Genomic DNA, 72089 nt, shown 5'->3' with positions numbered 1-72089 from the left:
GTCTGAATGTTTCCAGGCTTGTTGTCCAGGTAAGTGCAATCTGAGAGTGTGCATAGATGTCTGCATGATGTTTGTATGTATTTTTTGCATGTATGTATGACTGAATATATGTTAGGGTGCAGGTATGTTGGTATGTGTGTCACTACTTTTCAACTTCTGGTGCATTTGCATGGTTTTGTGCATGATGCTTGTATGTATTTTGTGCATGTATGTAAGACTGAAAATATGTTACGCTGCAGGTATGTTGGTATGTGTGTCACTACTTTTCATGTTGTGGTGCATTTGCATCGTTTTGTGCATGGATGTCAGCATGCAGTTTATTACAGTTATGGTGTGTTTGATATTTGATGTTTAAAAATTTTGTTCCATTATTATTTTATCATCTCCAGGTGGAGTCGCAACCCATTTTATGGGATGCAGCTGAAGAGGGTTACTGTGATTGGCACCAAATGAAAGATGCCTGGACCCTTGTATGCCGAAGTCTGTACTCTCAATGTGATTCCGCTACTATCAATGAACAAGAAGTCATTGGTAAGTACTATTATTTAAAGGGGTTCTGCACTTTATTTAAACTGAAGATCTATCCTCTGATAGGCCGGGGTCCGACACCCGGGACCCACTGACGATCAGCTGTTTGAGAAGGCAGCTGCGCTGGCAGTAGCGCCTCGGCCTTCTCGCAGTTTACCGCAGGCCCAGTGACGTCGCGACTAGTATCACTGGCCTGGGCAGAGCTAAGCTTTATTCAAGAGAACAGAGCTTATCCCCACCCAGTCTAGTGATACTAGTTGCGACGTCACTGGGCATGCGGTAAACTGCGAGAAGGCCGAGGCGCTACTGCCAGCGCAGCTGCCTTCTCAAACAGCTGATCGGCAGTGGGTCCCGGGTGTCGGACCCGGCCTATCAGATGCTAATGATCTATCCAGAGGATAGATCTTCAGTTTAAATAAAGTGGAGAACCCCGTAATTTTATGTTAAAACACCTATTAAAACATATATATCTCCGTACTCTAGTTAAGGATGTGAAAAATCGGTGGCGGACTGTCAGAGACCGGTTTAAAAAATGTCTCAACAAGCAAGAGCAGAGTGGGTCATCTCCTAGCAATAAGAAGTGCCCATACTACGACGAATTGCAGTTTCTGCTTACTAGTCGAGAACTTAGACCATAAGTAGGAATTTTTTATTTTAAAAAGGTTTAAAATGTGTAATAATTAGCCCCCTGAGAAATCAAATTATTATTATTTTTTTTTAAATATAGGTCTGAAGGAAACATTCCGCTACCTAGGCAGACATCTTCTGAGGAATGTGAAGGGACATCAGCGGTTGTGGACACGCAAGATTCTTCGTTACTTGAAACTTGTGAAGACCAAGCCGGTATATCCACTTCACAATCTTCATCACAGGCTGCTTCACAATCGCAGGAAAGCAATACATCAACCACTCAGGTGGCTCCTCGTCGGGTAAACTGCAGGCGCAATAGAAGCTCTGCTCAGCCATCGGTTGGGATTGAGGCTCTTTCAATGATCCAGAGGGTGGAGAAGGAGGATGAATTTGACCACATTGGAGTGTCACTTGCAAACCGTATTCGCAGCTTACCAAAGCAACGGCAACCATCTTTTATGGCAGCCATGTATACCCTGTTAGATGCTTATGAGAACCCATCACCAATAGCCAGTGTGTCTGCAATCGTAACTGCGATTCAATATTTATATCAAAACAAACTATGAAGGTTCTGCCTGCGCTGCTGTTCTATGGGTCCACCTGCCTCCCCAAGTGGGGGGTCCGCTGCTCGATGTCCTGTCCGGGTCCTGTTGCTGCCCCTCTTGGATTAATATAAACTGGGATTAGGTATCGCTACTATTAGCGGTAATCGGGGGAACTGGCGCTGGATGATGGACACAATAGTGATCTTAATAATGGCCCTGTAGTTCTCTTTTTATATGGTGAAGAATGATATCACTATTGGATATCTCCTCTATCAACATTAAGTTACAGGTTTAAAGAGGACCTTTCACTAGATTAAAAAATCTAACTATACAGACATGTAGAGCGGCGCCCAGGGATCTCCCTGCACTCACTATTATCCCTGGGCGCCGCTCCGTTCGCCCGGTATAGCCTCCGGTATCTTCACATGTTAGGCTCCACGCAGTGGAACCTGCCGGCGTCTCCTTCTCCCATGCTGTAGCACTGGCCAATCGCAGCGCTCAGCTCATAGCCTGAGAGTTTTTTTTTTCTCTCAGGCTATGAGCTGTATAGTTAGTTTAGATTTTTTTAATCTAGTGAAAGGTCCTCTGTATGCTCCAAGATATCAGTTCATAAAGTCAGTAACCTGTCCGTAGGGTTGGGTTGAGCTCAACACAACCCTACGGGCTGGTAACTAAATGTATGAACTGATGTCTTTGAGCATACTTATTTAAAGCTGTAAATTTTGAATGTTGACAGAGGAGATAAAGTATCCAATAGTAATATCATTCTTCACCATATAAAAAGAGAACTACAGGGCCATAATTAAGATCACTATTGTGTTCATTATCCAGCGCCGGTGCCCCATACTGCTTATAGTAGTGATACCTAATCCCAGTTTATTTTAAAAAAAATTATTGTTTTCAAAAGTTTATGTAGAAAATGTCTTCCGAAGGGGTTATCTGGCTTCAGAGCTTAACCTGGACATACCTCAATTTTCACCCAGGCAGCCGCCCTGGCTGGACGTTCGGAGCAGTTTATGCTAAGATGCTCTCTTTTGCACTGCGCTACATTGCGTTGATCAAAGACATTATTACGAGCTCCGGTGACGTCCGAAGCTCTCCATTGGACTGCCAGGGAGCCAGTTGACGTGACCTTACCATGCGGGATGTTGCCTGGCCCTGCAGGATGTTGCGTGTGGCAAAGGAGATGATCGGAGCAAGAACAGCTCAGATGCTCAATTCCGGGGTTCTGTCAGGGTGGAAACTGAGGTATGTCCGGGTTCAGCTATGAACCTGGAAAACCCATTTACGTTAATATGTGAAGTTGAAAGTTATTTTCACAATTTCATATAATATTTTGTTAAATTTATACAAAAGTGGAATGTGTTTATACTCCAAAAATATTCTTCCACATGTTCTTGTGAAAACACTTTATTGTGGCAACACTTTGCACTATTTAGAAAAGTGAGTTTATTACAAAAAATGTTTTGCCATATTCTTTGATATTAATAATAAACACATCCATATAGAAACAATGATGTTTCTATTTTTTCCCTTACTTTGCTAAGTTTATTAAAAATGAATAAAAATGTTATATAACATTTTGTAACTTTACAAAAAAATTTCTACTGTGTCTGGAGACCAGAAATTTTATTGCACATTTTGTTGTGAAAGCACTTTATTGCAGCAATACTTTGTCTCTTTTGTATTGGCAATTTTTTGAAAAGATTTTTTTTTTTGAAAAATCAAAAATGTGTCTTGATTTTAAGTATGTAAAAAATTTGATGATAACACTATATTATTGCGTTACAAGTAGAGTACCACAGGGCCTCTCTCAAGCCAGCAATTGCACATGCTGCCTTGAGAGAGGCTGTTATCAAATATGACGAACGTTACTAACTACATAACAGTTTGCCTTTACATTTTAACATAACCACAGACACTAGATAGATCAATTGAATTGTTGTGGTAAAGACCCTCCACTGACTGACCATGATTCCGAAGGTGCATTCCACGAGTCTTCGTGCCTGACTCAGCCGAAAATCAAAAATCCTCTTCCGGGCATTAAGTCCTCTTCGTGGGTATGGGAGCAGCAGGTTTGGCATTAGAAGAAAAGCCTCATCTGATACCATCACAAATGGGACTGGATGCGTGGTTCCCGGAAGTGGTTGAGGGGCCGGGAGCGAAACACAATCTCGAAGAATTTGCAGTCCAATCTGTAAGGTCCGCTGCACCCGAGAGTCCCCAGTGCTGCCGTAGGCACCTACATCAATGGCAACAAATTTGTAGTGTGCATCAGCCACCGCCATCAACACCACAGAAAAATACTTCTTGTAATTAAAGAAGAGTGATCCTGAGTGTGGTGGCTGTGGAACACGTACCTGTTTACCATCAACGCCTATGCAGTTGGGGAAATTGACAACATTTTGAAAGCCCACTGCGACCTGACGCCATGTCTCTTCGGTAGGTGGAGGCATCACTATGAGCTGCAATTTCTGCCAGATTGCATTGCATGTGCACCTCACAATTTTGGAGATGGTTGAGTGGCCAACCCGAAATTGGAGATGCAGGGATGCAAAGCTCTCTCCTGTGGCCAAATATCTGAAAGATAAAATAAAAAATAAATTTGTTTATTTACCGCATACACTTTGTTTAGCTTTGCTGTCAATAGATGCTACCCCAGCCTAAAATCTTATTTTTACTTACCGCAAGGTGATGAGCAGCCGTTCCTCAGCAGATATTGCCTTTCTCATTACAGTATTTTGATAGGTCAATTCTGGTCTCACAATTGACAACAAGCGATCAAATCCGTCAATTGGTATACGACAAAAAGATATAAATTTCTCAGGGTAACTAAAACAGATAAAAAAGGGGGGTATATCATTACTATGATATTATTCTGGCCATGTATAACTTTTGCCTCCTTGACAAAACCACACATATCAAAGAGATTTGATTATTGAAATGATAATATACATACCGTCGTAAATCTCGATACAGTACACAGAAGTGTCCTTTCTCTTCGTGTTGAATAAGGAGCAGATTCTTCGCCTCAGTCTGGCTTGATGCTGATGAAAGTTTTAGAAATTAATGCCCACATTATTTATCATATCAATACATTACATTTACAATTGATTTACTAACCTCTCTCTGGCGACGACGTCTCAAAATATAGATGACTGTTTGCATGAAGAGTCGCATATATGGCTTCCGTAGGCGCAGAGGTCTAATAGTAGCATTATTATCCATTTTCACTCTGGAAAACTGACAATGTGCTATACAATTGTACTCAAAATGGAGTATGGTGAAGAAGTAGGACGGGACTAGATGATGTCACAGGAAATTAGGTTGAAAGAGGGTCTTTGTTTTGGAGAGAAGGAGAAAAAATAAAAAATAAAAAATCTGCACCGAATCCGCATGCAAATCCGCACCTATTGATTTGCCTGCTAACACCGACGGATTTCAGTGCTGATTCTCCGCACATGAATCCTGAACGTGTGCGTGTAGCCTAAATGTGTTGTTTATAATCTACGGAATACACTGTATTCCCATGCACCCCTTCCACCACAAACAAGGGTATATGTTATTTATTTATTTTTTTGTCTTTTATAATCAATCTTTATTACGTTTTCCAAATTTTAGAAGGTTATTCAACAGTCATCTTATTCTTACATTACATGTGTTTCCCCAACAAGGGTATATGGTTAAATCTTCCTTTTCTCATCCTCCTTCTCTTCCATCATATCAACATGCTTATTTGTCACATATAATGCCCTTGCATTTATGCCATTCGCATATAATGTTTTACAGGGTCAGCTCACATGCAGGCCCTCGCATATAATTTTTTACACGGTCAGCTCACCAGCAGGCCCGCACCTGAAATCTTTTACAGGGTCAGCTCACCTGAAGGCCCTCGCATTTTATTTTTCAGAGGGTCAGTTCACCTGCATGCTCTTGCATATAATGTTTTACAGGGTCAGCCCACCTGAAGTCCTTCGCATATAATGTTTTAGAGGGACAGCTCACCAGCAGGCCCACACCTAAAATCTTTTACAGGGTCAGCTCACCAGCAGGCCTGCACCTAAAATCTTTTACAGGGTCAGCTCACCAGCAGGCCCTCGTATTTAATTTTTTTACAGGGTCAGCTCACCAGCAGGCCTTCACCTACAATCTTTTACAGGGGCAGCTCACCTGCAGGTCCAAACCTAAAATCTTTTATAGGGTTAGCTCACCTGCAGGCCCTCACCTAATTATACTGAATAGGTAATTTGCGCGCATGCTGCCTTCCTTGGATGTGGTAGCTGTAGCTGTTTCTCAGGCTCCCTATCTGGAATCGAACCATGATATTCCCCCTTTATCCATGGTCTCCATGGTTTGGGCTGAAAATAACATCGAAAGTTGATACGGCAGATATCCAAATGGATCGTCGCCGTCACGGGGACGTCCGATCGTCCCCAGGTTATCTGGAGTCACCAAAGCGACAGCAGGCCCTCGCCCATAATGTTTTAGATGGTCAGATCAGCAGGCCCTTGCTCCAAATGTTTTTGAGGGTCACCAGCAGGTCATCAATCATAATTTTTCAAGGCTGTGTATGATACCCACCTTTATGTGTAACAAAGAGTGTATTAGAGTGCCGGTTCCTTGTAATTTTTGGCAGCCCTTTCACTTAATGCATAGGCTTTATGAGTGTAGGAGTCCCACTATATGAACAATTGCACCACAATGTGAATGAGGCCCTCCTTTATGTGATATACAGGTTGTATCGGAGTGCCTCTTCCTTGTAATTTTTGGCAGCACTTGCACTTTATATACAAGTAAATATACAGGAAAGAATGTTTCCTATCAATTTTTCCTCTAAAATCGTTTTCTTTCTTAGGTTTTGCACATATTATTGTCTGTCTATAAAAGTGGCGTACTATTCGGACAACATTGTTCCCAGCAGCGACCTGCGAGTCCAAGATGCATCCAGACATCCTCCCCATGCTGTTCCAGAACCATTTCGGTGGTGTTTCCATCAATTTCTGACATTCTCCTATGAACCAGGCACCCTCCCATCTTCAGAGCAGGAGGTACCTGGTTTAATGCTCGGGTTTTCCCATTGACTTCCATTATACTCGGGTGCTCGGTAGAGCACCTGAACACCCCGATATGTTTGGCCCGAGCACCACGATGTGTTCGGCCCGAGCACTACGGTGCTCGATCAACACTAGTCATATAGTTACCATTTGTAAGTCAAAACCAGGAGTGTAACCTACAGAGAAAAGTATAAGGCTGGAACTACTCCTAGGCTTTTTGTAGCACTTTGATTTTCAAAGGGTTGTCCCATTAGGATAACTTATCCCTTATCTACAGGTTTGTGGATAAGTGTTTAATAAGCAGCAGTCCGACTCATAGAGTTCACTTGATGACAAGAAGAGGGGCCTTTGCTCCCCATTTGAATGGAATGGCAGACAGTGCGCAGCTCTATTCAACTCTATGGGACCGCCAGAGATAGCTGAGTACAAACACTCGGCCATCACTAACAGCCTCATAGAGCTGAAAGAAGCAGCAGTGCAGATGCATGACCGTCACACCATTCAAATGGGTGAGAACAGGGTCCTGTTCTCATGATCGTCGGGGGCCCAGGTGGTCAGACCCCCGTCGATCCCTTGAGAATAGTGGATAAGTTGTGTTCATGTGAAAAATCAGTTGCGTCACAGCTGCACTGCACATTTGCATATGAGTCAACTTAAAGGGGTTGTCTCACTTCAGCAAGTGGCATTTATCATGTTAATACAAGCCATTTACTAATGTATTGTGATTGTCCACCTTGCTTCCTTTGCTGGCTGGATTCATTTTTCCATCGCATTATACACTGATCATTTCCATGGTTACTAATACCCTGCAATCCATCAGTGGTGGCCGTGCTTGCACACTACAGGAAAGAAGCGCCGGCCTCTCTGGTGGCCGGGACCGTGTTAACACACATAGGACAGTGCATTTTCCTATGATCTGCAAGCATGATCACCACTGATGGATTGCAGGGTGGTCGTAACCATTGAAACGAGCAGTGTATAATGTGATTGAAAAATGAATCCAGCCAGCAAAGGAAGCAATATGGACAATCACAATACATTAGTAAGTGCCTTGTTCCTCTGTTCCGCAAAAAGATAGAGCATGTTCTATCTTTTTGCGGTGCGGAGGCATGGAACGGAACCCCAGGAAGTACTCCGTAGTGCTTCCGTAGTGTTCTGTTCCGTGCTTCCGTTCCGCATCTCCGGATTTGCGGACCCATCGGGTGAATGCTGCTGTCCAGGGTGCTGTTTGGTGCAGGGGAGAGAGGCGCGAGATTCAAACTTCCTGCGCTCCTCTCTCCCCTCCTCTTCTGCACAAGCACCCTGCAGCACCGTCCAGCACCAGCTCCTGAGTCCCCCCCTAATCATAATCCATCACCCTCCTGCACCCATCGCCCTCCAGGTAGGTTAGGGTCAGTGAGGGAGAGGCACCGTTAGGCAGGGATAGAAGGGAAAAGTTAGTTAGGAAAAAAATATAAAAAAAGCACTTTTATTCTAAACTTTTTTGTTTCAGCTTACAGACCCTAGACCCCCCTGCCACTTGTGGCCTACGTACCTGGAAGGGAGGTCGCGGTTCTTGAGTCTCTCATTGCGTTCAAGGGGAGACTCAGTTTCCGCCAATACATTCCCACTAAGCGGGCGAGGTATGGCGTGAAGCTATACAAAATTTGTGAGAGTGCCTCAGGGTACACTTACAAATTTTGTGTGTACGAGGGGCGAGATTCCCGTATTCAACCCCCAGAATGTCCCCCCACTCTGGGTGTTAGCGGGAAACTTGTGTGGGACCTTATGTACCCACTGCTAGATAAGGGTTACCACTTGTACGTGGACAACTTTTATACTAGCATTCCCTTGTTCAGGTCCCTTGCCGCCAGATCCATGTTCGCTTGTGGGACCGTGCGGAAAAATCAGTGCGGCCTCCCTGCCCACCCCCTCCAGGTACCTATCCCCAGGGGTGAGACCCATGCACTTACCAGTGGAAACCTGTTGCTGGTCAAGTATAAGGACAAGAGGGATGTCCTTATGCTGTCCACAATCCAAGGTAATGGCACCACCCCTGTCCCTGTGCGAGGTACCGCGGCAACGGTCCTCAAGCCCGATTGTATCGTCGACTACAATCGGTATATGGGAGGAGTTGATCTCTCTGATCAAGTCCTCAAGCCATATAACGCCATGCGCAAAACCTGGGCATGGTGCAAAAAAGTTGCGGTCTACTTGGTGCAGGTTGCCATGTACAACTCTTTTGTACTATCCCGAAGCGCTGGCAGCACAGGGACATTCCTCCAATTCTATGAGGCAGTCCTCAAGGACCTGATCTTTTCGGACCGGGAAAGAGCAGGCCGGAGTACCTCGGGAACTGGAGGTGCCCGGATCGTCCCTGGCCAACATTTTCCAGGTGTGGTCCCCCATACTGGAAAGAACGGATGAACCCAAAAAAGATGCAGAGTGTGTCACAAGAGGGGGATACGGAAGGACACCACCACTCAGTGTGACACTTGCCCCGATCATCCGGGCCTCTGCGTTATCGATTGCTTCAGGGAGTATCACACTTCCATGGAGTACAAAATTTTTATAATCCCCAATAGTCCCCTAGAGAACATAAAAAACTATGTCTCTCAGACTTTGGAGACACGGAAACAATTATTTTTTTTCCAAAAATATTAGTTTTAGTGCAGGCATCCTCAAACTGCGGCCCTCCAGATGTTGTAAAACTATAACTCCCAGCATGCCCAGACAACCTACAGCCATCAGCAGGGAATGGTGGGAATTGTAGTTTTACAACATCTGGAGGGCCGCAGTTTTAGGATGCCTGCTTATTGTTTCCAAAGTCTGAGAGCCATACATATTGGGCATCGTCGCGTCCGTAAAAATCGTCTCTATAAAAGTAACATGTAACCCAACCCCCCCCCCCCCCCCCCCCGGAGGAACAGCGTTTAAAAAAATAATAATAAAAGTGTAAAAAAATTCCATTTTTGGACACCTAACATCACAAAAAGTGTTATAGCGAGCGATCAAAATGTCATATGCACCCCCAATTAGTGGCAATAAAACCGCCATCTCATCCCGCAAAAAAATGAGCCCCTATATTAGATAGTCGTCCAACTAAAAAAAATAAAAATTTAGCTCCCAGGCTATGGAGATACTAAAATAATTGTTTTGGGTTCCTAAAATGATAATATAGTGTAAAATCTAAATAAATTCAAAAATGTAGACATTAGGTATCGCCGCGTTCGTAAGAATCTGCCCTATAAAAATAACATTTGACCAAACCCCTCGGATGAACAGCGTTAAAAATAAAAAATAAAAACGGTGCCAAAACATCCATTTTTGGGCAAAATTTCCATTTGAATCCTTTTTTTCCGGTAATAAAGCAAGGGTTAACAGCGAAACATACTCAATATTTAAGGCCCTGATTCTGTAGTTTGCAGAAAAACCCCATATGTGGTCGTAAATGGCTATATAGCCACACGGCAGGGCATAGAACGAAGGGAACTCCATATTGTTTCTGGAAGGCATATTTTGATGGACTGTTTCTTTTTACACCATGTCCCATTAGAAGCCCCCCTGATGTAGCCTAGACTAGAAACTCCAAAAAAGTGACCCCATCTAAGAAACTACACCCCTCAAGGTATTCAAAAGTTACTTTACAAACTTTGTTAACTCTTTAGGTGTTCCACAAAACTAAATGGCGAATGTAGAAACAATTTTAGAATTTACATTTTTTGTTACCTTGCCTCAAAAAAGTGTAATATAGAGCAACCAAAAATCATATTTACCCCTAAAATAGTCCCAAAACAACAACCACCTTATCTCGTAGTTTCCTAGATGGGGTCACTTTTATGGAGTTTCTACTCTAGGGGTGCATCAGGGGGCTTGAAAGGGTACATGGTGTAAATAAACCAGTCCAGCAAAATCTGCCTTCCAAAAACCATATGGCATTCCCCTTCTTCTATGTCCTGCCGTTTAGCCAAATAGTAGTTTACGACCACATATGGGGTGTTTCTTCAAACTACAGAATCAGGGCAACCCATATTGGAGTTTTGTTTGGCTGTTAACCCATTTTTTCCAGTAATAAAGTAAGGGTTAAAATGGAAAATTTTCAAAAAAATTGAAATTTTCTAAATTGGTTCTCCATCTGCCATTAACTCTTGTGGAACACCTAAAGGGTTAACAAAGTTTGTAAACGTAGTTTTGAATACCTTGGAGGGGTGTACTTTCTTAGATGGAGTCACTTTTTTGGAATTTCTATTCTAGGGGTGCAAGGGGGGGCTTGAAATGGGACATGGTATAAACAAAACCAGTCCTGCAAAATCTGCCTTCCAAAACCCATATGGCGTTCCCATCTTTCTATGTGCTCCCGTTTGGCCAAACAGTAGTTTACGACCACATATGGGGTGTTTTTGCAACTACAGAATCAGGGCAACCCATATTGAGTTTTGTTTGGCTGTTAACCCTTACTTTATTGCTGGAAAAAATTGATTATATTGGAAAAGTTTCCAAAAATCTAAATTCTTACATTTTATGTCCATTTGCCATGAAGTCTTGTGGAAGACCTAAAGGGTTAACAAAGTTTGTAAAAACAGTTTTGAATACCTTGAGGGGTGTAGTTTCTAGAATGGGTTCATTTTCGGGTGGTTTCTATTATGTAAGCCTCACAAAGTGACTTCAAACCTGAACTAGTCCATAAAAAGTGGGATTTTGAAGATTTCTGAAAAATTTCAAAATTTGCTTCTAAACTTCTAAGCTATGTAACATCCCCAAAAAATAAAATATCATTCCCAAAATGCTACAAACATGAAGTAGACATATGGGGAATGTAAAGTCATCACACATTTTGGGGATATTACTATGTATTACAGAAGTAGAGCTAATTTTTCCAAATTTTTGGTAAATATGGTATTTTTTTATGCAAAAAAATAAACTTTTTGGACCCAATTTTAGCAGTGTCATGAAGTACAATATGTGACGAAAAAAATATCTCAGAACAGCCTGGGTAAGTCAAAGCGTTTTAAAGTTATCAGCACTTAAAGTGACACTGGTCAGATTTGCAAAAAATGGCCTGGTCCTTAACCCTTTCGTGACTAAGGGTCATTGATGCCCTAATGTCCAGGTCAAAATTTACAAATCTCACATGCGTCACTTTATGTGGTAATAGCTTTGGAACACTTTTACTTATCCAAACCATTCTGAGATTGTTTTCTCGTGACATATTGTACTTCATGATAGTCATATATTTGAGTCAATATATTTCACCTTTATTTATGAAAAAATCCAAAATGTACCCAAAATTTTGAAAAATTCACAATTTTACAAATTTCAATTTCTCTGCTTCTAAAACAGAAAGTCATATCTAATAAAATATTTATTACTTAACATTTCCCATATGTCTACTTTATGTTGGCATCATTTTGGAAATGTCATTTTATTTTTTTAGGACGTTAGAAGGCTTAGAAGTTTAGAAGCAATTCTTAAAATTTTTAAGAAAATTTCCAAAACCCACTTTATAAGGACCAGTTCAGGTCTGAAGTCACTTTGTGGGGCTTACATAGTGGATACCCCCATAAATGACCCCATTGCAAAAACTACACCCCTCAAGTTACTCAAAACTGATTTTACAAACTTTTTTAACCCTTTAGGTGTTCCACAAGAATTAAAGGAAAATGGAGATGAAATTTCTAAATTTCACATTTTTGGCAGATTTTCCATTTTATTGCATTTTTTTATTTAACACATTGAGGTTAACAGCCAAACAAAACTCAATATTTATTACCCTGATTCCGCGGTTTACAGAAACACCCCACATGTGGTCGTAAACTGCTGTACGGGCACACGGCAGGGCGCAAAAGGAAAGGAATGCCATACGGTTTTTGGAAGGCAGATTTTGCTGGATTGGTTTTCTGAACGCCATATGTTTTTTATTTTTCTGCCGATCGTCTTGTGCAAGGGCTCGTTTTTTGCAGAAAGTGTTGAGGTTTTAATTGGTACCATTTTTGGGTACATAGGATTTTTTGATCATTCATTATTACACTTTATATGGCAAGGTGACCAAAAAATTGGCTGTTTTGGAACAGCTTTCATTTATTTATTTTTACAGCGTTCATCTGAGGAGTTAGGTCATGTGATAGTTTTATAGAGAAGATCGTTACGGACGTGGCAATACCTAATATGTATACTTTTTCTTATTTATTTAGGTTTTACACAATAATAGCATTTCTGAAACCAAAAAAATTATGTTTTAGTGTCTCCATAGTCTGAGAGCCATAGCTTTTATATTTTTTGGGCGATTGTCTTAAATAGGGTATCATGTTTTGCGGGATGAGGTGACGGTTTAATTGGTACTATTTTGGGGGTCATGAGCCTTTTTTATCGCTTGCTGTTGCACTATTTGTGATGTAAGGTGACAAAAATAGCTTTTTTTGGCACAGTTTTTTTTTTTTTTTTTTAATAGTGTTTATCGGACTGGGTCTATCATGTGATATATTTATAGAGACGGTCGTTACGGACGCGGTGACACCTAATATGTGTATTTTATTTTTTTATTTTTTTTATAGGAAAAGGCAATTTCTTTTTTTAATTTACATTTTTATTTATTTATTTTTCATTTTTATTATTTTCACTTTCCTTTTTTATCAAGTCCCTCTTGGATCATGAAGATCCAATGGGGCTGATGGCTGTACTATACTTTGCAATGCTCTTGCATTGCAAAGTATAATACTATTAGATGCCCTGTAGGTGGCAGCACCAGATGCCATTGCCATGGCAACCGGACGCCTTTGCAAAGCGTCCGGTTGCCATGGCAACCATCGGGCGCTGCTATCAGCGCTGCAGCCCCGATGGTTCAGAGAGGGAGCTCCCTCCCTCTATTAACCCCATGGATGCTGCAACCGCAGCATCTATGGGGTTACAGCAGAGTGTCAGCATAGAGCTGACACTCGCTGCTGATGGCGGCGGCTCAGGAATGGAGCCGCCGCCATCACACACAGCGGGGGCACAGGATCGGGGGCAGCGCTGGAATGGGGGGGGGGGGGTTGTATTGGGGTACGGCGGCTAACCTTGAGGGTGAGGGAGGCTGGGGCAGGAGGGGCGGGGAGACAGCATGGGGCGGACCGCATCAGGGAGGGACTACATAAATATGGATCGGGCGGGGAAACTACTTCATCAGGGGCAGGCGCGCACAGGGGGGTGTTGGAGGAGCACAGATCGGGGGGCACAGGAAGGGGGCACAGATTGGGGGCCACAGAGACACTACCTGATTTCAGGCTGTGATCTGCAGAGCGCAGATCAGAGCCTGAAACCGGCATTTTTTCCACTGCCGCGATCCGATTGGTTAGTCTGCACAGACTAACCAATCGGATCGATTGTCGGCAAGGGGCCACTCTGATTGGTCCCTTGCCGGCATTACTGAACTGTATGCTGTCCGTGACAGCAGCAGTGCGGGGGCAGAAGCTTTAATCCAAGCGCTTTGCAGCGCTTGGATTAAAGAACTGTCTTGACGTTTATAGACGTGATAGCTGCACGGGGCATGTGCAGCTATCACGTATATATACAGATTGCAGTCGGGAAAGGGTTAAGGTGAAATAGGGCTGTGTCCTTAAGGGGTTAAAACTGCACAATCGCCTTTTTACAGTGGTGCAGGTTTAGCCTAACCACAGGTGTCCAGCAGTCCAGTGACAGTCAGACATCTGTTCTAACGGCTCCTAGTTGCTTAACCCCTTAGATGCCACATTGTGGCGGAACCCGCCTCGCCACTGGGCATTGGAGAGGCCTGGCTGCCCGCCTCCTACCTGCTGACTATGGCCCCTGATAAATTGGTACGTTTGAATGCAATATTTGGGCATGTGGTTTTTTATACAGGGAGTGCAGAATTATTAGGCAAGTTGTATTTTTGAGGATTAATTTTATTATTGAACAACAACCATGTTCTCAATGAACCCAAAAAACTCATTAATATCAAAGCTGAATATTTTTGGAAGTAGTTTTTAGTTTGTTTTTAGTTTTAGCTATTTTAGGGGGATATCTGTGTGTGCAGGTGACTATTACTGTGCATAATTATTAGGCAACTTAACAAAAAACAAATATATACCCATTTCAATTATTTATTTTTACCAGTGAAACCAATATAACATCTCAACATACACAAATATACATTTCTGACATTCAAAAACAAAACAAAAACAAATCAGTGACCAATATAGCCACCTTTCTTTGCAAGGACACTCAAAAGCCTGCCATCCATGGATTCTGTCAGTGTTTTGATCTGTTCACCATCAACATTGCGTGCAGCAGCAACCACAGCCTCCCAGACACTGTTCAGAGAGGTGTACTGTTTTCCCTCCTTGTAAATCTCACATTTGATGATGGACCACAGGTTCTCAATGGGGTTCAGATCAGGTGAACAAGGAGGCCATGTCATTAGATTTTCTTCTTTTATACCCTTTCTTGCCAGCCACGCTGTGGAGTACTTGGACGCGTGTGATGGAGCATTGTCCTGCATGAAAATCATGTTTTTCTTGAAGGATGCAGACTTCTTCCTGTACCACTGCTTGAAGAAGGTGTCTTCCAGAAACTGGCAGTAAGACTGGGAGTTGAGCTTGACTCCATCCTCAACCCGAAAAGGCCCCACAAGCTCATCTTTGATGATACCAGCCCAAACCAGTACTCCACCTCCACCTTGCTGGCGTCTGAGTCAGACTGGAGCTCTCTGCCCTTTACCAATCCAGCCACGGGCCCTTCCATCTGGCCCATCAAGACTCACTCTCATTTCATCAGTCCATAAAACCTTAGAAAAATCAGTCTTGACGTTTCAGCTTGTGTGTCTTGTTCAGTGGTGGTTGTCTTTCAGCCTTTCTTATCTTGGCAATGTCTCTGAGTATTGCACACCTTGTGCTTTTGGGCACTCCAGTGATGTTGCAGCTCTGAAATATGGCCAAACTGGTGGCAAGTGGCATCTTGGCAGCTGCACGCTTGACTTTTCTCAGTTCATGGGCAGTTATTTTGCGCCTTGGTTTTTCCACACGCTTCTTGCGACCCTGTTGACTATTTTGAATGAAACGCTTGATTGTTCGATGATCACGCTTCAGAAGCTTTGCAATTTTAAGAGTGCTGCATCCCTCTGCAAGATATCTCACTATTTTTGACTTTTCTGAGCCTGTCAAGTCCTTCTTTTTACCCATTTTGCCAAAGGAAAGGATGTCATTAGACCACACCCCTTCTCATTACAGAGATGCACATCACCTAATATGCTTAGTTGGTAGTAGGCTTTCGAGCCTATACAGCTTGGAGTAAGACAACATGCATAAAGAGGATGATGTGGTCAAAATACTCATTTGCCTAATAATTCTGCACGCAGTGTATTGCTGCTACTGGCCCTATAATGGCCATCCGTGGACATATTATGACTTTTAGGAACAATGCCCTTTAAGACTGTGTAGCAGATTGCATTCGGGCTGTCTTTAATATTATGTATGTTATTGTGGGTTTGGTTGGATCGTATTACTGTGTATTGTAAACTGTATATATCTTGCTCTTACTGTGATGTTTACTGTATTGGAGGCATTGCTTTTCTGTGCCTCTTCTCCTCCCCCTTTTTCCTGTCCCATTGTTTCTCCAGCAATGTGTTGTCACAGGGACACCAGTTTAAACCATCTGCTCTGTCCCTCCTCCATCTCCCATCAGCCCTTGCTATTGTCTGGCCCCACCCTTCCTTGTACCATAGTTCTAGGTACCCTATTGTATGTAAATGAGGCTGTTGGGGAGTTTAAAGTAGTGTGCTGTGTCTAAATAAAGTGAGTTCCTGTTTTAACCCTCAAGGTGAAGTGTCGTCTCATTCTTGGGGGAGGATTTATTGCATGCTGTCCCAGTTTGACTGCTAGGAGTGAAAACCTATTTGTATGGTTCCTATTCAACTGCCTACAGCATTCACATGCTTGAAGAGGATTTATAGGCTTCTTCGGTTCGGTGATTGTGGTGTCTGCCAGAGTGCTTGGAAACCTCAGGAAAACGCTAGGCGCCACCGTAAACGGAGGTACTCAGTCGGGGTGCCAGGTGATCCGTTACATTGGTGGCAAGCAGTGGGATGGCGTCCTAGTGCGAGGAGAAGCGGCTCAGAGACACCGGTAACGTGTGGAGTCACAAATTGAGGGCAAACGCTAGCACTCGTGCAGCGCCCCTGGGAGCAGAGGTATCCAGCGACTTGGAGCAGACAAGTATGGAAGGCTCTGAAGATGACTGGCTGGCCGAGGTGAGGCAGCGAGTGGCCCAGTATGGAGATAATGTGTCCATGGATATATGCCATGCCATCTGGAACCAGGTCACAGCCAAGCGACACGCAAGGATGGAATGAGAATTCCGACTGGCGAAAGAGAGAGAAATTGCCCAGCGGAAGGAGTGTTACAGCAGCCGAGCAGAGGCTGCATCCGAGGAGGTAAGCAGTCTCCCCCTGAGGAGGCCAGAGGAACCCGAAGTAGGGGTCCTCATAGACTGGTCCTGTGAGGAACCACAACAGGCAGGTGGAGACGGGACCGAGGTCTCTCCACCGGGATGCTGGGCAGCTGGCCCAGACCCTCAGCAGAAGTCGGAGTTGCCAGGTGTGGACGCAGGTGGTCCTTACTCGCAAATGTTGAGGGACCTCACAGACTGGTCCTGGGAGGACCCACAGATGGCAGGTGGAGATGGGACCGAGATCTCTCTACCGGCCCTACAAGGATACTGGGCAGCCGGCCCAGATCTCCAACTCCAGATGGGGGTAATACAGGGAGAGAAGTGTGTCGTCCTTCCTTCCCAGCGGCAGAGTGCTTTACAGGGAGGGGAGACAGCCGGTCTCTCTCCCCAACAGCAGCAGTACCAGGAGGAGGAGGTAAGCAACCCCTCCCCTCCACAGCCAACTCCAAACCAGGTACTGGGGTCAGTAGAGGAGTCGTTAGCCCCCTCTGGCACCCTCCCAGCAGAAGAGCTGGCATCTGGGCAGAGCGCCACTGGCCTCTGCCCTACTTGTCCCCTTACTACCCAGCAGGACTGTACTCCAGTCCCTCCAGCAGAAGAGCTGGCATCCGGGCAGAGCGCCGCTAGCCTCTGCTCCACCCACCCCCTTGTTACAGGACTGGCTTGTACCCCCTCTCACCAGCGGCTGAAAGTGTGTAAGGGAGAGGAGTTTGTTACCCCCTCTCCCCAGCGGCAGCCTAGCACACCAAGGGGAGACAGTAAGCCCCACAACAGTGCAGATGGGACCGTAGTCTCTGTACCTGCACCACTGGAGATATGGACAGTCTGTCCTGGTCCACAACAACAGGACAATGTATTGGAAGGAGAGGCAGTCTGTTTTCCCCTACAACAAGGGAGGGTGTCGCAGAGAGAGGAGCCTGTTACCCCTTCCCCCCAGCAACAGCTTTGTTCAACCAGGGGAGAGGGCACCCTGGTTACCTTCCCCCCAAGCCATGGATCTACAACTGGGCACAAGTGGCAGGGGGCCATAAGAACAACTACACCCTTTGAGAAAGGCCGGCTGACTATCAGAGCCCCAGACCGCCTGGAGGTCTGGAGTCTGGATAGTCTCAATGGGAAAGGGGAGAAATGTGGCGGAACCCGCCTCACCACTGGGCATTGGAGAGGCCTGGCTGCCCGCCTCCTACCTGCTGACTATGGCCCCTGATAAATTGGTACGTTTGAATGCAATATTTGGGCATGTGGTTTTTTTATATTGCTGCTACTGGCCCTTTAATGGCCATCCGTGGACATATTATGACTTTTAGGAACAATGCCCTTTAAGACTGTGTAGCAGATTGCATTCCGGCTGTCTTTAATATTATGTATGTTATTGTGGGTTTGGTTGGATCGTATTGCTGTGTATTGTAAACTGTATATATCTTGCTCTTACTGTGATGTTTACTGTATTGGAGGCATTGCTTTTCTGTGCCTCTTCTCCTCCCCCTTTTTCCTGTCCCATTGTTTCTCCAGCAATGTGTTGTCACAGGGACACCAGTTTAAACCATCTGCTCTGTCCCTCCTCCATCTCCCATCAGCCCTTGCTATTGTCTGGCCCCACCCTTCCTTGTACCATAGTTCTAGGTACCCTATTGTATGTAAATGAGGCTGTTGGGGAGTTTAAAGTAGTGTGCTGTGTCTAAATAAAGTGAGTTCCTGTTTTAACCCTCAAGGTGAAGTGTCGTCTCATTCTTGGGGGAGGATTTATTGCTTGCTGTCCCAGTTTGACTGCTAGGAGTGAAAACCTATTCGTATGGTTCCTATTCAACTGCCTACAGCATTCACATGCTTGAAGAGGATTTATAGGCTTCTTCGGTTCGGTGATTGTGGTGTCTGCCAGAGTGCTTGGAAACCTCAGGAAAACGCTAGGCGCATCCGTAAACGGAGGTACTCAGTCGGGGTGCCAGGTGATCCGTTACACACATGTCAATAGCGACCATCGAATGTAAGAGGTTTCAGAGGGAGGGGGCTCCCTGTGTCACCAACTGGCACCCTGAAAATGCAATTGTGTGGTGCCAATGCCTTTACATAGCAGCCAGGGGTGTACGAAAGGCCCTCGGGTCTGCCTTCAGTGTATGCCTATTAGGTCTTGCCAGAAAAAAAAAAAAGGGGTTTTCCGAAACTTTCATACTTATGACACATCCTCTGGACCTCTGCTGATCAGCTGTTTGAGAAGACACCATTGCTCCTGTGGGTTCAGTGACGACATGTTCATTGGTCACGTGGCCTAGGCGCAGCTCAGCCCCATTCAACTTTATGGGGCAGAGCTGCAATAACAAGCATAGCCGTTATACTATGTACAGCACTGTACTTATTCTCTTCAAATAGCTGATTGGCAGGGGTGTCGGAAGTTGGCCCCCACCTATATGATATTGATGACCTAACCAGATGATAAGTCATCAGTATCGGAAACCAGAGATGCCCCTTAAGTTTTACCACATAGGGAACACCGTAAAAAGGAAACCCGTAAAACTGTCAGAATTGCATTTTTTTTTATTCCACTGCATTTGGACTTTTTTTCCAGCTTCCCACTATATCTTATTGAATATTAAATAGTGAAGAAATGTACTGATCCCCTGGGGGACAAAGGGGTAAAACTTAACATTTATTCCTATATCTAAGAGAATTTAGCACTAACATAAAGCATCGACCTGAAGGGCCTCTAAACAGACTAACATGAAGACAGCCCAATAAGGCCAGGACATACGAACACAAATGGGTAACACTAATGGAAAGCAGGCAAAAAAGGAACGTTCTCACCCATCAGGTGCTTTAGACGTTGATGGTGGAGTCACTTGAATGCATGCGGCCTCCCATACGATGGATTTGCATAGATGTGTTACCAACGGAGATGATTCCAACATAGAGACCTCAGCAAGGCAGGAAACGGGAGCAAAAAGTCCCTAGTCAACCCTGGTGATGGGGTGGGGGCTAATTCACCCTGCCTACCTATACGAGGTACTTGCCCCGCAAGGAGCATCCCTGTCCGGATACCTTTCCCTAAAAATGGGCGGAATCCCTAGTACACCCTATAATGGTAGACTCCCGACGTGTCACGTTTCATTCAATACGAACTCATCAAGGAAGATGTACAAATACAATGTCAGGCTGATGGTAGAGCCTGCATTGGAAAAAACAAAAAATGGGGAAAAAGGAATAGGCATACGGTGGTTGGAGCTGGTATACGGTTATTCCAGCAGATATCGAGCGGGCGAGGCCAGTGGAGCCAAGACCACCACAAACAACCAGTAGCTTAAGTACAGGCTCACCAGTGGGTGACGCCCGTAAAGGTCAAGATATGACCCAGGATATAGATTATCCAAAGAACGGCTGTCAGCAAAGGAGGCTTGCCTGTCAGCGCTTTTAAAAACCCAGACCAGCGCACCAGTGTCCCGGATCTGCCCCACTTCCGCCCACGTGACTCAGAGTAGAGGAAGTCACATGGCCGGTGGAACGCAGGGAGAGGCGGGCCGGCGCGACGATGCGTCCCAGGAGACGCGACGTCATGACGCGACCGCCATACGATCGGGCGCCCTGCAATGACGCCACATACCTCATGACAGTCACGTGATCGGACTGCTCCGACCCAAGGGAAAAAACTCTGCACTACGGCCTCACCCCCCAAAAACGCATGCGCGCCAAAGTGGGGGCGATTAAATGTTTAATCAGGGGGCGGGCTGTGTCTGTAGCAAACCAGATGCCTAAGGCTAGTGAGCCAGGCATCACGGGTGGCAATTGGAGCCTGTAGTATAACAATGCCCCTAGTAACATATTTTTAAATAATCAGAGTACAGAGCTGTGAATGGCTGGCTAGAAGGACACCAGCCTCAGTCAGGAGACTAATTAGCTAGAGTACAATTATTGGGAGTAACCCGTCAAGTGTATTTACTTGACGTTATAGACTTGTAATATTAAAAATAGTGCCATTAGAAAGTACAACTTGTCCCGCTAAAAAACAAGCCCTCATACAGTTATGTGAATGGAAAAGTAAAAAAAAAAAAAAAAGTCATGGCTCCAAGAAGGCCTGGAATAAAAAAAACGGAAACGCAATAACGGAAATTGGCCCCCAGTTAATTATGCCCCCTTTGGAATAAATACATTTAAAGGGAATTTGTCACCGTGATCTTGGACTATTATCTGCAGTAATACATTAGTAGTACTGCAGATAAGAAGTCCAGATCACTATTTTTTTTACTCTTCTACTGCCCCCATTCCTCCTCTGTTAGGGTCTCAAGCATTGCAATCCATTGTCAGGACTGCTAAGCATGTGCAGAGGAGTCCTCTCTATTATGTTGGTACAGCACAGCAGTCTGAATAGTCTAAACCAGGCATGCTCAACCTGCGGCCCTCCAGCTGTTGTAAAACTACAACTCCCTCAATGCCGATAGCTGTAGGCTGTTCGGGCATGCTGGGAATTGTAGTTTTGCAACAGCTGGAGGGCTGCAGGTTGAGCATGCCTGGTACTCTGAACTATTTATTTAACTGCAGTTTTGAGTGTTGACAGCAGGGGAAAGGAGGCAGTAGGAAAATAAAGAAATGCCAATCTAAACTTCTTTTCTGCAGTACTACTCATATATAGATCATGGTGACAGATTTCATTTAATTCTTTTACTTTTTCCTCATAACTAAGATCCTCTGGCTGCCTCTATACAATAGGCTCACTAGTAAAGTGATGCATATTTATCAATCCATTTGCGCAGAATGTTTGGAAATTATGGTGTACGCCATATAGTTTGCAACCGTTCTCTCATCTTGCCTTTTTGAAAAACTGTCAAGAAAAAAGGACGAGGTTACAGGGAGTCAACATTGCCAGAAAAGTCCTGTTCCATCATTTCTAAAGAGAGAAAATAAAGAGGAAGCATCGCAAACAGTGAGGGGACTATCATTTCGTTGTTTTGTTTTTTTAATACTGTTATGGCCCTTTTTTGAGAAAATGTTACCATCCAGACAATCCTTTAAGTGCAAATGACTTAGAGGACCTTTCAAGTATTTTTGGTTTACGTTTAATTTAGTAGCTTTACTTGTGGCGTACCGCTGATGCTGCCGTCAGTGTTCTTTTTTTTTCTTTTTTTTTTTAAACCTCTCGCTTTCCCCGCTGTGCCCCCCCCTGCAGTTTTCATGCCCAGTATGCTAATACTGAGCATTGGTACAGGGAGGAGGAGGCACCAGCATTTCTCAGGGGGCGTCTCCTTCTCCCTGTATGTGCCGCGGTCCAACTGCAGCGGAGAGCGTCACAGCCAGTGAGGAAAAAAAAGCTCACCTTCTAGCTGGCTGTGACGCTCTCCAACACACCGGTGCAAGCGAGAGGTTTTTCAAAAAAAGAACAATAATGGCAGCATCAAGGTAGGGTAACCTGCAAATAAAGGTATCTAATTAAAAAAAAAAAATTATAATACATGAAAGGTCCTCTTTAAAGATGCAAAGAGAAATAAATTAAATGCAAGCATTTTCATTTATGAACACTGAAAAAATCCTAATTAAATATTGTAAAACATAGTGATGAATGTCATATTACATAGCACTCATACAGGCTGATCTAATGAGATGTCACTGTCTATAATGCATCCTTAAAAAATTGTTCTAGGGCAGTGATGGCGAAGCTTTTAGAGACCGGGTGCCCAAACTGCAGCCCGAAACATACTTATTTATTACAAAGTGCCAACATAGTAATTTAACCTGAATAATAATATAGTATATCTTCCATGTACTTCATTATTTAGCTATAATAGCCTGCCTCCATTCTATGCGCTGCCTGTGCCGTTCATAGTGCGCCCTGCGCTAATAAATGGCAGGAAAAGTCTAAGGCATATTGGTACACCATAGACTTTTTCCTGGGTGCGGGTGCCCACAGAGAGGGCTCTGAGTGCCACCTCTGGCATTCGTGCCATAGGTTCGCCACCACTGTTCTAGGCGCATGTAAAATGTGCTTGATGCCATCTGGTGGTCACCATGTAAATAAACACTTTTACACAATTTCATTGACTGTAACGTGTGGTAAACTGTCAAAAAACAGTTCCTCTTCAGTTGGGTTGTTGGTGACAGTTTGTTATTTTAGCATTTTTTTTCTCAAACAATAAACCTTATTTGTCTAACATAAGCTCTTGCTCTGCACTCCGATCCGTTTTCATTTCTTAACCACTTGCCATCCGGGCCATTTGCCCCCTTCCTGACCAGGCCAAATTTTGCAAAACTGACATGTCTCACTTTATGTGGTAATAACTTTGGAACGCCTTTATTTATCCAAGTGATTCAGAGACTGTTTTCTCGTGACACATTGTACTTCATGATAGTCATAAATTTGAGTCAAAATATTTCACCTTTATTTATGAAAAAATCCCAAATTTACCCAAAAATTTGAAAAATTCGCAATTTTCTAAATTTCAATTTCTCTGCTTTTAAAACAGAAAGTGATACCTCATAAAATATTTATTATTTAACATTCCCCATATGTCTACTTTATGTTGGCATCATTTTGGAAATGTCATTTTATTTTTTTAGGACGTTAGAAGGCTTAGAAGTTTAGAAGCAATTCTTCAAATTTATAAGAAAATTGCCAAAACCCACTTTATAAGGACCAGTTCAGGTCTGAAGTCACTTTGTGGGGCCTACATAGTGGATACCCCCATAAATGACCCCATTGTAGAAACTACACCCCTCAAGGTATTCAAAACCGATTTTACAAACTTTGTTAACCCTTTAGGCGTTCCACAAGAATTAAAGGAAAATGGAGATCAAATTTTTAAATTTCACTTTTTTGGCAGATTTTCCATTTTAATAAATTTTTTTCTTTAACACATCGATGGTTAACAGCCAAACAAAACTCAATATTTATTACCCAGATTCTGCGGTTTACAGAAACACCCCACATGTGGTGATAAACTGCTGTATGGGCACACGGCAGGGCGCAGAAGAAAAGGAACTCCACATGGCTTTTAGATGCCATGTCCCATTTGAAGCCCCCTGATGCACCCTTACAGTAGAAACTCCCAAGAAGTGACCCCATTTTGGAAACTAGGGGATAAGGTGCCAGTTTTATTAGTACTATTTTTGGGTACATATGATTTTTTAATCATTTATTATAACACTTTATGGGGCAAGGTGACCAAAAAATTGGTTGTTTTAGCACAGTTTCTATTTATTTATTTTTACAGCGTTCACCTGAGGGGTTCAGTCAAGTGACATTTTTATAGAGCAGATTGTTACGGACGTGGCGATACCTAATGTATACTTTTTCTCATTTATTAAAGTTTTACACAATAATAGCATTTTTGAAACAAAAAAATTATGTTTTAATGTGTCCATGTTCTGAGAGCTATAGTTTTTTTTATTTTTTGAGAGATTTTCTTATGTAGGGGCTCATTTTTTGCGGGATGAGGTGACGGTTTTATTGGTACTATTTTGTGGGACATACGCATTTTTGATCACTTGGTGTTGCACCTTTTGTGATGCAAGGTGACAAAAATTGCTTGTTTTGACACAGTTTTTTTTTTTTTTTTTTACGGTGTTCACCCGAAGGGTTAGGTCATGTGATATTTTTTTAGAGCTGGTTTTTACGGACGCGGCAATACCTAATATGTATACTTTTTTTTATTTGTTTCACTTTAACACAATAATAGCATTTTTGAAACCAAAAAAATGATGTTTTAGTGTCTCCATGTTCTAAGAGCTATAGTTTTTTTATTTTTTAAGAGATTTTCTTATGTAGGGGCTCATTTTTTGCGGGATGAGGTGACGGTTTTATTGGTACTATTTTGTGGGACATACGCGTTTTTGATCACTTGGTGTTGCACCTTTTGTGATGCAAGGTGACAAAAATTGCTTGTTTTGACAGTTTTTTTTTTTTTACAGTGTTCACCCGAGGGGTTAGGTCATGTGATACTTTTATAGAGCTGGTTTTTACGGACGCGGCGATACCTAATATGTCTATTTTATTTTATTTTTTTCTATTTTAAATTTTTTTTTTTTATTCCTTACTTGGGAACTTTTTTTTTTTTACATGTGAAACTTTATTTTATTTTATTTTTTCAACCCTTTATTTTTTTTATTTTATTTTACACTTTTCGTCCCCCATAAGGTCATACAAGACCTCTGGGGGACATTTACTTCACTTTTTTTTTTTTTTTTTTATGTTGATTTCTCCTGTAACTGGGGCTGACATAGTAGCCCCAGTTACAGGACAAATACACCCCTATAGAGGCTGTACAGCAGCAATCCAGCGCTGTACAGCCTCAGAGCAGGGCTGATCGAGGTCTCTGAGAGACCTCACACAGCTCCTGCACACTCCGGTCACGGCGGTCACATGACCGCCGGGCCGGAAAAGGAAGCGCACAGCGCTTCCTGCTCTGCAGACACAGCGCTCGGTGAGCGCTGTGTCTGCAGCGATCGTGAAGGCAGGGACACTTGGGCACTGTCCCTGCCTTGTCTTAGGGTTGCCCTGCTGTCACTGACAGCGGGCAACCCGATCAGCAGCTGCACGATTAGCGTGCAGCTGCTATTTCTGACAGGACGTTCTAAAACGTGCTGTCAGAAATAGACGTCCACCCATAGGACGTTTATATCCTATGGGCGGACGTGAAGCGGTTAAACTGGGACAGTTTTTTGGAAAGATATGTTTGGATAAATAAGGCTGTGTCTCAACAAGGTCAAAATGTATTTTATTCTTTTATTATTTTTATAAGGTTACATTTATACCTAGCAGAAATTTCAAGTTGAATATTTGATCTTTCAGCAAAAAAAAACAAAAAAAAAAACTTCATATACAGCCAGGTCCATAAATATTAGGACATCGACACAATTTTAACATTTTTGGCTCCATACACCACCACAATGGATTTGAAATGAAACGAACAAGGTGTTCTTTAACTGTGCAGACTGTAGGCTTTAATTTGAGGGTATTTACATCCAAATCAGGTGAACGGTGTAGGAATTACAACAGTTTGCATATGTGCCTCCCACTTGTTAAGGGACCAAAAGTAATGGGACAGAATACTAATCATAAATAAAACTTTCACTTTTTAATACTTGGTTGCAAATCCTTTGCAGTCAATTACAGCCTGAAGTCTGGAACGCATAGACGTCACCAGACGCTGGGTTTCATCCCTGGTGATGCTCTGCCAGGCCTCTACTGCAACTGTCTTCAGTTCCTGCTTGTTCTTGGGGCATTTTACCTTCAGTTTTGTCTTCAGCAAGTGAAATGGAAGCTCAATCGGATTCAGGTCAGGTCATTGACTTGGCCATTGCATAACATTCCACTTCTTTCCCTTAAACCCTTTGGTTGCTTTTGCAGTATGCTTTGGGTCATTGTCCATCTGCACTGTGAAGCGCCGTCCAAGAGTTCTGAAGCATTTGGTTGAATATGAGCAGATACTATTGCCCGAAACACTTCAGAATTCATCCTGCTGCTTTCGTCAGCAGTCACATCATCAATAAATACAAGAGAACCAGTTCCATTGGCAGCCATACATGCCCACACCATGGCACTACCACCATGCTTCACTGATGAGGTGGTTTGCTTAGGATAATGAGCAGTTCCTTTCCTTCTCCATACTCCTCTTCCCATCACTCTGGTACAAGTTGATCTTGGTCTCATCTGTCCATAGGATGTTGTTCCAGAACTGAAGACTTTTTTTAGATGTCGTTTGGCAAACTCTAATCTGGCCTTCCTGTTTTTGAGGCTTACCAATGGTTTACATCTTGTGGTGAATCCTCTGTATTCACTCTGGTGAAGTCTTCTCTTGATTGTTGACTTTGACACACATACACCTACCTCCTGGAGAGTGTTCTTGATCTGGCCAACTGTTGTGAAGGGGTTTTTTTTCACCAGGGAAAGAATCATCCACCACAGTTGTTTTCCGTAGTCTTCCGGGTCTTTTGGTGTTGCTGAGCTCACCGATGAGTTCCTTCTTTTTAAGAATGTTCCAAACAGTTGTTTTGGCCACGCCTAATGTTTTTGCTATGTCTCTGATGGGTTTGTTTTGTTTTTTTCAGCCTAATGATGGCTTGCTTCACTGATAGTGACAGCTCTTTGGATCTCATCTTGAGAGTTGACAGCAACAGATTCCAAATGCAAATAGCACACTTGAAATTAACTGTGGACCTTTTATCTGCTCATTGTGATTGGGATAATGAGGGAATAACACACACCTGGCCATGGAACAGCTGAGAAGCCAATTATCCCATTACTTTTGGTCCCTTAACGAGTGGGAGGCACATATGCAAACTGTTGTAATTCCTACACCGTTCACCTGATTTGGATGTAAATACCCTCAAATTAAAGCTGACAGTCTGCAGTTAAAGCACATCTTGTTTGTTTCATTTCAAATGCATTGTGGTGGTGTATAGAGCCATAAATGTTACAATTGTGTCGATGTCCCAATATTTATGGACCGGACTGTATTACATGCAGATGTTTTCAGCAGATTTCACCCATTTTACTGCATTGCAATAAGTGAAATCTACCACAAATCCACAACAGAGGGAATGCTACAGATTTTGTAAAGCCTCTTTCATTGGCATTTTAGGATAAATTGCTATGGATTTTCATTGCGGATTCTACACTGAAAATCCACCATGTCTGAACTTGGCCTAACAAGGGCTGCTACAGACTACAGAAACATTCCCAATCTTCTACCGAGGGCGTCCAGCTACTGCTGACAACTGGTTCCCATTCGCTATCCCTTCAGCTATGTTTCATGATGGCTCTGAAGAGTTATGTCCCCAGAAGCATAACCTGAAGCTCCTGTGCCCATGCCAAGTGACAATTAAGCTCATAGAACCAATTCAAGTGATAGTTGAGGAGGCTTATCTCTTGCCTCTTATAGTCCTGGTCTCCTCAAGTAGGGATCTTTTGAACCCTCCTTAGGCTCCAAGCCCAGAGACTGGCTGAACCCTCTATAGTTATAACTTTGACTGCCCCAATGTTTACAGCTGATGGAGGGGGGGGGGGGTCCAGTAGGGTAAATGCCAGATATTTTTTAAGCACTGGCACAAGTCAAGGCTCTTTATTTTGTTTTGGCAGGGAGAATCTATCAATGTTCTCTTGCTGCACCATATTACATTTTGAAAATAGGTCCTTGTTTTCACTAGCAAAAGGGGTTTGAAAGAAATCCTTATTACCAGTCAGTCTGGTACTACCACTCATTTTACTGAGTATTTTTCACAGAACTGTATGTTGGCTCCAATGTCTGCCCAAACCAGTTCTGATTTGATTATACACTGGTTATTTTTCCAAGACAACAAAATAGGAGCATAGGTTACCTTTCAAAACCTGTTTCAAATTACCAGCTTTTGTATAGACAATTATATGAGAACTAAAACTTGGTTTCTGAACACAATCAGAAAGTCTATCTTTACAAGTTCTCATTAAAGCAAACCTGTCACCTCCCAAAAGCATCCCAAGCCGCCAGCAGTATGTTTCTGATGATGCCTTTCTTCCTGAAGTCAGATTCAGCAAAAGTACTGAAAACTTTGTTTTATCCCCTGGTGGCGCTCTTCTTCACACATGCTTGAAGTCACGGAGGCAGCGGCCTCCTTGCTTCATGTCACGGTAACCGCGCCCCCTTCCCTGTGACTGCTGGCGGCTTGGGATGCTTTTGGGAGGCGACAGGTTCCCTTTAAACTATAGTATTTTCTTGATGTGACGATTGAGGAACACAACAACAAAACATGTGGATTATAACAACCAAGCTTTTTGACCAACATCTTTTAGGAGTCCAATTTATTTTCAAGATATACTGTACATATTGTACAAAAAGAGCATACAAAACCCAAATTTTAAAGGGGTTTTCCGGGAGTTTTAACCACTTAAGGACCACTGGTTTATACCCCCCTAGTGACCAGGCCCTTTTTTACAAATCGGCACTTCACAACTTTAATGCTCGGTCATGCAACTTAGCACCCAAATGAATTTTACCTCCTTTTCTTCTCACAAATACAGCTTTCTTTTGGTGGTATTTGATTGCTGCTGACATTTTTCATTTTTCTGATATTAATCAAAATAGACCGCAATTTTCACTACGGCACCGATGAAGGGAAAACCTTCCCCGTTTTCCCTTCATATATGTGTAATATTATGGAGAAGCAATCCACTACATGTTCCATTATCAGTGACGAATAACAAAGCGTAGTAAAAGAACAAAAGGATTGTACTGATCAGGACATCTCTGTTGAATAATGAATAATCAACAGTGATTAAACAAGCTGCCTGTCTGAGTTACAATTCCCCAGCGATAAATACCACGTTGTGGTGTAGTGGTTTAGTATAGAGTATGGTGGAATCACCTATTGGTAACTTTGGTACTTGAATAAATTCCTGTCATTGGTGATGTAAAGCATGGTGGACGCATTGTGTATGTGTTGTATACTACTATAATTAATTTTATAGTATTATGCTATCCACTAATGGTTTGGAGCGACAATGATGTGCAGATAAACAAAATTATAACTGCCGTTCCATATGCAGACAAACGGTGTACAACCATACACAGAGTGTATTGATCACATGTATGGGAGGCAAGGAATAGGTTAATATCTGACCTTGAGGGCCGGGGGATTGTTTCAAAATAGGGGGGAGGAGACTAGTGACGATCTAACCATCTGAGATAGAACGGAGGCGTCCCTCCATTCATGCCCCACGTTATGTTTACCTGAGGTGGAGATGACGAGGCGGCATAGGGAGGCGTACAGGATGTGGCGTCAGTGTATCGACTTGGCCGGAAAGCGGGGGGTGTGGTGGTGGAAGCGACTGTGATTGGTCGTCGGGGGTTGGCTCCGATACCTGGGCGGGATCTGGAGAAGTACAAGAGAAGGTCCTATGAAGCGCGCGCGCTCATATACCCCGCATCCCCTGACGAAGCCACAGTGTGTGGCGAAACATGTCGGGAGGGGTGGTATAGAGCGAGATTTTTAAACAGTGAGCAGGTACAGGGCAAACATTGTGATATGCTGCGGATGAGCAGCCGAGTATACCAGGATAGATTGTGAGCTTACAGGAGTGTTGATTGTAGTGGTCACACATACCGCCCATGAGAACAGCTAAAGAGGATGCAGCCTAGTGCTGATAGAGTTCAGAAACGAGGGCAGACAGAGGACAAGGTGACTGGTGAATTAATGCAGCTCTCATAGATATACAAACAGCTACAAGTAGCAAATAGTAACAAGGTTAGCTGCAGGCAACCCTGTATATAGTGACCAGCTATAGATACAATTGGTGGCAGAGAGATTGTCACCAGTGCATCCTTGACCCACTGTCACAAATTTGTCCAACAATTGCCAGTGTGAACACTATCTGGCATTAAGTGGTGGAATGAGGTTTAAAGGGAACCGTACAAAATTACCGTGCAACAATCACACCCTGTGAAAGCAACCACACCATTCCGACAATACCCCAGATTATACTGCGACACTGACAATTTTAATAATTTTTCTTTCTGTTGTGTGTGTTTTTCAAATAAATAATAAAGTAAAAAATTTTAACATTAGTTAGGGACCCCTACAGGGATTTAAGGTCTTGCTAGACCCTTGATGTATTCGTTTACAAACTATGGTACAAAAATGTGAATTTCCGCATTTTGAAGCAGCTCTGACTTTCTGAGCACCTGTCATGTTTCTTGAGGTGCCAGAATGCCAGAATAGTATAAATACACCCCAAATGACCCTATTTTAGAAAGAAGACACCCCAAAGTATTCGCGGAGGGGCATGGTGAGTTCATGTATGATTTAATTTTTTTTCACAAGTTAGCGGAAAATGACACTTTCTGAGGGAAAAAAAATTAATAATAAAGTTTCCATTTCTGCTAACTTCTGGGAAAAAAAAAAATATAAATCTCCCACGGACTCACTATGCCCCTCAGTGAATACCTTGGGGTGTCTACTTTCCGAAATGGGGTCATTTGTGGGGTGTGTTTACTGTTCTGGCATTTTGGGCGGGGCTAAATTGTGAGCAACCCTGTAAAGCCTAAAGGTACTCGTTGGACTTTCGGCCCCTTTACGCACCTAGGCTGCAAAAAAGTGTCACACATGTGGTATTGCCGTACTCAGAAGAAGTAGGGCAATGTGTTTTGGGGTGTATTTTTACATATACCCATGCTGGGTGAGAGAAATTTCTCACACACAGTATGGGTATATGTAAAAATACACCCCAAAACACATTGCCCTACTTCTTCTGAGTACGGCGATACCACATGTGTGACACTTTTTTGCAGTCTAGGTGAGCATAGGGGCCCAAATTCCAATGAGTACCTTTAGGATTTAACAGGGCATTTTTTACGCATTTGGATTCCAAACTACTTCTCACGCTTTAGGGCCCCTAAAATGCCAGGGCAGTATAAATACCCCACAAGTGACCCCATTTTGGAAAGAAGACACCCCAATGTATTATGTGAGGGGCATGGCGAGTTCATAGAAGAATTTTTTTTTTGCACCATTCATTTCAATAGGGCCGCAAAAGTTGGCTCCGTTCCGCGGCCCCGCTAAAAAAATATAACATGTCCTATTCTTGTCCGCGATTTGCGGACAAGAATAGGCATTTATATTGCCGCCGCCTGTTCCATTCCGCAAATTGCGGAAGTCAACACGGGCGCCTTCCGTTTTTTTCGGATCCGCGGTTTGCGGACCGCAAAAAACGGCACGGTCGTGTGCATGAGGCCTTATATTGAGCATACAGGTAATGAGATTTTTTTTTTTCCGTACAGCCTCTGGGTTGAAAGAAAAAATGAACGGCACAGATTTCTTCATTCGCATCGATCAATGTGGATGAAAAAATCTCTGCCAAAAAATGTGAAAAAAAAAAAAAAAGCTGCGATCACTAATAAAGATCCAAAAAGCTCAAAAGTGATCTTTATAGCGCCGCAGCGATTTTACGGTGTTTTTGCAGTGATCAGAAAAAAAACATTTCTGTCACTGCGGTGGGGCGGACTGAACGCAAGTGTGCGCACAAGATCAGGCCTGATCGGGCGAACACTGCATTTTTGTAGAGCCTAAGGTGACCCTAATGTACTGATATAGATCTGATCTCGATCAGTCTTGATCACTTACAGATACTATATAGTACTAGTGCTGATTAGCGACAGCGATGACGCTAATCAGCGACTAATCAGTGACTGCGGTGCGGTGGGCTGGGCGCTAACTACCTAACTAACTGGCGGTGATAAGGGACCCTTGGGCCCCATTCACACATCCGCAATTCTGTTCCGCATTTTGCAGAACGGAATTGCGGACCCATTCATTTCTATGGGGACAGACTTTGTCCCGTTCGGATCCGGAATTGTGGATCTGCACTTCCGGGTCCGCACTTCCGTTCTGCAAAAATATAGAACATGTCCTATTCTTGTCCGCAATTGCGGACAAGAAAAAGCATTTTCTATATAGTTCTGGCAATGTGCGGATCCGCAAAATGTGGAAAGCACATTGCCGGTGTCCGTGTTTTGCGCAAAATGCGGAAAGTACATTGCCGGTGTCCGTGGATCCGCAAAACACATACGGACGTCTGAATGGAGCCTTACAGGGAGTCTATATGGGGTGATCAGGGGTTAATAAATGACAGGGGGGTGTGTGTGTACTGTAGTGTGGTGCTTGGTGCTACTTACAGAGCTGCCCGTGTCCTCTGGTGGTCGTTCCAAGCAAAAGGGACCACCAGAGGACCAGGTAGCAGGTATATCAGACGCTGTTAACAAAACAGCGTCTAATATACCTTTCTGATCTTAAAAAAATCGCATCTACAGCCTGCCAGCTAATGATCAGCACTGGCAGGCTGTAGTTCAACTTGTTTACTTCGCAATCCTGTGAGCGCGCGTTCACAGGAAATCTCGGGTCTCACGAGATGATGCCAATAGGCGTTGCTGAGACCTGAGAGCGCTGCCGCCCAGACGCCTATCGGCGTTAGTGTGACGGCAAGCGGTTAAACTGATGACCTATTCTATCTGATCGGTGTGGTCTGACACCCAGGACCCTCACCAATCAGCTGTCTGAGAAGGCACCAGCACTCCTGTGAGTGCTGCAGGCTTCTCACAGCTTTTGCTAGGCCAGTGAGATCACGTTCATCGGTCACAGGGCCTAGGCGCAGCTTGGCCCCATTGAAGTGAATGGGGCAGAGCTGCGATAACAAGCACAGCCGCTATACAATGTATGGTGCTGTGCTTGGTAAGCAAGTAGAAGGCTGCCAGTGCCTTCTCAAACAGCTGATCGGAATGGGTCCCAGGTGTTGGACCCCCCACCGATCAAATACTGACGACCTAACCAGAGGATAGGTCATTAGTAATAAAATCTCGGAAAACCCTTTTAATATTAACCTATGTAACAACTATTATTCATGAAGTAGGAGGCATTTCCATCGGTTATATTTTATGTGAACCACCAATTCAGATAATACTCATGTATAAATGATGGTAGGCACTGTAGACTACAAATATTCCTTGAACACTGCAGAGCACATGACTGGAAAGAGAGTTCTTGTTTATGAGTAGAGGTCATTGAGATGGATTAAGGTTCTTGAGTTCCGATCAAATAACGTAATATATTGTCCGTCACCCTTACGATGAAGCCTTAGGAGTCTTCATATGCTGTTAGCCTTGTTTTCTATACTGTAAAAAATACATAATGAAAATGAAGCTTTGAAATGTCAAATTAGAAAAAATTTATATTTCATAAATCAGAAAAATGTAATGCTCATAGTGCCACGCTCACTCACATGTGGATCCTGAGTTGGTGCTAGAATAAACTAAATGAATTTATTCCATTTCCCCCCCCCCCCCCCCCCTTCCAAATCATTGGATTAAAACTTAAAGGGGTTTTTCAGGTTCAGATCTGAACCCGGACATACCCATATTTTCACCCAGGCAGCCCCCCTGATGTTAGCATCGGAGCATGTCATGGATCGCGCAGGGCAAAGGCTTTTTTATTTACAATAACACACTGCTGTTTAGTGACATCACCAGCTCTGATGGGCGGGCTTTAGCACTTCCCGAGCCGTTTTACAGGCCTAAGGAGACCTCGGTATGTCAACGGACGTCCTGAAAATGCCTTTTCCCTGCGCGATTCAGCGCAGGGCAAAGGAGAGCATCAGAGCATGAAATCAAATGCTCCGATGCTCTTGTCAGGGGGCTGCTTGGGTGAAAATATGGGTATGTCAGGGTTCAGACTTGGATAATAACGGCAAAGAAGGATTTTCCAGCACCACTTCTTTCTTGAGTGATATTTTCAGTGATACAAAGACGGCAATAAAACTTCATAGGTCCTAATTCAATCTTTTTAATTGAACTAGGACCAATGAAGTTTTATTGCCGTCTTTGTATCACTGAAAATAAAGAAAATATCACTCAAGAAAGAAGTGGTGCTGGAAAATCCTTCTTTGCCGTTATTATCCAAGTCTTATCTTCATTTCCGTGCACCCGGGGTGAAACACTTGCATCATTATCCAACAAGGGTGAGCTGGATATCTACATGATCTACTACGTCAGGGTTCAGCTCTGAACCTGGACAACCCCATTAACTTTTATTTATATTGTATTTATTAAAAATCCTCTATTAGGACTGTAGCCCTTACCAACAAAAGTAATGTATTAAAGGGGCTGTCTCACTTCAGTAAGTGGCATTGATCATGTAGAGAAAGTTAATACAAGCCACTTACTAATATATTGTTATTATCCATATTGCTTCCAGGCCCAGAAGCAATGAGCGCTTCCATCAATACAGATGGAAGCGCTCATTGCTGAAGCGCTGACACCCGTGACCCAGTCCCACATACTGCGGCGGGGCAGGGAGCGGAGCGCATAGTTCCCTGCCCCGCCACCGATCACCGCAATAGGCTTCAGGCCTAGTAGGCCTGAAACCTATGCGGTAGTGAAATCCGGGCGCAGGGACTCAGCAGCACAGTGTCGGGACTCTGCAAGCAAGTGCAGGTAAGTATTTAGCTTTTAGGGTTTCTTTCTTTTTTTCTTTTATGTGGCAACTTTGGGGGACATGAGGGGGCCGGGGTGGACAGAGGACGTGTGGGGGCAAACTTTTATTTTATATTATAATGTGGCAACTTTGGGGGACATGAGGGGGCCGGGGTGCACACAGGACAGAGGACGTGTGGGGGCAAACTTTTATTTTATAATGTGGCAACTTTGGGGGACATGAGGGGGGTGCACACAGGAGGACGTGGGGGTAATATGGTGGGATACTGTGTGACACAGTGGGGGGGCAATTTATTATGGGAGGGATGGCAATGTGGGGGACACTACTGTGTGGGGGCAGCGTGGGGGCACACTACTGTATGAAGGGCAGCGTGGGGGGACACTACTGTGTGGGGGGCAGCGTGGGGGGACACTACTGTGTGGGGAGCAGCGTGGGGGGACACTACTGTGTGGGGGGACACTACTGTGTGGGGGGCAGCGTGGGAGACACCACTGTGGGTGCGGGCAGCGTGGGGGACACTACTGTGTGGGGGGCAGTGTGGGGGGAAATTACTGTGTGGGGGGCAGCATGAGGGTCTTGCTATTAAGGAGGCACTGTAGGGGCCATTCTATTTTTGGGGACACTATACAGGGATTATTACCTGGAGCACAATATAAGGTGTTATTATTACTGGGGGCACTCTAGGGGACATTATAGCTGCTGTAGACACTATATGGACATTTGGGGTAATTTATCAAACTGGTGTAAAGTAGAACTGGCTTAGTTGCCCATAGCAACCAATCAGATTCCACCTTTCATATTTGACAGCTCTTGTGGAAATCCAGTTCTACTTTACACCAGTTTGATAAATGACCCCAATTATGTCTATTAGGGTCACTATTTTTTCAGCAGTATAGTACCTGGGGCATTGGGGGGCACAACGAGCACAGTATTGGGGGTGACAGCAGAATCACACTGTGGGGACACCAGGATGGGGAGGTTGATGGAAAAATTGAGAAATCTAACGTGTCTGTGTTAATAAAAAAATTAAAATAAGGAGACTTTTGTATTACTTACCAGTAAAGTCTCTTTCTCGCTCTTCCTTGGGGGACACAGGAAACCATGGGTATAGCTCTGCTCCCTAGGAGGCGTGACACTAAGCGAAAGCTGTAAGCCCCTCCTCCATCAGCTATACCCTTCAGCCTGGAGAAGAGACTGCCAGTTGCGTGTCCAAGTAGTGAAAGATAACCACCAACCGGAAAAAGAACTGTCGAGCCCCAACGGGGGCAACCAAGCCGGAACCACAACTGTAACCCAATGAAGGGCGGGTGCTGTGTCCCCCAAGGAAGAGCGAGAAAGAGACTTTACTGGTAAGTAATACAAAAGTCTCCTTTTCTCGCCCATATTCCTTGGGGGACACAGGAAACCATGGGACGTTCCAGAGCAGTCCCAGAAGGGAGGGACCAGAACAAACTCAACCAACGCCAGAGGCATCAATCAACTGCCGCCTGCAACACCAGACGGCCTAAAGCAGCGTCAGCCGACGCATGAGTATGCACCCTGTAGAACTTGGTGAAGGTGTGCAAGGAGGACCAAGTGGCCGCCTTGCAAATCTGCTCCGAAGAAGCCCGATTTCTCTGAGCCCAGGAAGCCCCGACCGCTCTAGTGGAGTGAGCGGTAACACCAAGGGGAGGAACCCTGCCCTTGGCGAGATAAGCCTCAGTAACAGCCATCTTGACAAAACGAGCGATAGCAACTTTGGATGCCGCCATCCCTCTGCGCGACCCTTCCGGGACCACAAAGAGCGAGTCAGTATGCCTGAAAGAGCTGGTTACTTCCAGGTAAATCTTGAGCGCCCTGACAACGTCCAGGCGATGAAGCTTCCTCTCCCGCGGATGGGAAGGGGAAGGACACAAAGAGGGGAGAACGATGTCCTCGTTCAGATGAAAGGCGGAGACCACCTTAGGAAGGAAGGAAGGGACCGGACGAAGAACCACCTTGTCCTGGTGGAACACTAGGAAAGGTTCCAGACAGGAGAGTGCAGCCAATTCGGACACCCTCCGAAGAGAGGTGATGGCTACAAGGAAAAAACCCTTGCAGGACAGAAGTCGCAAGGAAACCGTCCGCAGAGGCTCGAAAGGAGAAGCCTGGAGCGCTGAGAGAACCAGGTTCAGGTCCCAGGGCGGTACCGGAGGGCGATACGGGGGAACCGCGTGAGCCACGCCCTGAAGGAAGGTCTTGACAGGACCAAGGGGGGCCAGTGGGCGCTGAAACAAAATGGACAGCGCAGATACCTGACCCTTCAAAGAACTAAGGCCTAGACCTTGGGCCAGTCCGCTCTGCAGGAAGGACAAAACGGTGGGGAGAGAAAAGCGGAGCGGAGGAATCCCCAGATCGGTACAGAACCCCAAAAAAGTCCTCCAGGTCCTATAATAGATCCTAGAAGAGGACGGCTTACGGGCGCGGATCATGGTGCGGACGACATCCGCAGAAAAACCCCTACGTGTCAGGACGGTGGTCTCAACAACCACGCCGTCAAACGTAGGGACCCTAAACGCGGGTGGAAGATCGGTCCCTGAGAGAGAAGATCTTCCCTGGCGGGCAGTGGCCAGGGCGCGTCTGCCAGGAGCAGCATGAGGTCGGCATACCAAGACCGGCGGGGCCAGTCCGGAGCGACCAGAATCACCGAGACGCCTTCCGCCGCGATCTTCCGAAGGACCTTGGGCAGGAGAGGGATGGGAGGGAATATGTATGGGCGCGCGAAGCCTCGCCAAGGAAGAACGAGGGCGTCGGCTCCGCAAGCTCCCGGATCCCTGGCCCTGGACAGATAGGCGGGGACCTTGTGATTGAATTTTGAGGCCATGAGGTCCACGTCCGGAATGCCCCAACGAAGGCAAATGGCCTCGAATACCTCCGGGTGAAGAGACCACTCGCCGGGGTCGACGGTGGTGCGACTGAGGAAGTCCGCCGCCCAATTGTCCACCCCTGGAATAAAAATTGCAGATAGGGCCGGGACGTGGGCTTCCGCCCAACGGAGAATGCTGGTGACCTCCCGCATCGCTGCAGCGCTGCGAGTGCCCCCCTGGTGGTTTATGTACGCCACGGCCGTGGCGTTGTCTGATTGTACACGAACTGGATGACCCTTCAGCAGATGAGTCCAGTGTCGTAGAGACAGAAGGGCCGCTCTCAGTTCCAGGACATTGATCGAGAGTTTGGACTCCGATGGAGACCAAATGCCCTGGACGGATCGGGGAGGAAACACGCCTCCCCAGCCCGAGAGACTGGCATCGGTTGTAACCACCAACCAGTTGAGTGGCAGAAAGGACCTGCCCAGAAGAGGGGACTGTAACCACCAGCGGAGAGATGACCGCACCGGAGGCGACAGATGGAAGGGATGATCCAGAGACTGCGGCGATTTGTCCCAGGAGGAGAGGATCGCCCGTTGGAGAGGGCGGGAGTGAAACTGCGCAAATGGGATCGCCTCGAAGCAGGCAACCATCTGCCCCAATACCCGCATGCAGAAGCGGAAGGACGGTCGACGGTGGAGAAGGAGACCCCGAACCGCCCCACGGAGGATCAGACGTTTTTCCGAGGGAAGACGTACCTCCGCCGTTCCCGTGTCTAAAAGCATTCCCAGGAAGACGAGTTGTCTGGAGGGGGGAAGGGAGGACTTGGGGAAGTTGATGACCCAACCAAACCTCGCCAGAGTCTCTAGAGTGAGATCCACGCTGGCAACCGCTTGAGAAAGGGACGGAGCCTTGATGAGGATATCGTCCAAGTACGGTAGCAGAAAAACACCCCTGGAACGGAGTAAGGCTAAAACCGGGGCCAGGACCTTGGTGAACACCCGGGGGGCTGTTGCCAGTCCAAAGGGAAGGGCGACAAATTGGAAGTGGAGATCCCCCACGGCGAATCGAAGGAAGCGATGGTGACACTGGGCTACCGGAACATGGAGGTAGGCATCCTGTATATCGATGGAAGACATGAAATCTCCCTGCTCCAGGGAAGCCACCGCGGAGCGGAGGGACTCCATCCGAAACCGTCGAAGGAGGAGAAAACGGTTGAGCTTTTTGAGGTCCAAAATGGGCCGCACCGAACCTCCCTTCTTGGGAACTACAAAGAGGTTCGAGTAGAACCCTTGGAATCTTTCCTCTAGAGGAACGGGGGTAATCACCCCCCTGTCCAGTAAAGCTTGAACGGCCGCGGAGAACGCGGCCGCGTCTTTCGGGTCTCGCGTGGGGCGGGAGCGAAAGAACCGATCCGGAGGGAAGGATGCAAATTCGATTTTGTATCCGGAGGACACAATTTCGAGGGCCCAGGCGTCGGAGACGTGAGCCATCCAGACGTCCTTGAAAAGGAGGAGCCGGCCCCCCACCCGGGTGGGTGGGGGCGCGCCTTCAGGCAGAGGACTGTTTTGCTGCGGGTGTGCGGGCAGCCTGCGGCTTGCGCCAGGAGGGCTGCGCCCGAAAAAAACGGCTTCCTACGCTTGTCCTGGGGAGGAGCCGAAGCGGCAGCTGTGGTGGGAGCCCCAGAGGCCCTGCGGGAGGACCGAAAACGAGACGCACCAGGGCGTCCGCGGGGGGCGCCCCTGGCTTGGGGTTGAGGAAGATGGGTGCTTTTACCACCCGTGGCCTCTGAAATAAGTTCGTCTAAGCGGACCCCGAAAAGGCGGGAACCCGCAAACGGTAGCCCCGCCAAGGAACGTTTGGAGGCAGCGTCCGCTTTCCAGACCTTCAGCCAGAGCTCCCTCCTGACGGCAACTGCCAGGGCGGAGGAGCGCGCAATAAGGGCTCCCGCATCAAGGGAGGCCTCACAGACAAAATTCCCGGCCCGAATAATAAGCTGGGCCAAGGAACGTAGGTCCTGGATGGGGATGTCCGAGTCCAACTCCTGTTCCAGCTGCGTACCCCAAGCAGAGATTGCTTTCCCTGCCCAAGCAGAGGCAAAAACCGGTCTGAGGGCAGAACCGGAGGCAGCAAAAATGCCCTTGGACAGGGTCTCCATGCGACGGTCCTCCGCTGACTGAAGAGAGGACCCGTCGGGAACAGGGATGGCCGTGTTCTTTGACAGCCGGGCCACAGGGGGGTCTACCTTGGGTGGGGAAGACCAGGTGGCCACGACATCGGCTGGAAAAGGATAGCAAATGTCCAGCTTCTTTGGGTTGACAAAACGGGCGTCCGGGCGAGCCCAAGCCTTAGACACCACGGAGGAGAAATCAGAGTGGATTGGAAAGACTTTTGAGGCCTGCCTGGGTCTGATAAAGGAGACGCTAGCTGCGTCCGAGCTAGGGGGGTCATCCTGCACCTTAAAGGTGTCACGTATATCAGAGATGAGTTGAGCCATCGCTGAGGCTAGCTTGGACGGCAGGGCCAAGTCCATTTCCAAATCTGAAGCCGCCAATTCACCTTCAGAGAGCGAATCCTTTGGAGAGGAGAGGCTCGTCTGGGTGCGCACGCGTGGCGGGGAGAGGGAGGCATCCGAGGAGGAGGCTCGCTCTACTCTAATACGCTTCTGAGAGTGCCTAGCTCGGGAGGGGTCACTAGGAGAGGATGAACCCGCTGCAGCGGCAGAAGCAGTGGACCCGGAGGGCGCGACAGTCAGAGTGGCGTCCTGCGGGGTAGGTGGCCTGTCTATTAGGCGGCCCACGACATGAGTGAGGCTTTCCACGGCCTGGGACAGGGATCTAGCCCAGTCAGGCGGGTCAGAGGAAGCAGGGAGCGACACAGCGGGCGACTGAGGCTGCGGTGGAGCTCGGCATGCAGTACAGTGCGGATCAGACTGCCCCCGGGGAAAGGGTTCCCTACAAGCGGTACAGGCATGGTACCATGGCTTGGCGGCTGCAGAAGGGTCTGACATGGTGGAAAGATGTTGCACTTTAAAGCAACAGTACTGTGGCACGGAGGGGGTTAAACAGTCCTACCAGACCCGATGATACAAGCGGCAGCTGTAAGGGGAACAGACTGAGGAGGCTGTGGAGGAGAGGCAGCAGCACGGAGCTGAAAGGCTTCAGGATCGCACGGCAGAGAGATGAACCCGGAAGTAGCGGAGCGCAGCAGCACGGAGCTGAATGTGTAAGGAAGCTCCGCCCCCCCTCTGCCGCGCTGAAGCCGAAGCAGAGCCGCGCGCGCGCGGCAAAATGATTTTAACCCCCAAGGATGTTGAAGTGCCGGCCATGACATGGCGCCGTTCATGCCAGGAGAACGGCTCCCACCGCGCCTAGATGTAGCAGACGGCTTGCAAGTCTGCAGCCGTCCCCTGTAAGGCAGCGTTCTAGGACTTGCCCAGATAGACTGCCCTCCAACTATGCCCGGTAACGTCCCGATATGCGGGGGGGGGGGGGGGGGGGGGCTTGCAGTGGTCATGTAACAGTGGCCATGTTGGTAGCAGCGGTGGGAGGGAGGAAGGGGAGGCTGGAGCAGCCACTCTCACCATACGCTGTCTTCGCCCTCAGTCCATCCAGCGGGGTCGCCCCTTCAGCTCCTGGCACCGCGGTGGCAGGAAGCCGGGGGAGGGACTTGGCGTGCGGGCGACCCTGAGCTGGCGGGACGCAGGGGAGCGAGGCTGCCCTGGTCCACCTTGTCTTCTGTGGGGGAGGCGGCAGTGCGGAATTACCGGCACTGGCGCAACTCAACCCCGGGAGAAACAGAGGGGTCTAATGCGCCTCTGTTGTCCCTGTAGGTAGAAAAAAACCGAGTTAAAAACAACAAATACGTAAAAAATAAAAATCATAGGATAACAACCCTGCATAAGCAGGGGGTGTCTTGCCTCCTTGGACACTAAGCAAAAAACTGGCAGTCTCTTCTCCAGGCTGAAGGGTATAGCTGATGGAGGAGGGGCTTACAGCTTTCGCTTAGTGTCACGCCTCCTAGGGAGCAGAGCTATACCCATGGTTTCCTGTGTCCCCCAAGGAATATGGGCGAGAAAAAAAAATCTCTCGCAATGTTTGGCATCCGGGGTGACGCTAACATGTACGGCACAGGACTGCCGAGGCCAATAATTAGGTGCACTGGTCACTAGGATGTACTGAATGGCACTGCTGAAGGACCAGGGCCACTTTAAATTCCCAGTCTGGTCCTGCTGGAGCATCAGTAGACACTTCCAGTTGACAGGTTCCAGACAGTTTTGTTTTTACAGCAAAAGAAGTTGCATAACATACAGTAGTATGTGGTTATGGAAAAATTACATAAATGTGATCATGAAGCTGAGGGAATTTTCTGGGTTTTTCCAGGTTAGCATCCAAACTATAAAAATATGTTCATTTAATTTCTCTCTGTATTTAAAACGGACCTTTCACCAGTCCTGACATTATCATGTAAATAGCCGGCAGTATAGGGCATACTGAAGACATGTGAGATGGCTTACTATTTTCCCTATACGCTGGTCCGTTCCCCTGCTGTGCCCCCCATTCTGGTTTGTTCATACCATCGGTACAGGGAGGAGACGACCCTGTTTCTGCTGCAATCCGGCCAATAGCAGTGGAGTGCATCACAGCCAGGGAGAGGGAGACGCCCCCTGAGAAACAAGGCAGTCTCCTCCTCCCCGTACCGATGGTATGGATTTACATACCAGGCAGGAAACCAGAACGGGGGGCACAGCAGGTGAACGGAGCAGCACATAGGGAAAAATAGTAAGCAAACTCACATGCCTTCAGTATGCCCTGCACTGCCAGCTATTTACATGATAATGTCAGGACCGGTGAAAGGTCCATTTTAAAGCGTATTTTTGATGATGATGCCAGCTGTGATGGCAGAAGTCGTTAGATGCCACATGGTTTGCTAGGCAACCAGACCATCCACTCTCCTTGCCAGAAGTTTAGGGTTACGGCCACACATAGCAGCTCTGCTGTGGATATTCTTCAGTGAAGACTTCCCAGCGGATTGGGACAAATTCCCCTATCAGAAAAACACCTGACATGGACATGGTTTTTGCGGCAGCATCATTGCAGGGATCGCAGTGGGCTTTCTGCTGCTTTCAATCTTTGCAGTGCATAGGTTAAAAAGTTATGGGTAAAACCTGCAGTATAAAGTGACATGCTACAGATCTCTGATATCTCACCTATTTCGAAATTACACTGCAGACAATCTGCAGTATTTATGCCACATATGGCCGTACATTGTGAGAGACATGGCTGGCATCATCATTGGAGGTACCATTTAAAATGTTCGTATTAGGGCTGCAACGATTAATCGACTTTATCGATAATATTAGATAACGGGATTCGTTGTCGACGAATCCAGTTAGCGAATAATCGTCGTTGCTATGCGGGTGGGCGGTTTACTTTAAATCACTGCATCTTTATTTTACCTTACAATGAAGCTCCAGTAACAGGCAGAGCGGACGGCGGCGTAACGTCACTAACTCGCATGACGCCCCTGCTCCGCCTCCTTCATTCAGAAAGTGGGCGGAGCAGGTGCGTCACATGAGTGAGTGACGTTACGCCGCCGCCCGCTCTGCCTGTTACCTGAGCTTCATTGTAAGGTAATAAAGATGCGCTGACGCTGAGTAAAAGTTACTGCCGGAATAGTCTGCTGTGAGCAGCGGGGCCGGGGCTGTTATGGGTAGGGGGATCTGTGCACTGTTATGGGGAGGGGGATCTGTGGATGACACATAGCATAAGATGCTATATAGTGTTATCCACAGATCCCCCCTCCCCATAACAGTGCCATCCACAGATCCCCCCTCCCCATAACAGTGCCACCCACAGATCCCCCTCCCCATAACAGTGCCACCCACAGATCCCCCTCCCCATAACAGTGCCACCCACAGATCCCCCTCCCCATAACAGTGCCACCCACAGATCCCCCTCCCCATAACAGTGCCACCCACAGATCCCCCTCCCCATAACAGTGCCACCCACAGATCCCCCTCCCCATAACAGTGCCACCCACAGATCCCCCTCCCCATAACAGTGCCACCCACAGATCCCCCTCCCCATAACAGTGCCACCCACAGATCCCCCTCCCCATAACAGTGCCACCCACAGATCCCCCTCCCCATAACAGTGCCACCCACAGATCCCCCTCCCCATAACAGTGCCACCCACAGATCCCCCTCCCCATAACAGTGCCACCCACAGATCCCCCTCCCCATAACAGCGCCACCCACAGATCCCCCTCCCCATAACAGCGCCACCCACAGATCCCCCTCCCCATAACAGCGCCACCCACAGATCCCCCTCCCATAACAGCGCCACCCACAGATCCCCCCCATGACAGTGCCACCCACAGATCCCCCTCCCCATAACAGTGCCACCCACAGATCCCCCTCCCCATAACAGTGCCACCCACAGATCCCCCTCCCCATAACAGTGCCACCCACAGATCCCCCTCCCCATAACAGTGCCACCCACAGATCCCCCTCCCCATAACAGTGCCACCCACAGATCCCCCTCCCCATAACAGTGCCACCCACAGATCCCCCTCCCATAACAGCGCCACCCACAGATCCCCCCCATAACAGCGCCATCCACAGATCCCCCATGACAGTGCCACCCACAGATCCCCCTCCCCATAACAGTGCCACCCACAGATCCCCCTCCCCATAACAGTGCCACCCACAGATCCCCCTCCCCATAACAGTGCCACCCACAGATCCCCCTCCCCATAACAGTGCCACCCACAGATCCCCCTCCCCATAACAGTGCCACCCACAGATCCCCCTCCCCATAACAGTGCCACCCACAGATCCCCCTCCCCATAACAGTGCCACCCACAGATCCCCCTCCCCATAACAGTGCCACCCACAGATCCCCCTCCCCATAACAGTGCCACCCACAGATCCCCCTCCCCATAACAGTGCCACCCACAGATCCCCCTCCCCATAACAGTGCCACCCACAGATCCCCCTCCCCATAACAGTGCCACCCACAGATCCCCCTCCCCATAACAGTGCCACCCACAGATCCCCCTCCCATAACAGCGCCACCCACAGATCCCCCCCATGACAGTGCCACCCATAGATCCCCCCTCCCCATAACAGTGCCACCCACTGATCCCCCTCCCCATAACAGTGCCACCCACAGATCCCCCTCCCCATAACAGTGCCACCCACAGATCCCCCTCCCCATAACAGTGCCACCCACAGATCCCCCTCCCCATAACAGTGCCACCCACAGATCCCCCTCCCCATAACAGTGCCACCCACAGATCCCCCTCCTCATAACAGTGCCACCCACAGATCCCCCTCCCCATAACAGTGCCACCCACAGATCCCCCTCCCCATAACAGTGCCACCCACAGATCCCCCTCCCCATAACAGTGCCACCCACAGATCCCCCTCCCCATAACAGTGCCACCCACAGATCCCCCTCCCCATAACAGTGCCACCCACAGATCCCCCTCCCCATAACAGTGCCACCCACAGATCCCCCTCCCCATAACAGTGCCACCCACAGATCCCCCTCCCATAACAGCGCCACCCACAGATCCCCCCCATAACAGCGCCATCCACAGATCCTCCATGACAGTGCCACCCACAGATCCCCCTCCCCATAACAGTGCCACCCACAGATCCCCCTCCCCATAACAGTGCCACCCACAGATCCCCCTCCCATAACAGTGCCACCCACAGATCCCCCTCAGCATAACAGTGCCACCCACAGATCCCCCTCCCCATAACAGTGCCACCCACAGATCCCCCTCCCATAACAGTGCCACCCACAGATCCCCCCCCATAACAGCGCCATCCACAGATCCCCCATGACAGTGCCACCCACAGATTCCCCTCCCCATAACAGTGCCACCCACAGATCCCCTCCATAACAGTGCCACCCACAGATCCCCCCCCATAAGAGCGCCATCCACAGATCCCCCATGATAGTGTCATCCACAGATCCCCCAAAAAACTAAACATAAATAATTAGTGAAGCTATCAAGTATCAAATGAAACTAAACAAACTTTGTGTCTTGTCACTTGCCTTATTCATTACCCAGTCAGCATCCTCTATGGCCCTCTTAATAATCTGTCGTATCCTCTCGGAGTCATCCTCATCAGCATGCACCCGGAAGCTCTTTTGCAAAACAAACCATAATAGATTAATATAACTTGACAAACTTAGTTCCCTGTTCACACTAGTGTCATGGTAAAAGAACTGAAGGACAGGATCACAGAGCTCCAGATGGTGGGAAAAAATACCATGTTTATTCATATAAACAGCGGCAACGTTTCAGCCCAATCCTGGGTCTTTCTCAAGCAGAGAATAAGTGCATGGAACATGGAAGTATATGGCAGGACTTCCATCTCCAAAGGACTGGCACTTTTATCAGGCGGCATAGGGGTGGGGGATAGGCCCAACAGAATGGAGGGGGAAAAAGCACCAGGCTCTTTTGTCCCGAGTAGCAACACCCATTACACTAAGGCCCCTTTCAGACGAGCGTGTCTTACGCATTGGACTCGCAGCGCGAGTATGCAGCAGCACCCGTACTGCCCTCCCAGCACTGACCGGGTTGCATAGCATTATATTGATTTATGATGCTAGGTAACCCTTAGAAGTCTGAAATGTATTGGATAAGACTGACAAAATTAGGTCAGTGTTATCCAATACATTCCAGAACTGTAAGGGTTACATACTTCAATATAATGCTATGTAACCCCATCGGTGCTGGGAGGGCAGAATGAGTGCTGCTGCATATTCACGCTGCGAGTCCGATGCGTGAGACTCGCTCATCTGAAAGGAGCCTAAAGGGGTGAGCATTTTCATATCTTCTATGGGCGTCTTCTCCTCTATGTACCCAACAGTATCACGGCTTTCATTCATAAGAGAGCCATGGCAGTGACACCAGATCCATTTTCAACCTGACAAATTCTGACTGATCTATAATGAACATATAAATTACCGGTAAATCTAATTAATTAAATCCAAGTGTTTCTGATGTCAACAACAGAGGTGCAGATTGCGTTATTCTTGCATCAAAAACATCAGAACCTCTGACAGAAACCCAAAAACTTACTGTAAATATGAAAAAAAAAAATAGTATCAAAAACACTATTGCTGCACATCTTCTTCAGCACAATTTTGTGTGGAGACCCCACAGTGTGTTACAGTAGCAGAAAGTGGATGAGATTTACACAAATCTGATCCACACACTTTGATAGAAATCTGCAGCACAAATTAGCCAGCGTTGCAGAAATTTTTATTCTGCAGCACGGCAAATTCGCTGTGTGCCCATAACTAATTATTTTCAGAAAAGTGGTCACTGATCACCTAAGAGCAGAGGTCGCCCTACTCTTACCATTTTTGAGGAGTATTTTTAGCAGAGGAGTAATATAGTTGCAGTAATGCAAATACATAATACGTAGGTATAAATAGTGTTAAGGGCTGCAGTGGAGTCTCCGTTCGAGGCCTCTGTCACAAAGACTGGACAAAAAAAAACAACTTGCATGCAGGACTTTTTTTGTCTGGTAAAAAGACAGGATTCTGAACAGAAACCGACCCGGACAACATCATAATCAATGACGTCTGTTCAGCTCTCTTCAGGGCAAATATGTGCCTGATCCGGAACTTCTGTTATGTTCGTTGTTCTACTAATCTAACAGATATATAAATAGCAGCAGTGTGAATGTGCCCTAAGAGGTTGGTATTTAATCAGGGGAACCATTACTAGGCTAAAGTATAAAGTACAGTCCATTATAGTATATCTTCCCTATACTTTATCACTTGGCTATAATATCCTGCTGTGCATTCACTACATACATTACACACATCCACACACACTGCACTACATACATTACACACATCACACACACACTGCACTACATACATTACACACATCCACACACACTGCACTACATACATTACACACATCACACACACACTGCACTACATACATTACACACATCACACACACACTGCACTACATACATTACACACATCCACATATCACACACACTGCACTACATACATTACACACATCACTACATACATTAGGCCTCGCTCACATCACCGTTCAGCCTTCCCGTTCTCCTGCCCCGTTTAGGGGCAGAAAAACAGAAAGGACGGGTTTGGCACATAACTGAGCCGCAAGGAGCCCACGGGCACTGTGTGTGATGTATCGTGCAGTGTGTGATGTATGGATGTATAATGTATGAAGTGCAGTGTGTGATGTATGGATGTCTGTAATGTATGTAGTGCAGTGCGTGATGTATCGGGGCAGGAAAACGGAAAGGACAGATTCAGCACATAACTGAGCCGAACGGAGTCCACGGGCCCCATAGACTATAATGAGATCAGTTAGGTTTCCGCTCAGAAGATTTGTCAGGACTTTTGTCTCCGCTTCAAAAATCTTCTGAGCGGAAACCTAACGGACCCAATTATAGTCTATGGGGCCCGTGGTCTCCGTTCGACTCCGTTATGTGCCGAATCTGTCCTTTCCGTTTTCCTGCCCCGATAAATCACGCACTGCACTACATACATTACAGACATCCATACATCACGCACTGCACTGCACTACATACATTACACACACCCATACATCACACACTGCACTACATACATCACACACATTCATACATCACACACTGCACTACATACATCACACACATCAATACACTATACACTGTGCTATCACCTTGTACTGCACATCAAACTGGTTGTCCGGGCTGGGCTGTAGTTATCCACTACTCCGGAATCCACTTCAGCTTCACTGCTGCCATGTTTGCCGGTGTCACTGGGCAGAGCGCAGTCCTTCCCTCTACTCCCCCATATTATTTGGCGTTTATAGTCGCTCGGTTTTGCAAGTTAGAGCGCCCTCCTGATATGAGCATCGGAGCATTTCATGCATTGTTTTGAGATCCGGTGATGTACCAGGTTCTCCATAGGTACTGCTAGGCGGAGGCTTCCGCCCAGCAGTGAGACCGGTGACATCACCAGCATTAGAGGAGTTATCCAATATCATAAACAGCCCCCCCCCCCCCATGTGCCGGGCCCCTCCCGCTCCCGCTGCTTTTCCCTGTTCATGGATGAAAACATCCGGTGTTGGCAGACGGGGACGGGGACACTAGGGAGGCTCGTCCCCGTCTGCCATTTGATGCCCCCCCCTCCTCCGCAAGTTTTTATCAGTGTACAGGAAGAAGCAGCTGCGTAGGCCTGCAGCCATCGATTATTTTAGTAATCAAGCAATCTATCGATTACTCCAACAATTAATCAAGTACTCTAATAAGAAAAAAACCTAATAAAAAAGAATGTTTTCCTTTAAAAAATGTAATTAGACCCCTCGTGCCATCAGTTCTCCCCAGTGCCATCACCCCCACATGTCATCAATCCTCTGTGCTATCAGCTCCCCCCATGCCATCAGCCCCCCCCTCAGTGCCATCAATCCTTTGTGCCATCAGCTCCCCCATGCCATAAGTTGTCTGTGCCATCAGTCCCCCAGTGCCATCAGCCCCCTCCTCAGTTCAGTGCCATCAGCTCCCCCAATGCCATCACCCCCATGCCATCAATCCTCTGTGCCAGCAGCTCTATGTGCCATCAGTGCTCTGTGCCATCAACCCCCCCTCAGTGCCATCACTCCTCTGTGCCATCCGCTCCCCCCAGTGCCATCAGTGTCTAATGCCATTAGTCCTCTGTGCCATCAGTCCCAATGCCATGAGTCCTCTGTGCATTCATCCCCTCCAATGTCAGCGTGCCCACAGATCCCCCAGTGCCACCATCTCCGCTCCTAGTCTCCAGCAACCCTTTAATACTAACCTCTCCTGTAGGAGCGCCGCTCCACAGCTCCTCTGTCTTCTTCTCCGCCCGCCCGTCGTCCTGACGTCACGCAGCGTCAGGTCATAGTGCACTATGTCCTGACAATGTGTCAGGAGGACAGTGCAGCGAGTGGGCCGGCGGGTGACCAAGGAGCGGTCAGTAGTAGCAAGCACTTCACTCCCGCTCCATGGTCACATGACACAAACGAATCCTCGATGCAAAAAATAGGGGGGGCTGTTTATGATATTGGATAAAGCCTTTAATGGGCAGGCTTTATCACTGCCCTAGCCTGTAAAATGGTGAGGGCAGCGCTAAAGCCCGTCCGTCAGTGTTTACTGGGCGGAAGCCTCTGCCTAGCAGTGTGCGAATGTACACAAAAATGCTCCGATGCTCATATCAGGGGGAACGGAGGGGTGAAGATGGAGATATGTCCGGGTTCAGCTCCCTTTAAGTGGGATACTGTAGGTTTGATTGTATAAGGATTTTCATCACACTCACACACACAAGGCTGGTTATGTAGACAATTCTCCCCTCATCCACAGATCCTGCCATCAATCTCATTTTTTAATTTTTAATAAAAGCATATGGACAGAGACCATCATTTTGTAAAGTAAAAACAATTTTACAAACCAGTCACATTCAGACCTGGGTTTATTCATTCAAGCACTTTTCCAGTAGGCATCCCCATATGCATATGAACGTATACATCCCAGTTTACATAATACCGTAGCTATTTTTTGGGGTTAGGTTAGGAGTTCTCACACTGCACAGCACAGCTCACCTGTCGCACTGCGTGCTTATAATGATGTTGAAGATTCTCATTTGGAAGTAGCTTGCAACAGCGAAGAAGGTACCGATACAGCTGTAAGGGCCTCTGCACCAGCTCTGCTCCAGGTAAAGGTACCATTATCCAATGAGGGTGCCTGGAGCTGTACAATATAAAACATTTACACGTCATACATCACAAGAATCACATGCTGTTGGTGCTGTATCTGCGGAGAACGTGTCCCAAAGCCAGGGGGGCTTAGCCTGGCAGCAGGAGTGCTGTTGGACTGCAGGATTACTCTCCCTGCTGGTATTGTGCTGCGCCAGTGGGAGTCGCCATGACAGATTGCAGGTTCCTTAAAGGGTTTATTTCACTTCAGCAAATAGCATTTATCACGTAGAGAAAGTTATTACAAGGCAGTTACTAATGTATTCTGATTGTCCATATTGCCTCTTTCCCTTGCTTGATTAATTTTTCCATCAAATTATAAACTGCTCATTTCCATGGTTAAGACCACCCTGCAATCCATCAGTGGTGGCCGTGCTTGCACACTATAGGAAAAAGCACCAGCCTATGTGCGCTCCCACGGTCCCGGCCACCAAAAAGGCCGGCTCTTTTTCCTATAGTGTGCAAGCATGGCCACTGATGATGGATTGCAGGGTGGTCATAACCATGGAAACGAGCAGTGTATAATGTCATGGAAAAATGAATCTAGCCAGCAAAGAAAGCAATATGGACAATCACAATACATTAGTAAGTGCCTTGTATAAACTTCCTCTACATAATAAATAGTATTTGCTGAAGGGAGACCGCTCCTTTAAAAGGGTCGTCCGAGTTATCTCGTATGTCAGTAAACGCTATAAAATAAAAATCATACCCTCAAAGATACTTCACTGCATGGTGACCCCACTGCCTCACGGTGTAATAAGATGTAGGCAAAATCACTACACACTGCGACACAGGAGTATTGTAGTGTACAGTACAAGCGATCAAACCAGGGGTCTAAACAAACAAAACATAAATAAATAACGTTTTAAAAATATTAGAAAATAAAAAAATCTTTTTCCCCATTTGCCATTTTTAAAAAAATCCTAAAGTTTAACATAATTGGTAGCGATGAGCGAATCGACTTTGCATAATAACTTCAGAAATTGATTTATACTGTAAAAGACCATTTCCCGAACGAGTTCGGTAAATGGTTTTTTACAGTACAAAAAGCAATAACTTCGGCTCATCGGAGCCAATACATTCTAATACTGTACGGAGCTCCTGCTCCGAACAGTATTAGAACGAAGTTTTATGCGAATCGACTTCAGATGTTTCATCCGTAGTCGATTCGCTCATCCCTAATAATTGGTATCACTACGTCTGCAAATGTCTCAAATTTCAACCTTTAGAGAACACCCACACGCCAGGACTAAATAACGCCCGCTACAATGCCCGGACCCGCAACACTGTGCATACTTACCTGGTCCCCGAGGCCGGTTTCCTCCTGGATTGTTTATGTGACATCACACATGACGTGAGTCACCGCCACGGCCTGCTATTAGCTGTACCCCCTAGAGACTGCAGCAACTAAGCGGCATACAGAGGGAGCGGATTCCCTCTGTCTTCCATCAGCATCTTGCAAAGGATATCGCGGGATGCCAACGCCTGCCTCTGCCCTGCCTGCTGTGCGTTAGTGACTTTCAGTAAAGCACTGACAGTATAATTCTCTTGTACTGCACAAACATTACAAGAGAAGTATCAAAAGATAACCTACTAAAGAGTGGAACTGTTAAATGGTTAAATTATTAAATAAATAAAATTGAAAAAAAAAATTACACCTTTTTCCATTGAAAAAATGCTTTTCAATGAAAAAAAATTCAAAAATTAATTCCCCTTCACATATTTGGTATTGTGTGTCCGTAACCACAGCCACTGCCCATTTATCATATCATTTACCCTGTATGGCAAACAAAACTGCTAGAATTGCTGCTTTTTGCTTATTTGCCACCTAAAAAAAAAAACAGAACAAAAACTGATCAAAAAGTGCTATGCATCCCAAAATGCTCCGAAAAAATTAAGCACCCACAGGGCCAATTAGGCGAGGTGAGACGATCACCTCAGGCGGCGCGGCCCTGGTGACAAGTGGACAGCGATACAGATGGTTGCTGCAGGACAGGGGAGAGGCGTCTTCCCCTTTCCTCTGATACGCTCCAGGCTGTGAGCTCTGCGCTGCGATTGGCCAGCGCTACAACCTGGGAGAAGGGAATCCCAGGAGAACAAGGGCAGTCTCCGCCCAGTACAACCAAGTCCCCGAAGATACTGGAGGACATAGCGGGAGAACGGAGCGGCGCCCAGGGATAACAGTACCGTAAGTGCAGTGAGATCCCTGGGCGCCGCTGTACATATTATGATACTTCGTTCCGAATTTTTTGCCAGATTAAAGGTCCTCTTTAAACATTTACTTTCATTGGTGGCGCAGTGCGCCCGCCCCTCTCTCCTCATTGGTGGAAGCGGCAGCAGCGGCACACGGGGGAGGGAGAGACTGCTTCCTTCTCCCCTGTGCTGCAGAGGAGAACACGGAGCACGCTGAGAGAAGCGCACTCATTGTTCTCTGATACTAGACTGCGCAATAGCGAAGCCTAGTATCGAAAAAAGGCAACTCCTGGTATCGAGGTCGATACCAGGCAAAAGTATCGATTGGGTATTGAAAATTCGATACCCGAAACAACCCTACTTGGAAGACATTCATTTACCTGGGGCCAAAATAGGGGGCATTATTAAAGCTGGGGGCAGTAAAAAAACGAGATTTTTGTATAACTTACCAGTAAAATCTCTTTCTCGCTCTTTCCTTGGGGGACACAGAAGACCTTGGGTATAGCTCATCTCCCTAGGAGGCATGACACTAAGTGAAGACTGTTAAGCCCCTCCTCCACAGCTATACCCTCAGCCTGGAGAGAGAGACTGCCAGTTGCGTGTCCAAGTAGTGAGAAAAGGCAAAGTCCAAAAATTGGAACCAACAAGCCAACTACCCAAAGGGTAAAACAAACTCGGAAACAGTCAGAGAAGAACAAAGAATGGGTGGGTGCTGTGTCCCCCAAGGAAAGAGCGAGAAAGAGATTTTACTGGTAAGTTATACAAAAATCTCGTTTTCTCGCCCAGTTTCCTTGGGGGACACAGAAGACCTTGGGACGTTCAAAAGCAGTCCAAAGGGGGAGGGACCACAGCACCAAGGCGAAGCACCCGAAGGCATCAAAAAACCGCCGCCTGCAGACCAGGCGGCCCAAAACAGCATACGCCGAAGCCCAAGTATGCACCCTGTAGAACTCGGTAAGGTGTGCAAGGAAGACCAGTGACCGCCTTGCACAAATGCATGGCCGAAGCCTAATGCCTCCGGCCCAGGAAAAAACCGACAGCTCTGGCCAAATGAATGGTGACACCAAAAGCAGAACCCTGCCCTTGGTGCGGCAACCACAACAAGAGCCACTCTGAGAAAGCGGAGGAAAGCCACCCTGGAGGCCGTCAACCCTTTGCGCGGACCTCCTGGAAACACAAGAGACCGAACGTCGACAAGAGTCGGAGATCTCTAAGTAAAAACTGCAAGGCCCAAACAACGTCCAAATCGGTGAAGTGTCCGTTCCCTGGGGTGGGAAGGGGAGGACGACTGCCTCAATGAAATGAAGGACAAACACCACCTTCAGAAGGAAGGAAGAGACGGAATGGAGAACAGCTCTGTCCTGGGGGAAGACAGAAGACTCGTAACAAGAAGGGCCGCCACTCAGGCACCCGTCAGAGACACGATGGCTACAGAAACCCAACTGTACAGGACAGAAGGAGTAGAGGGAACTTCTGTAACGGCTCCAAGGAAAAATTGGAGCGCCAAGAGCCCAGTATGTAGTTCCCAGGACGGTACCGGAGGGCAGTACAAAGGAACCCAAGAGCCGCTCCATGGAAGAAGTTCCTGACAGGCCCAGAGGGTCGGGGAACGCTGAAAGAGGAAGGACAGGAATGACACTTGATACTTCAAGCAACAGAGTCCCAGCCCCAGGTCCAGGCCGGACTGGAGAAAGACAGAACCATGGAGAAAGGCAGAGTGGGGGAACGCCCAGCTTCCCACAGAACCCCAGGTAAAGCCCTAAGTCCTACCACAGATCCTGGACGAAAACTCGGCTAGAAGCGAACACTAGCGAGCCCACTAGAGTCGCCTGGGCAAGCGGGTGAAAACCCAATGATCAGGCGCAGACCAGTAACATGGGTAGAACAGTCGGTAGAACTGGTCCCGTCGGCCCCCGAGCAAGGTTGTCCCGTATCCCCCCAGAGTGGGGAAGCAGAAGGACAAACGGACAGGAACCGAAGGGTCCGCCCAGCAACCGCCAGGACAAGACAGGCTAAAGCCGAAGCCAATGTAGCCACCACAGGAAGACGGACTACAGTTCCGGTGTGGGAGATCTAAAGACAATCCTGACCAAATGGTAGTCCTCCCAAGTTACCGAAAAGGTGAATCCAAAGCAGAAACATTGCCTAGAATGGAAAAAACGCAATCTGCACCCAGCGGGAGGACAGAAAGCGGTAGACCCGGTAACTAGGCACACAGCTAGTACAGCCAGTGTGGACAAGGGAGACTCAAAAGGAACACCAGAACCATCCACATGAACAACCATGCTCTCCCCAGAGGGAAGGGCAGTGCTGACTAACCCTCTTTTTTTGCAGATTTACAATGCTGGAGATGTGGCACTCCAGCGAGTCGTGCACTCCTGATTAGCCTGTCTGCCCCATAGGCTGATTTTAATTATTTTCAGTATAAAGCTGTGGCCTGCTCTCACTACATTCATTGGAAGCTGTTTAGCACCAGGAAGGGTATAGAGTGGGCTCAGCATGCATGTTGGTACCTGCATCCCTTGTAATGGAGGCCATTTTGGCACAAAAAACGGAAAAAGGCAGAGTGGATCCAACATGCATGTGGGTCCAACACTCCCTGAATTTTATGGCGGTCATTATGGCGCATAACAGGTAGTATTTAGTGTTAGGACCCGTGTAACAGAGATCGCCTTGACGTTTGGCATACGGGCTTAGATGGTTTTGTACAAAATGCATTGACCAAGCATCTCGCTTTTTAAGCGTAGTATTAGCACCATAATTTTTGTAAGCATTGTTGTACTTTGTCTGATTTGCAGAGTGCTGCCGCATTGTCTCCTTTTTTTCCTCTAGGTCTTTGCCATGGCGGCGTGCACCTGCGCACTGGGAGGTGCTGACTAACCCTCTTTTTTTGCAGATTTACAATGCTGGAGATGTGGCACTCCAGCGAGTCGTGCACTCCTGATTAGCCTGTCTGCCCCATAGGCTGATTTTAATTATTTTCAGTATAAAGCTGTGGCCTGCTCTCACTACATTCATTGGAAGCTGTTTAGCACCAGGAAGGGTATAGAGTGGGCTCAGCATGCATGTTGGTACCTGCATCCCTTGTAATGGAGGCCATTTTGGCACAAAAAACGGAAAAAGGCAGAGTGGATCCAACATGCATGTGGGTCCAACACTCCCTGAATTTTATGGCGGTCATTATGGCGCATAACAGGTAGTATTTAGTGTTAGGACCCGTGTAACAGAGATCGCCTTGACGTTTGGCATACGGGCTTAGATGGTTTTGTACAAAATGCATTGACCAAGCATCTCGCTTTTTAAGCGTAGTATTAGCACCATAATTTTTGTAAGCATTGTTGTACTTTGTCTGATTTGCAGAGTGCTGCCGCATTGTCTCCTTTTTTTCCTCTAGGTCTTTGCCATGGCGGCGTGCACCTGCGCACTGGGAGGTGCTGACTAACCCTCTTTTTTTGCAGATTTACAATGCTGGAGATGTGGCACTCCAGCGAGTCGTGCACTCCTGATTAGCCTGTCTGCCCCATAGGCTGATTTTAATTATTTTCAGTATAAAGCTGTGGCCTGCTCTCACTACATTCATTGGAAGCTGTTTAGCACCAGGAAGGGTATAGAGTGGGCTCAGCATGCATGTTGGTACCTGCATCCCTTGTAATGGAGGCCATTTTGGCACAAAAAACGGAAAAAGGCAGAGTGGATCCAACATGCATGTGGGTCCAACACTCCCTGAATTTTATGGCGGTCATTATGGCGCATAACAGGTAGTATTTAGTGTTAGGACCCGTGTAACAGAGATCGCCTTGACGTTTGGCATACGGGCTTAGATGGTTTTGTACAAAATGCATTGACCAAGCATCTCGCTTTTTAAGCGTAGTATTAGCACCATAATTTTTGTAAGCATTGTTGTACTTTGTCTGATTTGCAGAGTGCTGCCGCATTGTCTCCTTTTTTTCCTCTAGGTCTTTGCCATGGCGGCGTGCACCTGCGCACTGGGAGGTGCTGACTAACCCTCTTTTTTTGCAGATTTACAATGCTGGAGATGTGGCACTCCAGCGAGTCGTGCACTCCTGATTAGCCTGTCTGCCCCATAGGCTGATTTTAATTATTTTCAGTATAAAGCTGTGGCCTGCTCTCACTACATTCATTGGAAGCTGTTTAGCACCAGGAAGGGTATAGAGTGGGCTCAGCATGCATGTTGGTACCTGCATCCCTTGTAATGGAGGCCATTTTGGCACAAAAAACGGAAAAAGGCAGAGTGGATCCAACATGCATGTGGGTCCAACACTCCCTGAATTTTATGGCGGTCATTATGGCGCATAACAGGTAGTATTTAGTGTTAGGACCCGTGTAACAGAGATCGCCTTGACGTTTGGCATACGGGCTTAGATGGTTTTGTACAAAATGCATTGACCAAGCATCTCGCTTTTTAAGCGTAGTATTAGCACCATAATTTTTGTAAGCATTGTTGTACTTTGTCTGATTTGCAGAGTGCTGCCGCATTGTCTCCTTTTTTTCCTCTAGGAACAGCCTCTGAAGCGTGGCCGGAACAGACGCCACATCAGAATGATCTGTACCGAGTGGGAGCCAAACAGAGCCGGCGAGAAAAGGCAGGCGAGACAGAGGCCGGTATAACACCCTCCAACCGAAAGGGGGAGAGGGCAACAGAGAGGCCATAGGACAGCTCAAAAGCAGAACACCACTACACAGAGACGCCCGGTTCACCGCCTCGCAGAAGGCGAATACCCTGAAGAACCCAAGGTGGAGGTCCCCCGGACCTGTATAAGCGAGCACCCAAGAGAAGTTGGGTGACCTTCCCAAGAAGAGCGGCCCGAACCTGGTAGCAGATCAGACTGAAGCACCGAGGGCGCCAATCCGGAAAGAATCATACCACACTGCACCCGAAGAGGAGGAAATGGTATTAGGCGAGGGGACCGTAGTCCCGCCAGAGCCAACATAAAATGCGAAGGGCGCTGCAGACAGCGCTCTCGACCATGCGACCACTAGCACAGGGAAACAATGCCGCGGAAGGACAAATGGGCCAACGAAATGAATGAGTACCACCCAGCTCTGTGCAGTAGCGAACAGTAGAGCCCGTCTACTTAAATATAAGGTATTCATTTGTTGTTTATTGGACAACACCTTAGGCTTACACAGATGGACAGAATGATCTCCTTAGAGAATAGTGCAAGGCTTGCGGCAATCATCGTATCCCAAGAGAAAAAGTATGTCGCAGGAGGAAAGGAGGCATACGTACGAGTAGCCCCGTAAGCAGTGAGAAGGCCAACCCACCTACGGGACGAGAAGGCATACACGGCCCAAACAACGCACAAGAACGTCCGCTCACTGCAAAAATATCACTCAGCGAAGAGGGCCAGCCACAGAGTGCCACAGTATCTACGGGAGTGCAAACTGAAAGGAGTTATGCACAAGACTAGTATGGTATGCGATGGAACGCAAACTGACCGCCCCGAAAGGGGGGAAATGTACCTGGCAAACTGCAGTGGGCAAGAATGCAAAGGCCTGCCCCAAAAAGGGGGTGATGCCCAAGGCCGTACCTACGTCAGAGAAGTAGGGCATACCATACTTCGCCCAGAAAGGCGCCATGCACATGGCCACACAGTATCCAGCAGGAACGCAGGAGGTCCACCTAGTGAAAAAGGGGGACATGCACAGGGCTATCCTAGCATTAAGTGAGTGTGCAACAATTCACCCAACACCGAAATTTCGTGAGAGTGTAACTACTCCGCCAATGAAGGGGAACATGTGCAAGTCCAGTACAGCACATACAAGGACAGCCTTGAATCTTGTGAGCGTGCAAAATTCCACCAATGGAATGAGGGGTGGTCACGCACAAGGCCAGCACCGTATCCAATGGGAGCGCAAGCGTTCCACCCATGTTAGAGGCCATGCTCAAGGCCAGCAACGTATCTGGTGAGAGTGTAGTATGCCGCCCAGAAAAGGAGGGGGGGGGGGGGTCATGCACATGGCCAGCATCGCATCCAGGGAGAATGCGAGCAGTCGGTGAGAATGTGTGTATGCCACCTGAAGGAGGCATGCCCATGGCCGGCAGCGATCCAGTGAGAGTGCGTACACCGCCCACGGAAGAGGGGTCATGCATATGGCCGGCCGCGGATCCAGAGAGAGTGCAAGCACCCCGCTATGTATAGGGGTCATGCACATGGCCAACAATGTACCGGCGAGAGAACAACCACCGACCGAGGGAGTGTATGTATGCCGCCACCCGGGAAGGAGGCATGCCCAAGGCCGGCAGTGAATCCAATGAGAGTACATCATACCGCCTATGTAAGGTGGTCATGCACATGTCTGGCAGTGAATCCAGTGAGGGAGTGCCGAATGCCGTCCACAGAAGGGAGTCATGCCTATGGCAGGCAGCGAATCCAGTGAGAGTGCCGTGTTCCACCTATGGAAGGGGGTCGTGCACATGGCCAGCATTGTATCCGGAGAAACTGCAGTAGGCCGCCAATGAAAGGGGAATCATGCACAAGGCCAACCCGCAGTTAGGGAGAGTGCAGTATCCCGCCCAGGAGGGGGGTCCTGCACATGGCAGGCACCATAACTGGAGAGGGTGACGAATGTTGCCTACAGAAAAGGCATGCACTTGACCAGCGCCGTAGCGCGGAGAGGGCAAGAAACCGCCTAGAAGGGGAAAAAAGACCCTGGCAGGGCCGCAGCCGGGGAGCGCGACACCATGCCGCCTATGGAAGGGGGGCATGTATACAGGCAGCACTCTGAGATGAGGCTGCAGCGTCCTGCGCAGCCCACAAGTCATATATATAATAAATAATTTTTTTTTTTTTTTTTTTATTTTTTTTTATTAACACACAGCCTCACTGAGGCAGAAAAAAGGGGGCCACCTACAGGGCACAGATCCACCCATACAGGCCCATCGGAAGCCGGCCTGTACCCAAAGGGTTAACAGGGATCCGGCCTGGGGGGCGGCACTGCGATCCTCTGGGGGCGGGGGAACCTCCAGGCGGGAAGAATTTGCGCCTGGAGAAGTTCCAGCCCCCTCCAACAGAGGCCTGAATTTTGCGGCCTAGTAGGCCGTGAAGCTGGGGCCTAAATTTTTAGCGGCGCCCGGCTGACCGGGGCCGCACAGTATTTAAAGTACCGGCCGGGCCTACGGAGCGGCACATACCGGCCGCGGGTGCCCACCCCGCGGGCCGGAAGAGCCGGGGCCTAAATTTTTAGCGGCGCCCGGTTGACCGGGGCCGCACAGTACTTAAAGTACCAGCCGGGCCTACGGAGCGGCACATACCGGCCGCGGGTGCCCACCCCGCGAGCCGGGGACCCGGATAGAGCGGGATCGCGGCCTTGAAGTGGAACACAAGTTTGCGGCGCCCGGCCGACCGGAATGTTCCGACGGTCGGCCGGGGCTGTTGAAGCGCTCATTTGCAGGCCGCGGTGCCCACCCAGCTGTCCGGAAGTGAGGACCCGGCAGCCATTTCACCCCTGGAGCGGGCCCCTGCCTAGAACAGCGCTCCATATGGCCGGCAGCTACAACCACCTTTCCCCTGGACCGGTGCCCGTGAGAGTAGGGAGGGTCAGTGGCAGCAAGGCGCGGGCCCTCTGGCCCTGAAGTAGTGGCCGGTAAGAGGGAGGGGGACCCTGAGACCGGGTCTGTGAGGGTGGGACGCCTGCATAACCCCTCCGTCAGGGGCAGCTAGTTGCGGACCTCCGCAGCTCCCTAGGCATTCCTCTTGTAGGAACAAGGGTGCCAATGTCCTGGAGGCCAGGAGAGAGGGAGCAGAATGTCGCCCTGCGGCAGCCCAGGGGCCAGCCTAGGTCTAGCAGGGACAGAAGGGTCCATAGGCCCAGTATAGGGTCAGGCACGCAGGAGACCGGGGGGGACGGGGACGTAGGGCTGGAGAAGCCTCTCTCTCACCATAGTCGTCTTCACCCTCGGTCCGTTCCAGCAGGGTCGCCCCTTCAGCTACTGGCACCGTAGTGGCAGGACGCTGGGAGAGGGACTTGACGTGCGGGCGTGCGGGCGCTGGCGGGATGTAGGGGAGCTGGGCTGCCCTGATCCACCTTGCCTTCTGTGGGGGAGGCAGCAGTGCGGGTGACCGGCACTGGCGCAGCTCAACCCCGGGAGAACAGAGAGGTCTAGTGCGTCTCTGTTATCCCTGATGATCTGGAACAAAAAGAAAATAAAAAAGTAAAAATCTAAAATTGAAACAAGGAGAAAGCAGCCCTGCAGAGCAGGGAGTGTCTTGCCTCCTTGGACACTAAGCAAAAAACTGGCAGTCTCTCTCTCCAGGCTGAGGGTATAGCTGTGGAGGAGGGGCTTAACAGTCTTCACTTAGTGTCACGCCTCCTAGGGAGATGAGCTATACCCAAGGTCTTCTGTGTCCCCCAAGGAAACTGGGCGAGAAAAAAAATCTTACACTATGGGGTAAATTATTTTAGCTGGGGGCCTACATAGGGGCATTATTAAAGCTGGGGGCAGCAACAAAAAACTAAATTCTACACTATGGGGGACATTATTTTAGCTGGGGGCCTACCATCCTGTGGGTGTTCTCAGAAGGGTGGGTCTAGGAATAACTGCCAATCAAATTCATCAATTTTTCATGTCAGTTTTTAACGGACATGAAAAACTGATGCAAAACGGACATTAAAAACTAACACACGGACAGAAAATAGATGCAGACATTGATGCAAAATGGCCATGAAAAACTGACAGTGTGTCCGTTTTTAACATGTGCATGTAGCCAAATTATGTTATTTATGCCAAAAAATGAATGCCGCTAAATTTATAACGTAAAAACTCAATGGCTGTTTTTTCCCATCCCCTCCCCCGAAGAAAGAGTTAATACAAGTTAATCAGTAAGTTACGTGTACCCTAAAACAGATCCATTAAAAACAGCAATTTGTCCTGCAAAAAACAAGCCATCATACAGCTACATTGCTAGAAAATAAAAAAAGTTATAGCTCTTGGAATGCAACAACGAAAAAAAAAATTGTTCACTAAGGAGCATCTGTCAGCAGATTTGTACCTATGAAACTGACTGACCTGTTACATGTGCACTTCGCAGCTGAAGGCATCGGTGTTGGTCCCATGTTCATATGTGCCCGCAATACTGAGAAAAATGATGTTTTAATATATGCAAATGAGCCTCTAGGAGCAACGGGGGCGTTGCCGTTACACCTAGAGGCTCAGCTCTCTCTGCAGCTGCTGTGTCCTCTGCACTTTGATTAATAGGATCAAGCAGTGATGACGTTTTCACTGTCTGGTCCTGTAAATCAAGGTGGAGAGGTCTCAGCAGTTGCAGAGAGAGCAGAGCCAGTGGCGTGCCTGGGGAGAGGGGGGCAGTCTGCCCCAGGTGTCGGCTCTCAGGAGGGTGCCAGAAGCAATGAGCGCTTCCATCAATACAGATGGAAGCGCTCATTGCTGGAGCGCTGACACCCACATACTGCGGCGGGGCACGGGAGTGCATAGTTCCCTGCCCTGCCGATCACCGCCACAGGCATCAGGCCTAGTAGGCCTGAGGCCTATGTGGTAGGGAAATCCAGGCGCAGGCGTGCATGATGACATCATCACACGCGCCTGTGCCGGGACGCAGCAGCACAGTGAAGTGTGCGCACCTTCCTCTGCGAGCAAGCACAGGTGAGTATTTAGCTTTTAGGTTTCTTTTTTGTTTTTAATTGGGGGCAAATAATTATGGGAGGGATTACTATGTGGGGGGCAAATAACTATATGGGGCAATTTACTATATGGGGCAGTGTGGGGAAAATTACTGTGTGGAGGCAGTGTGGGGGAAACTACTGTGTGGGGGCAGTGTGGGGGAAACTACAGTGTGGGGCAAATTACTATATGGGGCAGTGTGGGGGAAATTACTGTGTGGAGGCAGTGTGGAGAAAACTACTGTGTGGGGGCAGTGAGGGAGAAAGTACTATGTGTGGGAAATTACTGTAGGGGCAGTGTGGAGAAAACTACTGTGTGGGGGCAGTGTGGGGGAAAGTATTATGTGTGGGAAATTACTGTGTGGGGGCAGTGTGGGAGAAAGTACTATGTGTGGGAAATTACTGTGTGGGGGCAGTGTGGAGAAACTACTGTGTGGGGGCAGTGAGGGAGAAAGTACTATGTGTGGGAAATTACTGTGTGGGGGCAGTGTGGAGAAACTACTGTGTGGGGGCAGTGTGGGGGAAAGTATTATGTGTGGGAAATTACTGTGTGGGGGCAGTGTGGAGAAACTACTGTGTGGGGGCAGTGAGGGAGAAAGTACTATGTGTGGGAAATTACTGTGTGGGGGCAGTGTGGAGAAACTACTGTGTGGGGGCAGTGTGGGGGAAAGTATTATGTGTGGGAAATTACTGTGTGGGGGCAGTGTGGAGAAACTACTGTGTGGGGGCAGTGTGGAGAAACTACTGTGTGGGGGCAGTGTGGGGGAAAGTATTATGTGTGGGAAATTATTTTGTGGGGGAAATTACTGTGTGGGGGAAATTACTGTGTGGGGGAAATTACTGTGTGGGGGAAATTACTGTGTGGGGGAAATTACTGTGTGGGGGAAATTACTGTGTGGGGGAAATTACTGTGTGGGGGAAATTACTGTGTGGGGGAAATTACTGTGTGGGGGAAATGTGGGGGAAATTACTGTGGGGGGGCAAATTACTATGGGGCAGTATGGGGGAAATTACTATATGGGGGTGTTGCTATTGCGGAGGCACTGTAGGGGCCATTCTATTATTTCTGGGGACACTACACAGGGATTATTACCTGGAGCACAATATAGGGTGTTATTATTACTGGGGGCACTCTAGGGGACATTATAACTGTTGCAGACACTATATGGACATTTGGGGTAATTTATCAAACTGGTGTAAAGTAGAACTAGCTTAGTTGCCCATAGCAGCCAATCAGATTCCAGGATGGGGACACCAGGATGGGGAGGTTGATGGAAAAACTGAGAAATCTAACGTGTCATGGCGGTCTAACGGAGAAGAGGAAAGAGAAGGTCTACATGACAGGAGATGTCCCTGGATGTAAGAAGAGGGATTGGGGAGGGAAAGCCAGAGAAAGGACCCACCCCGGGTGCCAAACACCTTAGGCACGCCACTGAGCAGAGCCTCTAGGTGTAATGGAAACGCCCCTGTTGCTCCTAGAGGCTCATTTGCATATATTAAAACGTAATTTTTCTCAGCATTGCGGGCACATATGAACATGGGACCAACAAAGATGCCTTCAGTTGCCAAGTGCACATGTAACAGGTCAGAGTTTTATAAGTGCAAATCCGCTGACAGATGCCCTTTGAAGAGGTGTCTCGTTTCCATAATTGGATGCCATCCTGTAGAAAAACTCAAAATAACGCACTTACTAAATGCCTTACATTTTTAGAAGTACCTCGTTTTCCTGTTAGGCCTCCCCTTCCCCCTCTGGCCGCGCATGCGAGGTATGATCTCTCCTTAGTCTAGTGGTCGGGCAGGAGTGCGCATAAGCGTTGTAGCTCCTGGTCCGGCCGCTGCTCCGCAGTGTCTCTGATCTCAGTGGAGGAGTAGCCCCGGAGCCGCTCTATCCTGGAATGCAGAAAAAACACAGCTGCTGAGCCACGAAAAGCTTTTCAGGGCTTAGGCTAGTTTCACACTTGCGTTGTTGTTTCCTGGTATTGAGATCCGGCAGAGGATTTCAATACTGGAAAAAACGTTTCCGTTTAGTCCTCATGCATTCTGAATGGAAAGAGATCTGTTCAGGATGCATCAGGACGTCTTCTGTTCCGGCAGCGTCCATTTTGTGACTGGATACAAAACCGCTGCAAGCTGAAGAGGTAAAAGAAGGAGATGAGACAATCCCTTTACGGATTTGCTGCGCATTCTTCCAATTTATACCTGATGCTACTACGCAAAAAGACCTCGCACAGGGCACCATGTAACCTAAGGCAGGGTTACAGAAGTGCTGAGACCTGTAATTGGTTGCAGCATTCTTAGGACCCTGCTTCTTCCTGGTCCTGTGGGGACTGGAAACAGGAGGAAACGGAGCAGTGGCGGGACCGCGGAAAGGCGAGGCCTAATTTTTATGTTCAGAGTCAAATGTTGGGATTGGTCAGCTTCCCTTTAGGGTACTAAATTAAAACATAACACAGTATAGCAGAAAATAAGAATCCCATTTACAGGGTGAATGTTAATGAAGTGCTGAAAATAATGCAACATTACTGACTACCAGTGCCCTCCACACTGCTCAGTACCAGCGCCCTCCACACTGCTCAGTACCAGCGCCCTCCACACTGCTCAGTACCAGCGCCCTCCACACTGCTCAGTACCAGCGCCCTCCACACTGCTCAGTACCAGCGCCCTCCACACTGCTCAGTACCAGCGCCCTCCACACTGCTGACTACCAGTGCCCTCCACACTGCTGACTACCAGTGCCCTCCACACTGCTCATTACCAGTGCCCTCCACACTGCTCAGTACCAGTGCCCTCCACACTGCTCAGTACCAGTGCCCTCCACACTGCTCAGTACCAGTGCCCTCCACACTGCTCAGTACCAGTGCCCTCCACACTGCTCAGTACCAGTGCCCTCCACACTGCTGACTGCCAGTGCCCTCCACACTGCTGACTGCCAGTGCCCTCCACACTGCTGACTGCCAGTGCCCTCCACACTGCTGACTGCCAGTGCCCTCCACACTGCTGACTGCCAGTGCCCTCCACACTGCTCATTACCAGTGCCCTCCACACTGCTCAGTACCAGTGCCCTCCACACTGCTCAGTACCAGTGCCCTCCACACTGCTCAGTACCAGTGCCCTCCACACTGCTCAGTACCAGTGCCCTCCACACTGCTGACTGCCAGTGCCCTCCACACTGCTGACTGCCAGTGCCCTCCACACTGCTCATTACCAGTGCCCTCCACACTGCTCAGTACCAGTGCCCTCCACACTGCTCAGTACCAGTGCCCTCCACACTGCTCAGTACCAGTGCCCTCCACACTGCTCAGTACCAGTGCCCTCCACACTGCTCAGTACCAGTGCCCTCCACACTGCTGACTGCCAGTGCCCTCCACACTGCTGACTGCCAGTGCCCTCCACACTGCGTGACGTCACAAGCAGCGGCCGACGAGCTCAGAGCAGAGTCACGTGATTACAGAGGTCACAGGCGCTGTAATAGTGTAGAGAAGCCGGTAGTCACGCTGTAATTACACGTCGTGCACTTCCTTATAGCCACATCTTGTAGACCTTCACCTCACAGTTTCTGGATGACTCGTTCCTTTCCGGTGGGGAGGACGCTGGTGTTTCCTTCTCTCAATGCTAAGTTCACGAGTCAGGTCAAAAACTGGAAGGAGACGCCACCTAGCGGCCGACTGCCTTGATTACAACTAGGGAAAAGCGTCTCCCTGTCTTGCGTTTCTCCTTTTATATTTTACTGTATTGAACAGGAAATATTATTAAATCAGTCACCAAAAAATATTTGTGTTGTAAAAAGGGACAGGGATGGCTTTCAGTGGTGATTTAGACTTTTTCTTCCAATGCAGTTGTGCCAGAAATAAGTAGTTCTAGGAGATTTTTTACGTTTACGTTCCATTTTTTGCGGTCCGTATATGGAACCATTCATTTCAATGGGTGCGCAAAAAAACGTATGCATTTAGTTTCCGTATTTCTGTTTTTCCATTCCGTTCAAAGATAGAACATGTCCTATTATTGTTCGCATAACGGACAAGGATAGTACTGTTCTATTAGGCCCCTTGCAGACGAGCGTGTCTGGATTAGGTCTGGATGCGTTGCGTCTGTGATCAGGGAAAATTGTGCGAGTAGGTACGCAATTGCAGTCAGTTTTGACTGCGATTGCGTTCCGATGTTCAGTTTTTAACGCGCGGGTGCAATGCGTTTTGCACGCACGTGATAAAAAACTGACTGTGGTACCCAGACCCGAACCCGGACTTCTTCACTGAAGTTCGGGTTTGGGATCAGTGTTCTGTATATTTTATTATTTTCCCTTATAACATGCTTATAAGGGAAAATAATAGCATTCTTAATACAGAATGCTTAGTAAAATGTGGCTTGAGGGGTTAAAAATGTTTTTAAAAATTAACTCATGTTATAAGGGAAAATAAGACTTTAATGGGGTTGCTCATCCCTATCATCTCCTAGCAACCATGCGTAAAAATCGCACCGCACATTGCTTGCGGATGCTTGCGATTTTAATGCAGACCCATTCATTTCTATGGGGCCTGCGTTGTGTGAAAAACGCAGAATATAGAGCATGCTGCGATTTTCACGCAACGCACAAATGATGCGTGAAAATCACCGCTCATCTGAACAGCCCCATTGAAGTGAATGGGTCCGGATTCAGTGCGGGTGCAATGCGTTCACCACACGCATTGCACCCGCACGGAAAACTCACCCATGGGAAAGGGGCCTTAGAGCAGGAGCCTGCCTCTCATGTGAGAGCCGGGCCCCTGCTCTCCTCTGCACAGGAGACCCATACAGTGCTTGGACTAAGCCACCCTAAAAAATTGCAGTGATCGAGTTTGACTTCTAACCCTGCATTGGCTCCCCCGGACTGTGTGGGGCACTCAGAGGGTCTCTAGTACTATGTGCATCCTAAAAAGGGCACTATTAGTTGGTGAGCTCTGTTACTTTGTGGGACATCATTCTTACCACCTAGGGCACTATGGATTGAAAGATTATTTAGAGGTGGTAAAAGGTGCTAGAAAATCGAGGGAGCCAAAGATGTATATGCGTTAAAGGGGTTTCCTGGGCTCCTGATATTGATTAACTGCCTGCCTCAGGATAGGTCATCAATATCCAATCAATGGGGGCCTGGCACCCTCACAAATCAGCTACTCCCTGCAGCCGGCAGCGCCAGAACTACAGCTTCATTCAAAGTGTAGTGGCCATGCCGGGTGCAGGCCCTTAATTTGCCATAGGGGTCATAGGACTCTAGCTAAGCCCCATTTGTCTGCACTGATTGGACAGTAGCCGAGGCGCTCAGGCTCACATCGCTATGACAATAAGCAGTGGGAAACACCCAGTAGTCAATTTATTCATTAAAGGAGTTGTCCCATCTGGAAAATAACCAAATGCACTTTTAAAGAGGTTTTCCCACAGTTATTTACTCATGACGTATCCTCTGGATAGGTCATCAGTATCTGATTGGTGGGGTCTGACACCTGGGACCCCTGCCGATGAACTGTTTGAGAAGGTACCGGTGCTCACAGCAGTGCCTAGGCTGTGTCACTTCACGGTCATCAGTCACATCACTCATCCCCATTGAAGTGAATGAGACAGATCTGTGATACCAAGCACAGCCGCTGTACTATGTACGGCGCTGTGCCTGGTGAGCTGAGAGAAGACAGCAGCACTACTGCAAGCGCCGGTGCCTTCTCAACCAGCTGATCGGAAGGGGTACCAGGTGTTGGACCCCCACTGATCAGATACTGATGACCTATCCAGAGGAAAAAACTGCCAGAAAGCCCCTTTAATTTATTCTGTAAACCAACATACCAGCAAAGTGGAAGACCACCCGCTGTGCCGCTGAGACGTTGCTGATCTATAGACTAAACTCTTCAGATAGGTTATTGAATAATACGTTCCGACACATTCTCTTAGAAGAAAGATGTGGCCTGTCTCTCAGTATTAGCTGGGCTCCAGCTTAAAGGGAATTTGTCTAAATGAGGGGATTTAAGTAATATCAAGATACTTTAACAGTACTGCTTAGGGAACCACCATAGTCTAGTAAACATTACTTACATGAAAACATTCACACACAACAGGTTTGTTGCAGAAATTTCTGTCACTGTTCCACTCCTTTAAAGGGGTTCTCCAGGAATTAAGAAAATGAAAATACTTAAATATTACTTCATTATAAATATATTACCAAATACCTTTCATTAGTTATAATCGCTCATTTTGTCCGGGGAGCAATCATTAGGAGAAATAAATTGGCCGCCATCCTACTAGTCAACACAAAACCTGTCCTAATTACACTAGATAGCAGGGTGCCGTTTGACTCCTGGGTTCTGCCGCCTACTAGGGCAGTGCCGCGTGTCACCTCACTGTGCTGCGCCTTCTTGTCAGAGTAGGTCCCACTCTAAGAGGCGACCTTGGCGTGGTGAGTGGGCTTATGCCTTTTGATCAAAATGTACACTAATGCCTCTGGTACAGCATGCAGTATGGGGGGCTGTACACTTTAATATTGCGCTGAGAAGCGAGTTTAATTAGATCTAAGCATAGCATTGTGGATGTGCGATCCAGTTCTGTTTTTCTTCCCTTAATCAGGGGCGGATTAAGTGCATGATAGGCCCGGGGCTGTCTACCCAACTTGGGCCCCTCCCTCCATTTTAGTTTATTTATTTTTTTGTATGAAGAGGCTGCGGTGCTTCATGAGCGCCACAGTCTCTTCCTAGGCCATATGCCATCTTCAGACGAAAAAAAAAAAATACCCCAAATTAGGTCCTAAACTGAAAGATTTGGTTGCCAAATTTAAAATACATATAATTATAATAAAAAAGACATGGAGGAGAATACAGCACCACATACCTCTTACATCCAGTGACATCTCCTGTCATGTAGACCTTCTCTTTCCTCTTCTCCTCCATTTGACCCAGACCACCATAGCAAATTCTTTCAGCCACATCTTGTCTCTACAGTTTATAACACAGACACGTTAGATTTCTCAATTTTTCCATCAACCTCCCCATCCTGGTGTCCCCACAGTGTCATCCTGCCACCCCCAATACTGTGCCCGTTGTGCTCCCCAATGCCCCAGGTACTATACTGCTGAAAAAATAGTGACCCTAATAGACATAATTGGAGTCGTTTATCAAACTGGTGTAAAGTAGAACTGGATTTCCAAAAGAGCTGTCAAATATGAAAGGTGGAATCTGATTGGTTGTTATGGGCAACTAAGCCAGTTCTACTTTACACCAGTTTGATAAATTACCCAAATGTCTCTATAGTGTCCACAACAGCTATAATGTCCTCTAGAGTGCCCCCATGAATAATAACACCCTATATTGTGCTCCAGGTAATAATCCCTGTATAGTGTCCCCAGAAATAATAGAATTGCCCCTACAGTGCCTCCGCAATAGCAACACCCCCATATAATAATTTCCACCACACTGCCCCCACATAGTAATCCCCCCATAGTAATTTGCCCCCACACAATAATTTCCCCCAAACTGCCCCATATAGTAGTTTTCCCCCACACAGTAATGTCCCCTACATAGTAATTTCCCCCACACTGCCCCCACATAGTAATTTTCCCCCACATAGTAATTTACCCCCACATAGTAATTTGCCCCCACACTGCCCCCACATAGTAATTTGCCCCCACACTGCCCCCACATAGTAATTTGCCCCCACATAGTAATTTGCCCCCACACTGCCCCCACATAGTAATTTTCCCCCACATAGTAGTCCCTCCCATAGTAATTTGCCCCCACATAGTAATTTGCCCCCACACTGCCCCATATAGTAATTTGCCCCCACATAGTAGTCCCTCCCATAATAATTTGCCCCCACATAGTAATTTGCCCCCACACTGCCCCATATAGCAATTTGCACCCACATAGTAGTCCCTCCCATAATAATTTGCCCCCACACTGCCTCCACATAGTAATTTGCCCCCACACTGCCCCATATAGTATTTTGCCCCAACATAGTAGTCCCCCCCATAATAATTTGCCCCTATACTGCCCCCACATAGTAATTTGCCCCCACACTGCCCCATATAGTAATTTGCCCCACATAGTAATTTGCCTCCACATAGTAATTTGCCCCCACACTGCCCCATATAGTAATTTGCCCCCACATAGTAGTCCCTCCCATAATAATTTGCCCCCACACGGCCCCCACATAGTAATTTGCCCCCACACTGCCCCATATAGTAATTTGCCCCAACATAGTAGTCCCTCCCATAATAATTTGCCCCCACACTGCCCCCACATAGTATATTGTCCCCACACTGCCCCCACATAGTCATTTGCCCCCACACTGCTCAATATAGTAATTTGCCCCCACATAGTAGTCCCTCCCATAATAATTTAGCCCCACACAGCCTCCACATAGTAATTCTTCCATAATAATTTCCCCACATAGTAATTTGCCCCCATTAAGCCCCAATATAGTAATTTCCTCCTGATGTACTCAATGTCTTTACACTAATATGTCCTCCCCCAACATGTCCCCCAAAGTAGGCACATGAAATAAAAAAATAAAAAATGGAAAAAAATTTAAAGCTAAATACTCACCTATGTCCGGGCGCTTGCTCACAGAGGAAGGCGGGATGAGGCAGGCGTGCACACGTCACAGTGCTGCGTCATCATGACGTCATCACGCCCGCCTGCGCCGGGATTTCACTACCGCATAGGCCTCAGGTCTACTCAGGCGTTCGGGTGGGCGTTGGGCCCCCCAGCGGTGCTGGGCCCGGGGCTGCCGACCCGAACGTCCCTATTCTAATCCGCCTCTGCCCTTAATATACTAATTACACAGGAGGACAAGTTAAAGAGCTGCGCCATCTTCGATTTCATGCATACTTTTCCAGCTCACCTGTCCGGTCTTTAATACTTCCGACTTCTGATGCCTTGGGTGAGTCCCAGAAACAGCAGTGCAAAATGTGAAAAGACGGCTTCAGAATACAATGAAGGTCCTCTAAAACTTCTCCTTTATTGTAGTATATAAAATAGCAGACACATCCACTTTGTATACAGTGATCGTTAACGCGTTTCAGACATAGCGTCCTTAGTCGTAACAAAGTATCACGATGGAGAGCTAAATTTAAATGTGTACTAATTCCTCCTCTCAAAAACCGAGAGGGAGGGAAAAACTACTTCATTGGTCACTCCATCATGAAATCACCTCATTGGCAAATTTAACTATGGCGTACTGGGAAGAAAAGTACATTTACAATCCAAATAATCCATTTAGCTCTGGATTGGTCTGGTACGGCAGATACATCGAGGACCTGCTCCTTATATGGGCGGGCGATGTGTCTGCCGTGCCGGACCTCCAGGGCTATTTAAATGATAATGGATACAACTTACGCTTCACGTGTACTGTGGATAATACAAGCATTAATTTTTTGGATCTAACACTCAGCGGTTATCCAGTGCACACACGGACCTATAGAAAAGAAATAGCTGGCAATTCCATACTCAATGCAAGGAGTCATCATCCATTACATGTCATTAAAGCGATTCCTGTGGGTGAATATATCAGGGCCCTGAGAAACTGCAGCTCCACTT

The 72089-nt window shown here is 47.4% G+C and overlaps 1 protein-coding gene across 5 annotated transcripts; it reads right to left on the bottom strand.

Annotated features, from left to right (window-relative positions):
* Positions 1-33397: 33397 nt before the first annotated feature.
* On the bottom strand, positions 33398-66177 carry LYRM9 (LYR motif containing 9). 5 transcript variants are annotated; one of them, XM_040423515.1, is made up of 6 exons: positions 66088-66177; positions 51416-51540; positions 50554-50701; positions 46005-46097; positions 33761-33792; positions 33398-33726 (listed from the first exon to the last, which is right to left on the bottom strand). In XM_040423515.1, exons 3-5 carry the CDS (start codon positions 50677-50679, stop codon positions 33775-33777), a joined length of 237 nt encoding a protein of 78 aa, XP_040279449.1. In that variant the 5' UTR covers positions 50680-50701; positions 51416-51540; positions 66088-66177; the 3' UTR covers positions 33398-33726; positions 33761-33774. The 5 variants fall into 5 exon arrangements, with proteins under 5 accessions (XP_040279449.1, XP_040279445.1, XP_040279448.1 ...); XM_040423511.1 differs by having other exon boundaries at positions 33761-33787; positions 51417-51540; XM_040423514.1 differs by having other exon boundaries at positions 33398-33792.
* Between the last annotated feature and the right edge of the window lie 5912 nt (positions 66178-72089).

The sequence above is a fragment of the Bufo bufo genome, chromosome 3 (genome assembly GCF_905171765.1).
Source record: "Bufo bufo chromosome 3, aBufBuf1.1, whole genome shotgun sequence".
In the NCBI taxonomy this organism is placed as follows: Eukaryota; Metazoa; Chordata; class Amphibia; order Anura; family Bufonidae; genus Bufo; species Bufo bufo.
The sequence above is the reverse complement of the archived record's forward strand: the minus strand, read 5'-3'. Positions and strand labels throughout refer to the sequence as shown.

Bases quoted from the DNA above. Each gene is read 5' to 3' on its own strand.
- LYRM9 (XM_040423511.1), bottom strand. From the start codon at position 50,679: ATGGTACCTTTACCTGGAGCAGAGCTGGTGCAGAGGCCCTTACAGCTG. The intron at 46,098-50,553 runs GTGAGCTGTGCT...GTTTTGCAAAAG, and splicing joins ATAAGCACGCAGTGCGACAG to AGCTTCCGGGTGCATGCTGA. The intron at 33,788-46,004 runs GCAAGTGACAAG...TTTACAGTATAG, and splicing joins CTGACTGGGTAATGAATAAG to AAAACAAGGCTAACAGCATA.